Source organism: Camelina sativa, chromosome 8 (genome assembly GCF_000633955.1).
Source record: "Camelina sativa cultivar DH55 chromosome 8, Cs, whole genome shotgun sequence".
Classification (NCBI taxonomy): Eukaryota; Viridiplantae; Streptophyta; class Magnoliopsida; order Brassicales; family Brassicaceae; genus Camelina; species Camelina sativa.
This window is the reverse complement of record NC_025692.1, coordinates 13,686,705-13,758,793: the sequence shown is the minus strand read 5'-3', so window position 1 is coordinate 13,758,793 and position 72,089 is coordinate 13,686,705. Positions and strand designations below refer to the sequence as shown.

General features: G+C 39.2%; 3 protein-coding genes and 1 pseudogene across 3 annotated transcripts; 1 reads left to right on the top strand and 3 right to left on the bottom strand.

The window, feature by feature from the left end:
• On the bottom strand, window positions 13,701-17,689 carry LOC104707130 (serine/threonine protein phosphatase 2A regulatory subunit B''beta). Its single transcript, XM_010423406.2, has 13 exons — window positions 17,344-17,689; window positions 16,633-16,869; window positions 16,421-16,526; window positions 16,239-16,338; window positions 15,973-16,078; window positions 15,775-15,865; window positions 15,341-15,482; window positions 15,096-15,243; window positions 14,828-14,937; window positions 14,588-14,744; window positions 14,372-14,497; window positions 14,130-14,283; window positions 13,701-14,006 (listed from the first exon to the last, which is right to left on the bottom strand). The coding sequence occupies exons 1-12, from the start codon at window positions 17,500-17,502 to the stop codon at window positions 14,140-14,142; spliced, it is 1,626 nt and encodes a 541-aa protein (XP_010421708.1). The 5' UTR covers window positions 17,503-17,689; the 3' UTR covers window positions 13,701-14,006; window positions 14,130-14,139.
• LOC104709508 (replication protein A 70 kDa DNA-binding subunit C-like) lies at window positions 27,486-28,462 on the bottom strand. Its single transcript, XM_010426107.1, has 5 exons — window positions 28,322-28,462; window positions 27,966-28,230; window positions 27,790-27,886; window positions 27,576-27,700; window positions 27,486-27,496 (listed from the first exon to the last, which is right to left on the bottom strand). Exons 1-5 carry the CDS (start codon window positions 28,460-28,462, stop codon window positions 27,486-27,488), a joined length of 639 nt encoding a protein of 212 aa, XP_010424409.1.
• On the top strand, window positions 30,834-33,087 carry LOC104707129 (GDP-mannose 3,5-epimerase). Its single transcript, XM_010423405.2, has 7 exons — window positions 30,834-30,964; window positions 31,293-31,703; window positions 31,781-31,877; window positions 31,963-32,092; window positions 32,191-32,323; window positions 32,416-32,623; window positions 32,702-33,087. The coding sequence occupies exons 2-7, from the start codon at window positions 31,294-31,296 to the stop codon at window positions 32,855-32,857; spliced, it is 1,134 nt and encodes a 377-aa protein (XP_010421707.1). The 5' UTR covers window positions 30,834-30,964; window position 31,293; the 3' UTR covers window positions 32,858-33,087.
• On the bottom strand, window positions 33,646-35,289 carry LOC104707128 (annotated as a pseudogene).

Below are 72,089 nucleotides of genomic sequence, written 5' to 3'. Positions count from 1 at the left end.
GTCTTTTTTTTTCAGGGTAGATCGAAGAAAAGTTTTTTTAAATAAATAATTTAAAATTTCACCTTTAGAGGTGTGATTTTTTAAGATATAATTTTGAATTAAAATGTTAGAAAAGTCTTCTAAAATCCCCCTCAATAGATTTTTTAAAAAAATTTGTGATTTTTTGAATAACACTAGATTTGAAATTGGATTTATAAATTATTGATTGAATAACAAGAGATTGTGAATGATTTTTATAAATTTCACATCCAATAACATAGGATTTCAGATGATTTTAAAAAATCATCAATTAAATAACAGGGGATTTAAGAATATCCTAAAATCTCTTATAATCTTCAGTTCAATACACAAGTGTTCTTGAGATTTTTAGAAATATTTTGAGATTTCTCGGCTTGTGTTGAGAGATATGTTCCTGTGGAGTGGAGATCTTGTGCTAGGAACAAATGAGGAGTCTTCTGAAGGTTTGGATTGGTCGTTTTTGGGTCAGAAGTTCCTGCAAAAGAGGTGAGTGCATGATCATGGCTGATCTAAGCCTGAGATTTCTTTTGTCTTGCTTGATATGTGTTTTTGTGGTGTTTTGTTGCTTGTTATGGTTGTTATAGGGTTCCTACGAGTTTATGTGGAATTTGGTCGAGTTTTGGATGGATTGTGGGTGAAGAGAAGCGAGATTCGACTCTTGGTTTCAAGCAGATCGCGTCTGCGGAGTCAGTGTCGATCGACACCAGGTGGGTGTCGGTCGACACCAAGGAGCAATATCGATCGACACTGTGGGGTAGTGTCGGTCGACACCAATCGCATGTGTTGGTCGACACTGGTCTGGTATCGGTCGACACCTCCCTTCCAGCGAGCAGATGATACTTGTTTCCCTGGTTTGTGTGTTTGTTTGTTGATTGTTTGACATTGGAATCTCAGTTGCTTGTGCGTATAGCCCAGTAGATGGGATGATTGCCTCACTGAGTGTTTATAAAATACTCATTCATCTCAATTTGTGTTTGTGGTGCAGGTAGAGACAAAGTGTGATCGTGGAATCAAGGCAATGAAAAGGAGAATGTTCTAGTGGCTCGATTGGTTGTTGTCTGGCTTTTGTTAGGTTGCGAGAGTTGAGTCAGTAGAGCATTGCTAGGTTGCTGGTTTGATGTTTTATGTTTCTGTTGGTTGGTTAAAAACTGCTATTGAATTATTGGTTTATTATTTATTGGTTATTGGATATTGGTATTTGTTGGTTAATTTCGCTGTTTGGTTTGGTTGTGGTTAGGTGGCTAGTGGATATGGGACCAGTGGTCCCGGATCACTAGTTAATTATCAATTATTATATATATAAAAAAAACTGGTCGGGTCGTTGCAATAGTAAGTTAAACTTGGATTTAAACTAAAATTAGATTTTGATATGCGGTATACCGCAAGTTAATTTATTTGATAAAAAAAAATATTTTTTGTTTGTTAATTTTATTTGCTTTGCGTAGTATTTAAAATTATATAATTGTATATTGATTGTTAATTATATGACTTAACCCACGTTATACCGTAAAACAATTTATTTTGTTACATAATATTAACTTAATGAACTTAATTAGATAAATATTTATTTTGTTAACAATATAATGAATTAATTTTTTATCCGTATAACACCAAATTAATGACATTTAAAAATTATATTAATATCAACGCAAACACATCCTGCCATGTAATCCCGTCCCGTGATATTTTAATTTGTGGTACAGCGCAGGACAAACTTCATAAAGTTCTAAATATATTATTAATATTTAAAACGTTTTTTAAAAGTTTTACTTTTTTAGAAGTTGAAATACTTATAATAGTTAAACTTCTTCTAAACTTTGAATATTATTAATATGTTAAACGTTTTCTCAAGTTGAAATTTTTTAATTTTTTTTTTAAGTTTAAATAATTTGAAATTTTGAAAATTTTTAAAATTTTAAATTCTTTAAAATAAAAACAAGAATAAACGGAATAAAAATTTCAAATTTGAATGCCTCATAAATCAAGATTCCTATTCATTTGTATTCAAAATTATTTTTGTCTTTATTATAGCATAACTTTGAATCTTTGTCTTTCTCAAGCGATATGGGACATTGTATACATAATTTTTTTATTCATTAGTTGAGCAATATATGTCCTTTGAAAAAATTGAATATGACATGCAGAAAAAAATTAAATATATTATATAATAATACAAAATAATTTTAATAGAAAATTAAATAAAAGTGAAAGGAGAATCACATATTTTTGTTTTAATTAGGTTGAGAGATTTCCAACTCTAAGTGTTACCCATAATTGATTTTAGTATTTTTGGTAACTAATATTAAATACCAATGGCATATGGTTGTAAATAGTTTAGAACTCTAACGCTTTTTTACAAATGTACTTAGAAAGTGAATATATAGATTTTCAGTTGGACTCGGATTTTTAGTTATTTAAGGTACATTTTCCATCTTTTCATCCAAAAATATGTGTCAAGACATTATTATTGTGTGTTTTCCAATGTAATAGGGATAACAATAAGAAAGTCATCTTAAAAGTGTAAGGTCAATTGAATTTAGTGAAGACTATCCTTTAATTTTTTAAGTTATTTCAGAAAATATTCGCACAAAATTTAATTTATAAAGTATGTATAAAGATTTTTTACATTGTCTAACAACTTTAATTGATTAAGTGAATATGATTTTTTTTTCAAAACTGGTCGTAATTGTACCATTAGTTGGAGTAAGTTGTACAAAATAAATGAAAACAAATACATACATAGTTGTACTATTACAAAACCAAGTTTTACCAAGTTATATATCTAAAAGAGAGAGCCCAAATACAAACATGAATACATTAATCTTGGTTTTGATCTTGACTACAATCCTCGCTATAATCCTTGTGTCTCAACTTGACTTGGAAAAAATTCATGCAAAAGTTTTATCCTCCATTGATGATTTCCTAAACGATATAAAGTACAAGATACTTTCTCTTGGAAGCCATTGATACTCATCTCCGGTATTTGAATAATATCCTTCATTAACTTGATGGAAAGGTTGCTCATTGTTTCTCTCTCAATAATTAGAATTTAAACTAAATCAACACCTAATGGAATACCAGTTATACAACTTCTAACTGTTATACTCAGTTTTCTAGTTCTACTTTGTTTACAACTTAATTAATGCTCGGACCAAAATCACAAATCTGCCTACGATTCACTACGAACCAATCACAACAATCCAATAAAATGTTTTTATCGACCTATAAATCATGGTTATCAATCTGACGTTCATTAATTTCTAACACCAATAACAAATCGAATTGAAGTCTCCAAATTTCAAATACAACACCAAAATTTACTACTTGGTGGATTAAGATGTTAAAAGTGGAAGAAGAGAAGGGTTTGGATTAAAGCTTCACTTTCAAAGGTAAAACGACGACGACAAGACAAGGTAAGGGAACGGGGGAGAATGACGTCGAAAAGTGAACGTCAGGTTGTAGATCTCTCCTGTGATTGGTCGATTTTGTTATTATGTTATTCATCAATTCAATCAAAATTGGTTTGCTGAAATGGTTTGGATTCCACAAATAATAAGACATTACTACAATCTCACTAGCAAAATATGGGAAGACGGTTGGGCCTGGAGGAAGTACTTGATGATGCGTTTGTGGACGAGAGGGTTCGATTAGATTTTCCGGCAGGGGAAGATGGCGAACCAGTGGTCATTATTGAATCAGAGGTTTTGGAGGCGATGAATGGACTATGGAAGAGGTGTCTGGTTGTGAGGGTGTTAGGGAGGCACATGTTCATTCCAGTTGTGACGAAGAAGCTACGGGAGTTGTGGAAACCGCGTGGTGCAATGTATGTGATGGACTTGCCCATCAGTACTTTCTGATCCGGTTTGAGTTGGAAGAGGAATACCTGGCAGCACTAACCGGAGGGCCGTGGAGGGCCTTTGGTAGTCATTTGATGGTGCAGGCTTGGGATCCAAATTTTGATCCGCTAGTGGATAATATTGTCACTACCACTGTGTGGGTTAGGGTGGCTAACATTCCTTTTAATTTTTACCATCGAGCAATCCTGATGAAGGTAGCAAAGGGGTTGGGGAAACCAGTGAAGGTCGACTTAACGACGTTGAACTTTGAAAGAGGACGTTTTGCCCGAATATGTGTGGAAGTTGATCTTCACAAACCGTTGAAAGGGACAATTATGATCAACAACGATCGGTATTTCGTTTCGTATGAGGGTCTTACGAACATCTACTCGTTATGTGGAATGTTCGGTCATTCTGTGCATAATTGTTCCCCGGAGACCCGTTGAGAAGCCAACCGCGGTGGTTGCTTCAGTAACAAGGGACAGTCCCCCACAGATGGACCAAGGGGAGGATGGGTTCACGACCGTTAGGCGCTCTGGTGGTCGATCGGGGTCCCAATCCGCCGCTGTTACGTTCACGGCCGGCGGGTCCTTAGGCGGTTCTGGGAAGAATCTCGAAAGATATCAGGCATTAATGGTCCCGGGAATATCTCGGTTTCTAATAAGTTTGATAGATTGGGAGAGGATTGTAATCTTCCCATAATTGATGGGGTTGCGGATTCGTTGGAGGCAAACAAGGAAAATATACCTTTTTTGAATAAGGTGGTTGAAGGAAAGAGTGGGAATCAAGCTAAAGGAAGGCAAGGTATTGGACCCATGTGGAAAGGGAATGGGGCCGTACGGGAGGGCCCAAAAGTTAAGAAAATTGGAAACCCTCCTCATGGGCCAAAGTCGAAGCCCAGTTTGAACAGACCCATGAGAGGGTTGGTCTTTGGTCCAACACAGGGGGAGGTTGAGAGATCTGAATCGGAGAAACGACTACGAGTTGAACAAGTTAGTGTGGGTCGAATTGGAGGTTTGTTCGATGGAGATGGTCAAGCGGAGGTTCAGATTAAGGAACCCGGTGCCTCGGTCGTTGATGGAGGGGGACCGGTCGGGTTGGTGGTGTCGGATGCACATAAGCGGTAGATGGCGCTAGCTGTTTTGGCGGTCCGGCGGAGGAAGCGATGGGAGAGCGATGTGCATAACAAATTTCCACTGTAATTCGATTGCTGTGTTGTTTATTCATGATAAATTGCTTATTCTGGAATTGACGGGGGGCTAATAAACCCAATTTCCGAAGGTCTGTTCGATTAATGTCGAAGTGGTTTAAGGTTGATATAGTGGCTCTGTTTGAAACCCATGCAAGTGGAGATCGAGCGCAGCGCATATGCCAGGGGTTAGGTTTTGAGAATTCGAGGAGGGTTGATGTGGTTGGACAAAGTGGAGGTATTTGGTTGTTATGGCGGTCAGATGTGGGGGATTTGGAGATTGTCCAGAATTCACACCAGTTTATTTATGCTACAGTGACAAAGGATGTAGCGAAGATTCATCTTTTTGTTGTGTATGCTGCTCCATCGGTCAGTCTAAGGAGTGGTTTATGGGGTGAGCTTTCTGAGGTTGTACAGACGATAGCAGAACCGGTAATCATTGGAGGGGACTTTAATACTATTGTGCGATTAGATGAGCGTTCTGATGGGAGTGGGAGCTTTTCTACGGACTCTTTGGAGTTTGGCGATTGGATAAACAATCTCTCCTTGTTAGATTTGGGATTTAAGGGAGCCATATTTACTTGGCAGAGAGGGCGAGAGAAGAGAACTTATGTGGCTAAAAGGTTTGACCGTGTTTTATGTTGTGCAACTACACGTTTACGATGGCAGGAAGCCACAATTACTCACCTTCCTTTTTTCTCTTCGGATCATGCTCCTCTGTACCTTCAGTTATGTCCGGAGGTTAGAGGAGATCTACGAAGAAGACCATTCCGGTTTGAAGCGGCTTGGTTACAACATAACAGTTTCAAAGAACTATTGGTTGCTTTTTGGAAGAATGATTTATCAACTCCGGAGGCACTAGTATCTTGAGAAATAAGTTAAAGCGTTGGAACATTGATGTTTTTGGGGATGTCCAACGCAGGAAGGAGAAAGTCCTGGAAGAATTGAAAGGGATTCAAACTCAGTTGGAGCTGCATGAGACATATGATCTCCTTGACCGTAAACTAGCTTTATCTAAGGAGTTTGATGTGATCTTGGAGCAGGAAGAGATGATATGGTTCCAAAAGTCGCGTGAGAAGCTGATTGCGTTTGGAGACAGGAATACAAGATACTTCCATACTTTAACAATTGTGAGGAGAAGAAGGAATCGTATTGAAATGCTCAAAGGGGATGATGGTCAGTGGGTCTCCGATTCGAGTGAGCTTGAAGAATTGGCACTCGCGTATTACAAACGTTTATACTCCATGGATGATGTGGACCAGGTGGTCGAGAAGTTTCCATCGCATGGTTTTGTGCACCTTTCAGGGTCGGAGGTTCTTCAATTCCATAAGCCGTTTACAGCTCTGGAGGTGGAAAGTTCTGTGCGGAGTATGGAGAAGTATAAAGCACCGGGACTGGATGGGTTCCAACTGGTGTTCTATCAGGAGTGCTGGGATGTGGTGGGGGACTCTGTAGTCAGGTTTGTGTTGAAGTTTTTTGAGACTGGAGAGTTACCAGAGCACATGAGTGATGCTCTTGTGGTTCTGATTGCTAAAGTACAGAAGCCAGAATCAATAAAGCAGTTCAGACCGATAAGCTTGTGCAATGTTTTATTCAAAACCATCACTAAGGCCATGGTGATGCGGCTGAAGAGTGTGATGCCATCGTTGATTGGACCTTCCCAATCGAGTTTCATTCCAGGTAGGTCAAGCACATATAATATTGTTATTATCCAAGAAGCGGTTCATTCAATGCGAAGGAAAAAAGGGGTCAAGGGTTGGATGTTGCTTAAGTTGGATTTGGAGAAAGCCTATGATAGAATACGATGGGATTTTCTCGAAGATACTCTACATGCGGCACGGTTCCCGGAATAGTGGGTATATTGGATCATGAAATCTGTCAAAGGTCCTTCGATGAGTATACCTTGGAATGGTGAGAAGACTGCATCATTTAGGCCATCTCGCGGACTAAGACAGGAGGATCCCCTATCACTGTATCTCTTTGTGTTATGTCTTGAACGTTTATGCCATCAGATTGACCGGTCCATTAAGCTGAAGAAATGGAAACCGATTAGTCTCTCGCGGGGAGGGCCTAAGCTTTCACATCTTTGCAGAAGCTTCAGTGGCTCAAGTAAGAATCATTTGAGGAGTGTTGGAGTCTTTCTGTGTTCCTTCAGGTCAAAAAGTGAGTTTGGAGAAATCCAAAATTTTCTTTTCAGATTATGTCAGCCGTGATCTGGGGAGGTTGATTAGTGAGGAAAGTGGTATCAAGCGAGCATGGGACCTTGGTAAGTATCTCGGGATGCCTATTTTGCACAAAAGGATAAATAAAGACACTTTTGGGTCTGTTGTTGAGAGGGTGTCGTAAAAACTCTCAGGGTGGAAAGGTCGCGTGTTGAGTCTAGCAGGACGTATCACTTTGACAAAGTTGGTGCTGGCTTTGGTCCCAGTTCACTCGATGAGCACTATCTTACTGCCTAAATCCACCTTGTTGAGACTAGATGCTTTATCACGAGCTTTTATTTAGGGAAGTACCATGGAAAAGAGAAAAAAACATCTCGTTGCCTAGAAGAAGATATTCTTACCAAGACACGAAGGTGGTTTGGGCATTAAGTCCTCTGAAAGGATGAATAAAGCTTTGATTGCTAAGATTGGCTGGCGTATAATGTCGGATAAAGTGATCCTGTGGGCTCGAGGGCTTCGGTGTAAGTATAAGGTGGGTGAGTACCCGGACACTACTTGGACTCGAGCCAAGTGCACTTAGTCTTCTACGTGGACGAGTGTGGGGTCAGGTTTAAGGGATGTGGTGTTACCAGGCTTGAGGTGGGTTGTGGGAGATGGACAATCTGTGAAGTTTTGGACAGACCGTTGGCTAGGTGAGGAACCGATGGTGAATGGGAGAATCAGAGATATACCTGTAGAACTGCTTGAGTTGAGAGTTTGTGATTTTTGGGTGGACGGTTTGGGATGGGATTTATCTCATATTACACCGTTTGTCTCTCCATTGGACAGGTTACGGTTGGGAGCAGTGGTGGTTGATTTATTTATTGGAGCTAAGTACATGGTGGCATGGGGATCAACCTCCGATGGTCGGTTTACGGTAAGCTCTGCCTACACATTCTTATCAAAGCAAACGGAGCCAAGAGCGAGTATGGGAAGTGTTTTTGGATGAGTTTGGAGATCCATTCTCCCTGAAAGGGTCCGTGTCTTTCTATGGTTGGTAGCTAGCCAAGTGATTATGACTAATGTTGAACGTCATAGACGCCATTTGAGTGATTCAGGGGTTTGTCAAGTTTGCAAAGGAGGGGAGGAAACGATTATTCACGTTCTGAGAGACTGTCCCGTGATGTCAGGAGTTTGGAGCCGTCTCTTATTTCCAAATAAGAGAGGGTTGTTTTTTAGTCAATCACTATTAGGCTGGTTATTTGGAAAATTGGGTGATATGGTCCAGCGGTTTGATGCTCCATGGGCTACAGTGTTTGGAATGGCAGTATGGTAGGGATGGAAGTGGAGGTGTGTCAATGTGTTTGGAGAGAGTGGACAATGTCGTGATAGAGTGCGCTTTATTAAGGATAAAGCCAAGGAAGTTTTTCAGGCACATTTGGCGGCAGGTAAGGGCACATCTGCGAAGGTGAGCATGGTGAGACATATTGCTTGGGTTCCACCGAATGCTGATTGGGTTAAGTTGAATACGGACGGTGCATCTCATGGGAATCCAGGCTTGGCTGCAGCTGGGGGAGCTCTACGAGATAGTGAAGGGCGCTGGTTACATGGATTCGTGTTGAATATAGGGTTGTGCTCTGCGCAATTGGCGCAGCTCTGGGGAGTTTATTATGGGTTGGTTTTTGCCTGGGAAAGGAGGGTGTCTCGGGTGGAGTTAGAGGTGGATTCGGAGGTTGTGGTTGGTTTCTTACAGACTGGGATCAGTGACACTCATCCCATGTCATTCCTAGTACGTCTGTGCTATGGCTTTCTTATGAAGGACTGGATAGTCCGAATGTCTCATGTGTATAGAGAGACGAATCGTTTAGAAAATGGTTTGGCTAATTATGCATTTGAGCAACCATTAGGATTGTATTCTCTTGAGGATTGTCCTCCTTGTGTTCATTCAATCCTTTTAGAGGATTCTATGGGGTCAGCGCAGCCTCGTCATGTGCCTTCGTAGTTTTAATTTTTTGTTTTGAATAAAGTACTGGAGGCATTGTCTCCCTGTTTCACACCAAAAAAAATCTCACTAGCAATAACACATTACTACAATCTCACTAGGAATGACACAACTTCCAGATTTAGGAAAAAAAACATTGTGGTTCCTTGCTTTGAGAATGACATCAAAATTGTGGGGTACTTAATATTCCCTCCATTAGGATGTTTAAAGTAAAAATAGGCAGATTAAGGAGGGTGAATTGAACTTGATATTTTAAGAGATTTGATGGAATTTTAATATTTTAGAATTTTGAGAGATTTAAATGTAGTTTTAGAAGATTTTGATTACTTGGTAGAGATTTTAAATGATTTAATTAAAAAATGATTTAGAATTAATAAGATTTGGTTATTGAATTTTAGGTGATTTTAGAATATTTAGAAAAAAAAGAAGAAGAGCAACTTGAACTTCAACATCGTCACTTGTTCTAATGTTATGTATTAGTGAGTGAGATCTCTAGTTCTCATGCATGTAAACACAGTTGTTCACAACGTAGCTTCAAATCATATACTTAAAAAAATATAAGAGTACTACTTAATAAAGACACACAATTTATACAGACTGACACTATATCAACTAGGTATGCAGCCCCCGCGATATTTCTGGGAACTCATTTTAGTAAAATATTTATTACAAAAAAATTCTTTAACTAAATTTATTTATTAATCTATTTGAGATTTTTATATTATTTAATAAAATTTCAAAAACATACAGTTTTTTGAAAAATTCTTTATATTTTATTGGAAAAAATATATTTTAAAAAATAATCTTACCTTCACCTATGATTAAATAAATAATTATCAATGCTACACAGTACACACATCAAATTAAACAAATTTTTACGATTAACTGCCATGAGATTACATTGCAGTCGTGTTATTTTGTTCGCTTTTATTCGTAACTTTTCGTTCGCATCTTTTCAATGTAACCTTTTATCTGTGTCTTTTCGTAGTAACTTTTGTAAATATTTTTTAATTTCTGAAAAATGAATAAATGCAATCTACAGTCGTGTCTTCTCTTCTTAACCTTACAGTCATATTTTTGTATATATTTCATGAACCATTATAACTTGTTCTCTTGTTGTCAAATATGATATGTAAATGATTATATTTTTAAATTTCTTTCTTTTTGTTTTGTTTTAAATGATAAAATTATGAACATATTGTATAAACACTATAAATTTCTTAAATAAATCATATAATAAATTACAAATACTAAAAATATTAATTGAGGACCATTCTTAATATGACATGATGCTTTTTTAAATTCATTTAAATTAATTATTTTTATCCTTTTTAGCATAACTCAAACATATTTCTATTTCCAAATTCAATTTTTACTTCATAAAAAATGAATATAAATATTACTATTCAGTCAATCAGTAAGAAAATTACCAATCCTCTCAAATTTGAATATAACTAAGCAGAAATTATCACATATTTTATTTACTTGAATCAAAACTCAATTATATATTCATATAAAAAAAGAATATATCTATTTTCATCAAGGCAATATTGTAAATGAATATATAATACAAACAACTATCGTTTTATAGATGAAACATATTTCTATATAAAACAACCTATAGTCAGTAAACATTTTAGAAATTGTAATAGATTATATATATACAATATTGAATGTACTTACTACTTATTTTTCTCCGCCTAAGATGCTGGTTAATTATCCCGAATCACACATAAATAAATAATATAATAAATATTAGAGGGGAACAATAATAGTTAAAACTTATAACAATAATATTTAGGTGTATGATATAGCATCACAATGTGTGCGTCTAAGGAAGATGGTTGGTCAAGGACGATCGGGTTCATTGCTCTCACACGCTCCTCTTTTTTTTTGGCAGTCAGAATCCAAAACCTTTTCAAACTTTTAAAATATTCATATTCAGTATCTTTTGTTGTTAAGATTTCAATTTGAGTGTATTATGACTAAAACTAAATATACAAATTCCCTTAACCTATATAAAGTTGTAGATAAGTCTTTGTCGTCAAGATAGTTTATTGGACAATCATCTCAACCGTCAATATTTCTGTTGATCACTGGTTTTCCATCTCCCAATAAACCGAATATTCCCAACAGTAGAAAATATAATAGAACAAATTTTTATATTTTATTTTTATTTTTACCTTGATATTTCATAATCAGATATTTTTTTAAAAAAAATAGAAATATAGAAATCCATATTGTTTTCTCTAATACAATTAGTTTTCTAATCAAAAAGCATGGAGTAGACAAATATATACTTGTGACAAAAAAAAAACCAAACATATACGAGCCAATATGCTCTCATTTTCTGAAAAACCAACTTGAACCACATTTTTTAACAGCTAAAAACAAAAATTTCGGTTTGGATTCATACCAATAGAATGATAACCCTCGATGAATAGATGGTTAGAGAGATCATCGTAAGATTACTTAAACGAAAACAAAAAAATATTTAAAAATATTTTATTATTGTAGACACAACCATAAATATAAAATTTACCAAAAAATTGCAATGGTTCATAAAATAAATCAAAAGTTTTAATGGTTCATTGAATAAACAAAATTTGTCATGGTGTAATTAAAAGGTTGCAACAATTCATTTAAATATATTTTAGTTGTTTAAAACTAATAAATAATAATTTATGAATAGTTAATCCATGTAATGTGATCTTAAATATTAAGTATACCAATATTGTAATGGTTCAATTAAACGGCTAACATATATTAAAATTAATAATTTATGAAGATGTGTACCTAGAGACTGAATATAATTAAATATTACAACGATTAACAAAATATATCAAATTGCAATAATTTTTTCACAGTGATGAAACATCATTTCTAACAAATTCTCTTTTAATTAATACAAATATTTAAAAAAATTGAATACAATGATAAGAAGTTATTTATATATAGATTTCTAAAGATGTGAACATTCCAATAGACACAAGTGTTTGTAAAAGGCACAACCCTATATTCAACAGACGCAAGTTTTGAGAGAGACGTAACTATAAAAATTTTCTGTCAAAAATATAAAATTCTCTTTTAACTAATACAAATATAAAGAAAATTTGAATACAATGATGAGAAGTTCTTTATATATAGATTTCTAAAGATGTAAACATTTGAATAGATACAACTGTTTGTAAGAGACACAACTCTATATTCAACATATGCAATTTTTTAGAGAGACGCAACTGTAAAGAATTTCTGTCAAAAATATAAAATAAAAAAAAATGAATACAATGATGAGAAGTCACTTATATATAAATTTATAAAGATGTAAACATTTGAATAGACACAACTGTTTGTAAGAGACACAATTCTACATCTCCCTTTTAAGAATACCCTCCCCTCACAATTTTCTAAAATATCAAATTCAATACAGCTCCTCCAAAACATCTACTTTAGAAAAAATTCAACTAATCATAAACAAGACTGCATAATATATAACTAGGAGATATCCCGTGCTTAAAGCACATATCAACATTTAAAAAAAAGTTATAATATAATAATAAAAGTTATTGTTATATTTAAAAAAAAAATATTTTGTTTGGGATAACATTTATTTTTAATTATTCTGTAAATCTATTAGTCTATTTGAATACTAATTATTTTAGAATATTATAGTATTTTATTTTTGACAAATTATTACAGTTTTATATTGTTTGTTCATTGTATTTGCATCATTATTTTGTGAAATATAAAATAGTAATTTTAATATTATAATTGTGAGCAAATAAAAATTATTAATTTATCATCTATTTAAATTTAGTTTTACCAACCGGCCAATGTGGAAATTAAAACACACATTTTTCATAGATTGGATAATATATCTTCGTTTTTAAAAGTTCAAATCACAACATATACAGAAAAAATTCTGCATTTTATTAATCATCAGTATTATATGAAAATTCCAAAAAATTTGTAAATAAAATAAAAATTATAGAAGAATCATAATACGAAATCTTAACAAAATCTTCGAATTTAGTTATTAAAAATAATTATATTGTCTACTTGGATATAAAATCTTAGTTTTTAAAATTCTAATTGGTTTATATATATATTTTTTAAATATTTACTAATTTTGTCTATAATTTATTAGAGGGAGAAAATATTTTTATTTTTATTTTTTTAGATTTTTTAATATTTGATCTGTGAGTGGTTTTTATTTTTTAATTAATTATATTTATTTAAACTAATTAATTAAGCTTAATTAAAATTTTCTAATGGCAATTGAATGTAATTTTTTATATATTTAAAGTTTAGTTTCATATTAGTACTTCTCAATTAATATAGTAGGATAACACAAAATATTAAACTAATCTAAAAATTGCATAAAAAATTAAAAACATTCAATATTATGAAATAAAATAACTTCTCTAACGGAGGGGAGTATTAAACAAACAAACCTGATATCAAACCTCTAATGGTATTTAATGATTCCTCAAAAAAGTAAGACACTTAAAAAAAAACGTCAATGAAGGAATTATCACAATTTTCAGCAGCTCGAGATAACGAAGTAACACATCGACAAAGTACATACAAAAACCCAGAGATGGAACAAAGTGAAAGCAATACAGGTGAAGAAGGCGTAAAGCGATGAGCTAGACGACAATTCTTGATAAATATAACTCTACTATAATCAGCTAACAAATGAAGAGAAGTTAGAAGAAAAATAAAACAAATCCAAGGTAAGTGTTTGGTATTCAAAGAGGATACTTTGCTTGGTTTTCACTTCCCTTTCTCCAGAGAGCTCCAAAGATTCTTCTCAGGGACTGCATGATTAACTAATATCATGAGATAACAACCTTGACACAACCTTCAACTTCTTAGTATTTTTTCTTATCAATTCCACTGGTTTCATCTTCTAGTGAGATTGCGATTTTCCATTGACTTACCTCTATGAACTCAGAAGGGAGCCTCCAGTGACGACTCATCCCAAACCTCAGCACTTCCATTGGATGCATCTTCAACGTCTTCTTCCATTGAAAGCCTAATATATTCTCTATGTGCAAAACGGTCCCACTCAGTCAATGTAGGGTTCTCACGCTCCTGTTTCCGTTTTGACAACCCGAAATGTTATAAGAGGCATGATGTGCTGTCTAGAAAACAGTAAGGTAGAATATCAAATATGAAGTACCTGACGTATGAGGAACGGATCCCGTGTTTCAAATGCCATAAATTTGTTGAGATTAAAAAGGATGTTGAAGACGTTTCCAGAGAGCTTTGAGCCCTTCAGGTCATGCAGCGTTATATGGCTTTCGTTCTGTAGAAGGAAACAAGAAACAATCAAACACAAAACAAAATTGCAGAAGTTACAGAGAAAAACTGGGAACAATGAATTATCATGTTGAACCTCTGGTCCGATCATATCAATCATCTGACATAAAATATCCTCAAAAAGAACAGCTTCTTGCGCCATGCACTCCATTCGATGCAACTGCTCTTCATAAAAGAATTGCATCTCATTTCGCGTAATAATCTCATTTGCATCCAAGTCTATGCACTTAAACCTAGTCCAAAGTATACTTAAGTCAGACAAAAGCACTCAAAATGCTATCTGTCTGCAACTTTGGATCCTTATAACACAGCTTACCAAAATTCTAGGCTAGGCTCTGACGATTTATCTTCTTCTGCAAGTATGAAATACACAAAGTCCTCATACCCCATCTTCCCTTCAACTTTGCTAGTGAACTTCCTAGCAACCTGAGAACCAATGCTTTACTTTTACGATGACAGTCATCTTAAGAGCAATAAAAACTTTGAACAGAGGACGAATTCTCAAATGGATGTAATATAACTACAATCTTCAAGTAGTAGGCATTAAAAATCATTCTAAAAGAACGAGAATTTTTGGACAGAACCTGGGAGAATATTCTGTCGACAATCCGGTAAGTAAGTGCGTGGTTTCCATATCTCATAAGATTTTCTTTGTCAATCAGGAAATCGTGATCCGTATCCAGCTCCCAGAACTTGCAGTATATGACATAGAAATGCTCATATGAGAAGTATCTAGTTGCCAAAATAAATAGAAAAATGTTGACGTCAAATAAAGAGAAACAAAACCATATATACAACCAATAGGATGAACTCTGTTTGTTAGTAGTACCTCAACACTTTGTTGATATCTTCTTCTTCGTCAGCATGTCGCATTGCATCAATTAAGTTTCCTCGTCTAAGCTCCCTAAACGTAAGTCGACCATTCCCAGATCTATTTATGTAGTAAAATATTCTGTAGGTGACGGTTTCAGCTGACTCATCAAAATAAAAGTTGTATCAGACAAAATTGCATCCTTAAAAAGACAACTTTGACTCCCACCATCTTCAACAGTAGCAGCAAATACCAACAGGAAAGAGAGCAAACAATAAATATGTTTACTTAATTTCAATATCTAACTGCCACATGATTCATAATGCTATTTTAGAAAGAAAAAATTCCTTAATAAGATAGACAACTTGACAGATTGATACAAATTATTTTCTTATATAACTAGTGTGATTCTGTGGCTACTGACTAAACTCTACATGAAGGTAAAACCTCACCATATCTTTCTTGGAAATCAGGTGTGGTTTGCAGGAACTCTAGCCCAGGATGTGTCGCCAACAGTTCTTTAAGTAGTGGTTTGAAATCATCCTGCCAGGTAAAAAATGTTGCGAATTAATAGTGCAAACACACGAGCAAGTAGATTAGGAAATTAACTCAGCTCTCATGACTTAATATGCAAACAAAAAGAAAATTACCTTGACAATGTAGCTCTGATCTTTCTGCTTTAATATCTTGAAGATTTGGGTCGTTGTATCCATTATCAACATGTTCCCGTTTACCCAATAATCAATAAATGCTTCTCTGCATAATCAAACACTCATAAATGTTATACTGGTTTTTACAATACAGTGATCGCTAAACATGTGACAAGAGTAACTATAAAATAAGCAGGAAGCTTGAAGTACGTTGCAAACTATGCACTCATGAGAATCCACAAAACAAAAAGCATGGCATCACACACCTAGTAACAAAACCTGAATTATTGACATCGATCTTCCTGAAAAGTGAAGTGGAGAAGAATGATGGGAGCTTGCAGATTTCTCTGGTGACTAATTTGAATTCTGTGTATTGGAAAGGGTAAAAGTTAGTGAGAAATTTCAGATAAATGTCACTATAAATATTGGAAAAACTATGACTTCTTACCTTGTATCTGTAGTCCATCCATGTGACCATAGAAAAAGTGATTGATTCTAAACATGCATTGCTCTCTCATCTCGCTTGGTGGTGGGCGGCCATTTTTGAAATAAAACTACAGTCATTTCAAGTTTAAAGTAAGTGTTCTTACTCCATTAGTATAGAAAGGAGGAAAAAAGAATGCACTTATCAAAACTTGCAGAAGAACCAAAGTTAAAAACCTGAGGCATTGGCTCTCTAACAGGCTCACTGACGACTTTCAGCGAAGAACCTAAGTTAGAAGGGCCTCTTTGTTTCGTTGTACGCGGTGAACCACAACTCCTTGGCGAAAGCGGAGGAGCACTTCCCGCAGGAAACATAGATGGTATAGAATTACTCGTGGCAGAATTTGATCCAGATGAACTTCCAGTTGCATTTATAGGAGCTCCACCTATAGCATCCTTGAGCAATGATGCAATCTATATATAAACCGATTAGGCAACGAGAAGAAAAAAAACCAAAGCTTTAGACTTCAGATTCCAGTGAATAGAGTAATTTAGAAACCAAATCACAGTAATCTACGCATCATTGTAATACTCACACAATCAAACAAGAACATACGACATAACTAACAACAACAACAAAAATCAAACTTTACACCATAGAGTAACCTAAGCATCATTGTAAAACTCACATAACAGAATAAGGAAATAACTCATAACTCACACTATCAAAGATTCGAACTTTACAGCAATCTTCAACTGCTCAGAGTAATTAGGCAACCTAAGCATCATTGCAACTCTCACTACTGCATAACTAACCTTATCAAGCAGAACATAAACATATCATTGTAAATCTCACTGCTGCATAATTAACACTATCAAAAGATTTGAACTTTACACCAAGCTTGAGCAATTCTAAAGCCAAATAAAGCAGAAACAGAGCTCAGATACCTGTCGATGAGCTTCAGGAAGAGAAAGCCACTGGTCAAAGAGCTTCTGAGTGAATCCAGGTTTCGAAGTTAGTACAAACGAAGACATCTCTTGAAGCTGCAATAAATCTGCATCCAAACAAGCCATGTCTCCGGGAACAATCGCATCCACCATACTCATCTTCTTTCAGATGATCCAATCGCATCAACAACACCAGACGAAATAACAATTAAGATGATAAAGGATCTATGAGTTAACAAAGTCGAGATCTTTATTAACACATCGAACGAATCATCAGCTTCTCTTCTCCTTCTCCGATTCCCGAATACACACACTTTTTTATCCTTTTTCTTTGTTCGATCTGAAATACCGGAAAATAAATAATATAATATTCTTTTGACAAATGTAGACTATTCTTGGAGATGTGGTTGTATTCTATTTGATCTTTAGATCTTTTAGGTTTTCTTTCGATTTTTATTTTTTTAATTAACCTAAACATACCATTATACTTCATTTAATAACTTAAAAAATACAATACATCTATAATATTAGATTTTAATCTGCACTACACTGTAAAAATATATTCTTATCAAAATTATTAAATTTAATATTATAATTATTAGTTAATTTTATCTGTTTTATTTGATTTTTAATATTATATTTATATAGTTATATTTGATTATTAATTTTAAGATTTAACTCGAAGATATCAAATGAAAATTTTTATTTAACAAAATCATAATTTATTATTTTAAATATGTATATTTTAATATTGATGGTGTTAACGGAAGTTTTTGCTTGTGCATTGATTATCATCATATCCCGATAGATGAGGCAGATGTGAGGAAGACTGCATTGAAGATGAGGTGTGGGCATTATGAGTTCATGGTGATGCCTTTCGGGTTGACTAACGCGCCAGCAACGTTTATGAGATTGATGAACAGCTTGTTCCAGGAGTTTCTGGATGTGTCTGTCATCATTTTCATCAACGATTTCCTGGTTTATTCTAAGAGCCCTAACGAGCATGCAGTACATCTGAGAGCAGTTCGGGAGAAGGTGCAGGAGCAGAAGTTGTTTGCCTAGTTAAGCAAGTGTAGTTTCTGGCAGAGGGAGATGGTATTTCTGGGTCACATTGTGTCTGCAGATGGAGTTTCTGTAGATCCGGAGAAGATTCAGGCCATTAGGGATTGGCCTAAACCGCAGAATGCCACGGGGATAAGGAGTTTTTTGGGTTGGCAGGATACTACATGAGGTTTGTGCAGGGATTTGCGAGCAAGGCACGACCGATGACTAAGTTGACAGGGAAGGAGGTCTCTTTTGTTTGGTCACGGGAGTGTGAGGAGGGCTTCACAAGCCTGAAGGAGATGCTGACTACTAGGCTGGTGTTGGCATTGTCAGAGCAGGGTGAGCCCTATGTGGTCTACACAGATGCATCCAGAGTTGGTTTGGGGTGTGTGTTGATGCAACATGGGAAGGTTATTGCCTATGCTTCGCGGTAGTTGCGGAAGCATGAGGACAACTATCCTACCTGATATGATCATGAGACCATCTAAGAAGATTCTTGAGTTTTGTTCAACACGAACGAAGTCAAAGATCAACTCTTCCAACAAAACTACTATTTGGGATACATTCCATTTGCCAAAGGAGGTCAGTCTAGTTCTACACTTGAAGAGTTTTAGGTCCAATTGGTTTAGGAGCTTTCAGAATTATGTATGACAAGCAGGAATTGTTTTCTACTAAGCCCAAAGTGAAGAAATGATACAGTCTATGTTGTTTCTCATCAGCAAATTGGATCAAGGAGTCAAAGAGCTAAGAAGCTAAGGAATGCACTTAATGTACTTATTCAAGAGCTTATGGCCAAAGAAAGCATGAGAAAATCTATTGGAGATGATACCTATCAAGTCCAGCCCACTTTGAACCTAATTCAAGTCCAAGAAAGCCCAAAATAATCACTTTATTTTGTGGTCAAAGAGAAGTGACGAAAATTGGAGTTCAACTCACCTTGGGAAGGACACCTTGGGAAGGACACCTTGGGAAGGCAAACTTCAAGAATTGAATCTTCATTCAACTATCTATCTTTATTATGTTTTAGTTTCAAGAATAATCAATACTTGGTTTTGTTACCAAGTTTCTTATCCCTATATAAACTCATGTAATCTCATTTGAGAATCAATCAATCAATTTCCTTTTCATTTTATGAGTTTATCTCTTTGTTATTTGTTTAGAACATTTCTTTGTTTCTTGGTGTGTAATATCCAATTACCAGCCTCCTCTTGCTGGACAAGTGTGTCATATCTAGCAGCGATTGGAGTTGGGAATATCAGCAGCCTTCTGCAACTGCTGTGCGACCCCTCAATCCATCAAATCTCCCTTGTTGCACCTTGCACCTTGGCGAGTTTCTATCCTTTCTAATCCGGCTGAGTGATCCTCGAATTTGGGCGTATCACTATCCATGACTTGGAGATGTCTATTGTAGTTTTGCCCTGAAGATTTGGATATCTTATGTTTATGGCGCGAAGATACATGTATTTACAGATCATAAGAGCCTGAAGTATATATTCACTCAGTCTAAGTTTAATTTGAGGCAGGGGCGATGGATGGAGCTGGTGGCGGATTATGATATAGAGATAGCCTACCACCCTGGTAAGGCTAACTTGGTTGTAGATGCTCTGAGTTGGAAGTGGGCAGCTTCAGCTCAGGAGCAGGACATGGAGTCTCTAGTAGGAGAGATTAATGCGTTGAGGTTGTGTGTTGTGTCTCAGGAGCCGTTGGTTTTTGAGGCAGCTAATCGAGCAGACCTTCTGAGCAGAGTGTTGTTGGCTCTGGAGAAGGATGTGGAGCTGGTGAATGCCTCTAGAGATGTTGATTCTGAGTATCAGGTCTCTGTCAATGGTACCGTACTTGTGCATGGTCGGATCTGTGTGTCCAAGGATGAGGAGTTGAGGTAGGAGATCTTGAGGGAGGTTCACGCGAGCATGTTTTCTATTCATCCAGGAGCGACTAAGATGTACCTTGACCTCAAGCGATACTATCTCTACATTGGGATGAAGAAAGATATAGCTAGTTGGGTCGCGAGGTGTGACGTCTTCCAGCTACACGAACCGGGTTCGTAATCTTCTAGTCCGACTGTATCACAAGAAGCACAATCACTTGTGTGTCATCACATCGATTCATCCTCCGTCTATAACCGAACGAGTCAAGCATCTCCTCGTGAATCTCTATTTCCACCTCGTTCTTACATCTCTTGGAGCTATTCCTGCCGAGTCTCCTAGTCGGATAGCTTATCCACGTTCCACAACCTAGTCCGAGATGTCCGTTTGTATCTGTTCTGTTGTTCAGTCGTCCGTCTGTATGTTCGCGTGAATGACAGTGACCAGGGTTCATATCACCATCTATCGACCCCCATACACCAAAGCCGGCTGAACTCCACATCCATCTCACGAACCGTCCGAGAGCCCTACGACTACTATAGAAAATCCACCTCCATACGGTCCAGCACCTCCCGAGGAAAATACTTGTGGTTGAACTCCTCCACAAAATTAACCCAAGTCATCTCACTATGCGCCCTCCTAGTAGCCACCAACCTCCAGCACAAATGAGCATCTTCTGCCAGGTGGTGGACCCCTATGTCCACCCAATACTTTTGAGGACATCTGAGAGGCTGGAAGTTGCGTTTCAGCCTCATCCTCTACTTGTCATCCATAGTAGGATCGGCTATCCCGGCACTGACACCGCCCACACCGGCTCCATCAGCGCCTACATCCACACTTACTGACCTTTTCTGGAATGCCTTCGACTCGCCGACGCCCTCAATTGTCACACTCTGGTCCACAGTGTCACTAGAAACTTGGCCTCTGCCCCTACCACAACCACGTCCGCGTCCACGACCAGCGACAACAACACCTTTAACCATCCGCACTACTAAGATAGAAGGCTAAACACATAGTTCAAACCGCATTCCCAAACACACAACTTACCATCGAACCTGATTGAAGGCTCGAAGAAGATAATACTAGGACTTCATACCACATGCAAATTGACTAACTACTCATAATCAATTCCATTACACATCATCATGCATCAAGCAACGGGAAAATAATTCAGCCAATTAAATTCCTAAACCGCTCTAAATCATCCATTAACCCGCCCTAGAACCGTAAGGGCTCTAATACCAAACTGAAACAACCCGACCCATTTTTTATAATATATAATTAAACATCACATACTACTTAATTAAACAAACCACATAAACATTATTAACCAACCATAATACCAATAATAAACCAATATCCAATAACATGCACACCATAAGACATATCAAACCAACTCCAATACAAGGTTCTATTTATAACCATTCTATCTAACAACCTAGCATACTTCTTACAAGGTTCCAACAACATATAAATACAACCAGAACACAATAACCGAGACCCTAGATCACCCTCCTCCTCATCACCATGATTCCACATCACATACCTGCACACTACAAAGAACAATTGAGATTCATGAATATTATCACAAATACTTAGTGAGGTGATCATCTATCTACGGGGCTATACACACAAGCGAAAAGATAAACACAATCAATACACAGACAAGCAAACAAGGCAATTATGAACATATGCGTAACTCTACGACCTTGCGTCGACCGATGCAACATATTTGTGTCGAGTGACGCACTTCTTGCGTCGATTGATGCAACCTCAGATGCATCAACCGATATACTCCTTGCATCAATCAACGTAACCCCGCGTTTCCTCAAATCCCTAACTACATCATCGACCGATGCAGTCGCGCGAAGCATCCCCGAACATGATCTCCACCGACTTCTCTTGGCTCTGTGATGCCAAAACGTCCTCCAAAGGAACAAACATTTCTTTTTCTTTTATCGAAAAACGGAACCCAAATTCTCAGATCACGATTGTACAACAAATTCTCACCTTCTAGATCTCTATATTCGATTGCTTATTGATCTACTCGAATTCAATCCGTGATGGTTGATTTCAATCTCCGATCTTGTTGCTTGGTAAGTTCTTGATTAAAAACTCTCTGTATTCGGTCTTCTCAATAAATGGATTATTTGATACTTCCAAACATATAATCGGAATTGTACATCTTTCCCTTTCAACTGTTGTTCAATTTGTAAGTGTAACTAAGTTCGAATTTACAATCTAAATTTTTGTCCAGAGGGTTATATCGATATATTCAATTCACTCTATTACAATCTGACCTTAAATTCGATTTTTAGGGTCTGTGTTTTGAATTTTTTTGTTATAAGATGAATTCAGATCTTAACCAATCTATCTCTTACAGGTATTTCCTGAAGTTGGTAAAGTATAATGATTCAACACCAAAGCAAGATAAGTTCGAGTTTGATTTTGTTTATTCAAATTACAATATTCTTTAAACTTCCTCATACAATAATATATGTTTTTTCCATGTATACAACGATTCTGCAGAAAGCTGGAGTTATAACATCAACAATTACAGACAAATAAAAGGACACAATGATGACGTCTTACTCGGTTAGTTACATTCCTCTCTGTTTTTGGCATTGTTTGTTAAATTAGTCTATGAATGAATGGTCATGTGAAAACAAATAACGAAAACAAAAGATTTTATCACCCCTAAAGAAATTAAAACACCATTGTTTTGTTTTAGTTGGTCTATGCTTATTTAAGATATTAGTATAATACGAAATATTAAGTATATTAAGTAAATTTCTTCGAATACGAAACAAACCAAACATCCCCAAAATGTTTAACTAATAGAAGACTGGAAAAACAAAATTCACACTTGCAATTTAAAAAATTAAAACAACAAACACCAAACCAGACCTTACTTCCATAGATTTTGAAAAATTTCCTTGAACACAACATTCATCGTTTGCTTTGTTGTCCCTCCATCTTTATCTAAGATAAGCACTTTCAAACCCTTCTTTGATGTGACCCTAGAAAGGGCCACATATAACTGGCCATGAGAAAACACTGGTCGAGGTAGAAAAAGAACAACTTCTTCGAGTGATTGTCCTTGACTCTTGTTTATAGTCATCGCAAAAGCTACAGACAATGGAAATTGTCTTCTTCTCATCCGGAAAGGCAGTTTAGTATCAGTCGGTTTAATTAAAACCTTTGGAATTAACACTTTCTCTCCAACTCTTTCACCGGTAATAACGCAAGCTTCTAGGACATTAATCCCCATATGAGTAATCTGCAATCGTGTACCGTTGCATAAACCACCTTTAGGATCTATATTTCTCAGTAACATTACAGGAACACCAATCTTAAGACGAAGACTGTGATTTGGCAACCCTGAGAGCTTTATACTATTAAAAGTCAGAACTGAAAACAGGGTTGTTTATTGATTCGCTGTCCTGAGGATCAATACTATCAGCACTTAAGTACACCATTTCTTCACCTGTATAGATATATGATCACATTATTATTGTATTTAACTAAGATCGAAAAAAACTAAAAATCCAGCTGATTTAAAAGTAGATACTAACCTTGGAGCTTCTCAAGCAGTCTTTCATTGATGGTGTTAACATCACTATTTGTTGGACATAAAATAGCTCTTGTTTGGAAAAACTTCGAATCTGTTTTTGTATGCAACTTTTCCAAATCACCATATACGGCCCTACTTATAGAATCAATAGGATCAACTACATCTGTTATTAGCAATTCTTCTGGAATATCAATAAGAGCTTCCCCATCGTTTGTTTCGGGAATTTTCCCATCTCCAACAGCTAGAATCCAATCAGAAAACTCCTTTATATTCCTTGCTTCAATCTCTGTCATATTCTTTGACATAAGCTGCATATTCTTCGTCAAAGACAGAACCTTACAATGTTCCTATAGATACAAAGAGTTCAGTGAAGCTAGAACAATCTAAGCCCTACCAGCACCATTTATTACAGGTAATACCTGTCTGAAGTCGCCTCCAAATACAACTACCTTTCCATTAAACGGCTTGTTGTCTGCATTTCTCATTATATCTGATAAACTTCTATCCAGATTCTCAAAACAATATATGCTCATCATTGGTGCTTCGTCCCATATGATGAGAGACGCTTCTTTCAACATCTTAGCCAAATCTGAAGTAGGATTGATATTACAGGTTGTAAAATCATCAGGATTTATAGGGATACAAAACCTTGAGTGTGCAGTCCTTCCACCCTCTAACAGCAAAGAAGCTATACCACTTGAGGCAAAATTTATAGCTATCAATCCCTTGTATCTAACAACTGCAGAAAGAGTTTTTCACATAAAAGTCTTTCTTGTTCCACCAAAACCGTAAACAAAAAAGACCCCTCCACAGTCATTTAAAACAGCTACCATTATCTCATCATATATTGCCCTTTGCTCCGACGTCATCATATCTATCCATTCATCATGTTTTTCTTTCAATTCATCACGATTGTAGTTCTTCTTCTCTTTTATATAACAGTTGGAATTATCTAAACCTATGCTGTTTGGCTTTGGCATTTCTTCAATTTCTTTCAGAGTTCCACCATTGCATAAAAATATCTCTTCAATTTCTTGAAGCGTATAATTCTTCTTCTCCTCATCTATTAAATTTAAATCTGCAATATCAAAAATATATGGAAATATAATTAGTTTCTTAGTTTTCGCAAACCGTACATACGGATGAGATTATCAAACAAAAATACAATACAAATAATTAGAAACCTGGATTATTGTATTTTTCTCTTTTCTTAGCTTCAATGTCTTCTGATAAAACATGCCATGTTTTTTCCCACACATGTAGTGGCCTTGATAAACAACAATCTAGAAGCATCATAGCAAAAAGATTCCGAAGTTGGTCTCCAAAAAACCAGAAGCTTGCTTCAATAATACTATCGATATAAGCTTTGTCGTCTTCTAAAATACCTCGAGCCCAACATGCTTTTTTGTATGTATCATACACAACACCTCTGTATGTCCTGATATCTTCATCAGTTTTGGGACCTCTAACGATTCCAAGAAGGATTCTCATATAATATTCCGCTTCCATTCTATGTGGAACATAATTGATCCTTCCAATAGCAAATCCCCTCTGCCTTACTTTCCATTGTTTATTTTTACCATCCCAAGTAAAGTATTTAGGAATTTCTGCATAAGTAAGCGTTCTAGCAAATGCATTAACCTTATTCAGATTTAGGTAGGCCATGAACATAGAATCGACATTAGCTCTTCTGTCAAGTACATCTTTGATCTTCTCCTTCTCTTTATAAAAAACTGGTTGCTTCCCTGGTGGATGAAATGGAAGTTTCATGATTGCTATACTTCTATACTTTATTGGAAACTTGAAAAGCCTCCACGCTGCTTCAGAAGCTGAAACATATCTACAAAAAAAAGAAAAAAAAACTTAGTAAAGAAAACAAATACAAAAGAAAGGCAATTAGGAGTCTGTGATTCGAACCTGCAATCAAAGTATTCCTTTATTTCATCCTTTTTTGTTTTCTCACCATCTGTAACATTGTTACTCCCAGCTTCAGTCTCATTCGTATCCGTAGTTTTCTTTTTAGGTTCTAGAACAACTGCAACACGATCTTGCCCTTTGTTAATATACTTAAATAAGTACTTTATTGAACCGGATTGGTTGCACCACTCAACATTGATGTGAGCACGATATCACAATGATAGGATATGATTGTAAGGAACAACATATTTGTTATCACACTTCAGTGGACCTTTCTCTACAAAATTAGAAGATGCTCGCCTTCTATAGATTGGATATCCGTCTTTACAAACTGAAGTTTCTTCAACATTCTCTTTTGGGTAAAACTTAGAACACTTTCCATCCACCATACACGGAGAATTTATATTAGCCGCACCACAAGGTCCATGAATCATACAATCCTTAACAACGCTGTATAGTTCAGGATCTTCATCCTTATCTGGTATCTCAGCTGAGATTATTTTGTTAATGTCATCAGCTGTTGGCAATTTACAGCTAGGATCCATGAATAACAAAATATGAGCATGAGGAAGTCCCCGCTTCTGGAATTCAACCGTGTACATAGCTGCATTTTATTAAAAAAATCATGAATTAGAACATGTATGTGAAAGATTGCGGTGAATAAACTGTCAATTAAAATTCTTACCAGCTATAGTCTTCCCTAGGAGATAGTCTTCCGTTAAATCTTTCATCAAAGAATCAAGTTTAATTTTGAAGATATGACACATAATGTCTGGTCTATCATCAGAATTAAGCTTCCGCTTTTTCAAATACCTTGTTACTTCTGGCCACTTAGGGTTACATGTAAATGTAATGAATAAGTCAGGAAAGTCGTACTGTTTACATGTAGCCATTGCATCATAATAACTATGCAACATATACCGAGGTCCACCAGTGAAAGAGGCTGGTATTCGAACTTCCTTTCCTTGCTCTTCCATGCTATTTGTTCCGGCCTCTGCTGCAGCTTGAATTGATGCATAGTTATCACAACGAATAGTAGACTGATTATATTTGATATACGACAACCTGTTTGATTCTAAAGTCGTGTATGCATCAACCAAAAATTGTTGGAAAAGGCTCTTAGACCGAAGTAGAGTCTGAGCCTCGTTTTCTCTTTCTTGGATTCTGAAAGCAAACCACTGCCGCATTTAAATAAACTTTTTTCTTCATCTTTCTGATTACCGTTTAAACACTCCTCAATTCCAACTCTGAAACCATCTTCACCATATGGAAAAATAAGAGGATACTGTGGAAAAGATGGGCTAAAAACATCAACAATTACAGTCAACTAACTACGATTACAGTTGTTATGAACTTACCATAATTTTATGATTTTTAACACTGATACAATGAAATTAATTACCTCAATCATATCCAAGATAGCTTGTATGTTCCTCCTTGGGAAGTTATGGTAGAACTCGCCTACACTTGCTAACTGCAAATTATTCCTTGGTCTCCTCTCAATTAAGGTAATAGCAAGCCCATCATTTGGCAACCTTACATATATATACATATATGTTAAGTAGGGCTGATAAAATCCAATATACACTAAGCATAACCGGGTCTTAAATATATGTAGTTAAACTTTCTTATTCTGCCACTCTAGGATGTCAGCATAGTCGGGATTAATTACCACCACAGATGCGTTGAAAGAATTGGAGATACTCCTCTTCTCTATAAGAGTAAACAACATTGAAGATTTTTTAAATCTCGACTGGTTAAAACATACAACATTGAGGTTTTTTAAGCAAAAAATTACTACTCTGGGATAAGGTTAAATGATTAAAACTTACCATTGTAAGTCTTGATTTTCGCAAATCTCACCAGACAAATAACACGTGCTTGAGCATCAGGTTCACAAGCACTATGCACTTGCGCAGTGAATGTACCCCACAAAGTGCATGGTAGTCTATCATCACTAATAAAAGCAACACACAATTAAACAATGTTATGAATGTTCGGATGACATATGTTTTCACATATAAAGTATTTAGAATAAAACGCTACCTCTCATCCCGAAGCTCAAAACTGATCTTCTTAGTGGGTCTGTTGTTGACATCGATGGTTTCCATCTCTCCAACATTCACAATTTGACCAACAATATCTGATGAATGATGTCATTGAATTAGCAAATATTTTAGGTTTCTTTAAACATTTGATATGGTAAAATTAAAATAACTCACCTATCATATGGTTTTCATTCAGGTTGTCGGACAGGACAGAAACAAATGGGGAAAGAGTTAAATACGGATCATCAGACACAGAGTCCATCCTACTGACAATGGTTTGAGTGATGAAAGACATCTTGTAACGATGGGCAGTAGGCTTGAATTGACCAGTGGCGATACTCAAACCAAAGTTCTCGACAGTTCTCCATTGCCCGGTCACGACCTTGTTTTCAAAACGACTGATCAAGTCTTTCTTGACAGAAGCGTGAATCTTCGTCCCCTGTTAAAAGAAGTTATAAGGTACATTTTAGTTGCATTATAAAACATAAAATTACAGGTGAATGATGGGAGACACCAGTATTTAAACTTACTTGGACATCTGAGAGCATCATATCGAAAGTTTCACCAAACCTTGTTGAGTAGGTCTTCCATGAATGAAGGACCCTGACTTGGACCTTCCAAGAAGTCTTGTAAGGTTTAACGTCTCGAAGGTAAGCATAAGCTGCAGCCATTGTTTGTTGCTTGTTGAATTTTGCTTGAGAAATGATTTTTGCTTGATGAGTTATAAATGTGTTTGATGTTGGATTATTTATAGTGGTTGAGTATCCTAGGGTATCGTATAGGATTTGTAACAAAGAGGCGTTCATGATTGCGAGATTTTTGGTTATGATTAGGATTATATTATGTATCTGATAGAATTTGCTTTCAATGTTGATTGATTGTCAAGATTATGTAGATAGATTTGAGGGCGAGATTGATTGAGAAGATATTGTTTGAATAGTTACCAAAAAAAATACCAAGGAATATTCTGAAGTGTGTTTGTCGAAGGCTGAAAATATTGGGCTTATGGACAATTTTTAAAACCTCTTGGTATTGATAATATGGTCGATATGTATTAATCTGGCCCATAGGAAAATGGAAACCGGGTTTTTTTTAAAAACACGCGGATCCTAGCTGTTTGGGTGGGGGTTTTTTTTATAATAATTTCTGACACATTTACCCTGTTCAATTAATCGATTCTTTTTCCTTTTATATGTATTCAGTGGCAATTGCTGTAAATACAGTGAGGATTTCGGACATTTATAAAAACATACTCCTCTTTTAATTATAAGAAGATAGATCAGTATAGTAAAGTGTAGGTGGAGACAAAAAATTCACACTTTACCGTATTCCGCCAAAAGATAGCTAGACCCCCACTTATACTATCAGAGAGTTCAAGATTTGATGATTGAAATAGAGATCTTTGCGAAGTTTTTGTACATAACTATATTTATTTTTAGTTTCTACAAGGATAAAGATATCGATCTTATACTTATGATTGAAATCTTTAAGGTATAGAATTGTGAGAGGATTCCTCACCCTTTAGCAATTTTGAATAATCTTCTAAAATATAGTGTTATTGAACTAATAATGTGATTAAATATTAACTATTTTGAAAGATTACAAGGATTTTTTTACTTAAAACACACCTGAGGTAAAAAATCTCAAAGTTTAAAAATGGTGTTTGAAAAGATTTTTTACTACAAAGCATAACAAATTTCCCAACATTTATCAAAATAATTGAAAAAAACATCATAAACATTTAAAACTAAAGCCAAAATCACAAAAATCCAAAATACATCAAAACAAAATTCTATCTCAATTTTTTTTTTTAAAAAAAATCCAAAACACACCCAAAAATAACTAAACCGATTAAGTAATGTCCCTCCCTATTAAATATATATATATATATATATATATATATATATATATATAAAAGGGATAATAATCTAAGGGTCCGAATGGTGACAGCGTATTTGGTTGTGCGGGACAAACGATTTTATAGTGCGGTACGGTTCAACTGCAGTTCATGCGGGAAAAATATATTTGCGAGACAAGTGCGGTTATTACAAAATAAGCGGATCAAAGTAATGTTTGATTGGTGAAAAAATAATAGCGGTACAAATATTATAATTAGAATAAGCGGTACAAATATTATAATTAATATAATTGTTTGATTGGTGAAAAAACAGTATATAGTGTGAAAAATATATTTTAATATATTAATTGTAATTATAAATTAAAGTTTTTAGTTTAATGTTAACAAACATACAATTTTTAATATATCATTTATGAATTTTAAATATCAAAATTTATATAAAATTAAATTTCAATCATACATGTTACATATTAAATCTGAATCTGTAATGATTTACATATCGTTATAATAATTTCTATACTTGTTAACATAGAAATTGAATCTATAATGATTTAAAAATGTATTTTGTATTAAATCATTAACAATACATTATAAATCAAATGTTATCTAATAGTTTTTTTAAAGTTATACATATAAATATTACAAAAAGTTATTTAAGTGAGATATGAGAGCTACATAAAAGATATGAAAGTTTTTTCTTTGTAGAATAAATTACTGCTTTTAGTAATTAAAAAGTAAAAATGAAAAAAGAAAAAAAAAGTAAATTATATTACCCTATGCGTTTTTCAAAATACCGCTGGGTAAAGACTTCTGATCGTTGAAAAAGCAGTTAACCCTATTATCTATCTGATAAATCTGCAATCCCAGTTTTATTTTTATATTTTGAAAAAAACGCAAATTTAGTAAATAAAGTTATGATTGGGTGTTGAAGTGTGGTTTTAACAAAAAAATGAATGAAAACAGCTTTTTATAAGCTTCCAGTCACTACCTAAAATCCACAAAACCTTATCAAATATTAACTAGGCAAAATTAAATTTCCACTAGTTTTTTATTTTTGGATATTATACTTAGTCTACTATTAATAAAAAAAAAAAAGAAAAAACAAAGATAGGCACACACAGTACAATACTAATAAAGGAGTTGGAAAAAAAAAAAAGGAACGAGTGGTGTTGCTCTGTTCACCTTCCTCTTCATCTTCCCCTGTCTCCTTCTCTCTCTATTATATATACAATGCCAAAACTCTTCTCTCCCTAAATCTCTTACCCTTCCACCTCTCTTTTTCTCTCTGCATTATCTCTTCCAACTCGCTTCTCAGGTAAAGATCCATTTTTCCTCTCCAAATCCTTATTTCTCTGATCCTGTAATCTAGGGTTTTTTTTTTTTTTTTTCCTTTCAATTTCGGATTCCTAAGCAATTCGTTTCGAATTTTGTATCTGGGTGATTATCATGTCGAATCCAATGCGGCTAATTCTGGAATCAGTGTTTGTTTTACCTCAATATTATGATCTGTACAGTGATTTGTATCAAATTCTCTAAGTCCTTGCATGAGATCTTGTTCTTGCACAATTTTTTCATTTCACTTAGGTTTGCTGGAACAGATTTGTTTTCTGATAGATTTGTGTTTGTCTTTTTTGTTGATGTAGAATGGGAACTAGCAATGGAACTGACTATGGTGCTTACACATACAAGGAGCTTGAGAGAGAGCTTTATTGGCCATCTGAGAAGCTCAAGATATCAATTACTGGCGCTGGAGGTTTCATTGCATCTCACATTGCTCGTCGTTTGAAGCACGAAGGGCATTACGTTATTGCTTCTGACTGGAAGAAGAATGAGCATATGACTGAAGATATGTTCTGTGATGAGTTCCACCTTGTTGATCTCAGGGTTATGGAGAATTGTCTCAAGGTTACTGAAGGAGTTGATCATGTCTTTAACTTGGCTGCTGATATGGGTGGTATGGGTTTTATCCAGTCCAACCACTCCGTCATCATGTATAACAACACTATGATCAGTTTCAACATGATTGAGGCTGCTAGGATCAATGGGATTAAGAGGTTAGATTATATTTCTTGGGTTTTTCGAACTTACTTTTGTGTGTTTTGTTTTATTTACAACTTTTTCTGTGTTTCAGGTTCTTCTATGCTTCTAGTGCGTGTATCTATCCAGAGTTCAAGCAGCTGGAAACTACTAACGTGAGCCTGAAGGAGTCAGATGCTTGGCCTGCAGAGGTTTGTGTAACCCTGTTGAATATGGTTTATATGTTCTGAGTCTTTCTTATTTTACTATATACTTTGATTTCTAATGTTAATATAGCCTCAAGATGCTTATGGTTTGGAGAAACTTGCAACCGAGGAGTTGTGCAAGCATTACAACAAAGATTTTGGGATTGAGTGCCGCATTGGAAGGTTCCATAACATTTATGGTCCTTTTGGAACATGGAAAGGTAACCACACAAACAAACAAACAGTTTCCAGACTTTGCGAGAATAATTAATTGTGTACCATTGGGATTTATAATTGCTGTACAAATTGGTTAATTCAGGCGGAAGGGAGAAGGCTCCTGCTGCTTTCTGCAGAAAGGCTCTCACCTCCACTGATAGGTTCGAGATGTGGGGAGATGGGCTTCAAACCCGCTCATTTACCTTCATCGATGAGTGCATTGAAGGTGTACTCAGGTGAGGGCATTAGCTCCAAATTATAAATGATGACATTTTTATGTTACACATAATAATTGTCTGAATTTTTCACTCATTTTTGTGTGTTTTAGGTTGACAAAATCAGATTTCCGTGAGCCTGTGAACATCGGAAGCGATGAAATGGTCAGCATGAATGAGATGGCTGAGATGGTTCTCAGTTTTGAGGAGAAGAAGCTTCCAATTCACCACATTCCGGGCCCAGAAGGTGTCCGTGGCCGTAACTCAGACAACAATCTCATCAAAGAAAAGCTTGGTTGGGCTCCAAATATGAGATTGAAGGTACCGACATTGTTTACTCAAGTAGCACCTCAAAGAGAATTTTATGCTGATTTTGTTTTGACCATAATCGTTAAACAGGAGGGGCTTAGAATAACCTACTTCTGGATAAAGGAACAGATCGAGAAAGAGAAAGCAAAAGGAAGCGATGTTACGCTTTACGGGTCATCAAAGGTGGTTGGAACTCAAGCACCGATTCAGTTGGGCTCACTCCGTGCGGCTGATGGAAAAGAGTGAAAGGATGGATTTACCACAGTATAAGTGAAGCTAAAATATGGCCTTTTAAGTTCAGCAAAATCTTTAGATCTACGCTTTAGGTAGCTTCCTGCTGAAAAAAAGCAATTATAATAAGTGTTTTGGATTTGGGTTTTCACTCCTATTAATCTCTCATTATTTCTGCAGTAAACCCCTTATTCTTGTTTATTTTTAGTCGAAAAAGTTTCCATCGTGAAGTCCATTCTACTATCTATCCTTGTGGTCCTTTTCATGGTATGCATGTTCATGTTCATAATCATCGTCAACTTGATGTTGTGGTCCTGTCACGGACCAATGTCACAAGTGGTTTGAGATATATCTTTCAACTTATCACTTTCTTTACACAACTCTAGGGCTTAAGGATCACTCACCTTTCTTTGCTGCCCCATTCCTCGGTCTATAATGTCACACGTTATTATCTTCTCTTGGTTTCTTCAAAGCTGGATAAACAACCTAAAAATATCTAAAGTTTTCTTCATCATAATATATATATATATATTTTTTGGGTCGGATTCTTGAACATAATTTAATACTCCAATAAGATAATTCAGGAATACACGTTGAATGCGAATATTACGCATTTCATTTCATTTCATTTCATTTCTGGTTTGTCTATTAGATATATCTTGATCCGGATATTCTAATATTCCAGTTTCCAGATATATTAAATTCCGAATAATTGGAAATTGGAATGTCATCTCTTCATCCTTACTCAAGAACGGTTCATGCCAACTCGTGTTGTAACTTCCGATAATGATAACATAAATATATCATTTACACTTTGAAATCTGTAATGTGCCTATCCAAATGGCAGAGATAATAATGGGTGTGACTGAAATTCTCAGATATACATTAATACGCCTCGGGGACGTTCATGTAAAGCTCTCTCTCCCTCTCTTAAATAATGCTCAATTTACAGAGAATAGTGGGTTGCTCTAGTAATTGGTAGCTGAATAAACCGGTGTGGTTTCGAGTAAATCCTCAAGTTTCCTGAGTATATCCTTTAGAGCATCCATAAACCCATCTTCTGTTGAAGCATCTGTGGTTTGTTTGTCTCTGTTACTCAATTGAGCAAATATTGTCTTATACAAAAGAGCCACTGGTCCGTTGTCTGAAGATAACGGAGGCAACCCCAACTCTTTTCCATTCTTTATTATCAGAGTCTTTATAAGATCTGGCCATCCTTGGCTGTCTTTCCAGTTCGACACTTCCAGAATCGTTTTCTCTATGAGACACTTGAGTGTCTTCTCGTCAGCAAGAATCTGAGAAAAATGATAGATCAAGCTGGTTAAGATCCATGCTTTTATTCTGTAAGTGTTCCTTACAAACTTTAAATTCTATTAAGCAAAAAGGGAGTGTGAATTAACCACCTTACGCAGCCTTGATCCAGTAAAAATCTCAACGTTCTGGACAATGGTTATTGGTTTCTCATGAAGGACATCTGCTATTCCTTGTAGAACTGGCTGCAATAGTTGTGCAAATTGTGCTTGTCCAAGTTCTTCATCACCATCAGCATCATGCTTCTTAATGATATCATCTAAGATGGGAATCAACACTTGCTTTCTAGCAGTTAACATAGTACAAGAGCATTTCGTATCTCGCTTTTACAAATCTTTCCGTTATCTTCTTCATCCAAATCAGTGAACAAGTTCTCTGCCAACATTGCAAAATCATCTTCATCCTCCAAAAACATCTTCAACATACTCCCATCAAGAACCGACACCACAATTGGAGCATCTATATAATCACATAAACAAAGTATCATCATCATAATCGATCAAATCCATAAACTAAACCTATCGTTCACACACAGATCCATCTATCTATGCATCAAATTTATATTGATCCTATTACCTCTAAGAGCATCAGCAACGGCGGAGATGAAAGCTCCGAGTTTCTCAGAAGCTTGTTGTTGATTGAACTCCGTACGTCGGAAACTGACGTCATCTCCATCGGAGACTCGAGAGATCGCCGCGTCTTTGAGATTTGGCGGTAGTGAGAGTCCCGAGAGAGATTCAGAAACCTTAGATTCGGAGATTTCGAGAAGCTGAGCTCCGGTTACGCCGTGTTGGAGTTCCGGTAGGCTGAGATCGATGGATCTGAGCACATCACCGTCGAAGATCGTTAATCCCGTGTTCGACATTTCAAGAGATCGAGAGAGAGATTTTGGTGAAGTAAAGGAGAAAGACCGTTTTGAAAGTTTTGTCGTTTACTTTAGTCAATGGCAGTCAAGGGAAAACGTTGACTCGCGTCATGTAACGGATCGGATAACCGGGGTTTTGAATGTATCCGGATCCGGATCCGTATACGTATACGTATACAGTCGGATATGAGTTTTGATATTTGTATCCGGATCTGATTATATCATATATTCATATTGCGAATACCCGCGAAAAAACATCCAGATATTTCAGATATTTGGATTTAATACATTTTTTTTCCTTTGTTCTCCCTAGACAAAAACCCTGAAACTCCCAAATCTTCGGGATCTCCTCTCTTGAAGTTTCCGCATCATTGTGATGGAAAAAATAGGAGGATAACAGAGAGAGCTAAGAGCCAACATAGAACTAATAGGTGGAGGATGAGGAAGGATGGTGGCAGAGGGAGATGACTAAGCCGCATATGGGTAATCCGTTTATGTTCGGGTATTACCCGTTCGGGTTTGGGTTTATGGGTAATGGAAAATAGAATCCGTTGGATATTTTACTATTTTTGGGTTTGGTTTGGTTCGAGTAGTACCAGGGTCGGCTCGGTTTAGGTTACAATTTTCAAAACCCGGAAAAAAATCCGAAAAACAGGTTCTATTCGGTTCGGATAATGTGTACCCAAAATCAACCAAAACCCGAACCGAAACCGAACTACACCTGAAATACTTGAAAAAGATCTGTAGTTTACCATCCAAAATCTGCAGATTACCATCCAAAATCAAATAAAAAATGAAAGCGTAGAATATAACTCCAAATTTAACATCCAAAAAACTGAAAAAGATAGAAAAGTGATAACTAATTCAAGTTGCATAAAGCAAAGAAGAGTCAAAAGTAATTCAAAATAAAAATATAAGTCTGATGTGAAAGTGAAACATAGAAATAAAATATAGAAAGTAGAAACGTGATGAATATGTCTTCGATTTGATATTTCCTAAAACAAAATGAAACAAATGTCAATAACAATTAACAACAATGAGAATAATGACAAATGCAGAGAGTAGAGAGTAGAGAAACTAACCATTCAGACTATAAAGATCATCTGGGTCACTTATTCTCAAGATTAGTTGTCCAAATGTTTGAATTCAGGTTCATACTCTATAAAAAACAAATGTAAACCGCAAGAGCAATCAAAAGCATATTCAAAATTGTAGAAACAGTTAAGCAATAAAAATAAAGAAAACTTACCTCTCATAAGTTCATCATCATGCTCAACTTCCGAAAGCAAATGTTCTACTGTGGAGACTCCTTTTTTTAATATGAATTTCAGCTTTTAGGCACTGCTCGGTGCAGATCAACACTTCAATCATATGGTGTGTTATACAGCTCATATAATGATCTAAAATTCTACCACTAGTGCTAAAAGCAGATTCAGAGGCTACTGAAGACACTTGCATTGCAAGTATGTCCTTAGCCATTAGAGACAAAATCGGATACTTCCCACTGTTGCCCTTCCACCAACATAACAAATCGTATTATGCACCTTTAAGAATACTTGGTTTCTCTACATTATCTTTCAAGTAAATTCCCAACTCATTAGAGGAGCTGTAAATTAGTTTTTCCATCACCATCTCATCAAATACGTTTTCCATATCAACTATACCTGCTTTCTGACAAAAAACAGGTGCAACTTGCTCTCGGGACTGCGACTGGGAAGATGATCCATGTGACTTAGAAGATGAACCACTACCTAAACTATTTCTACTGTACTCATCGTACGAATCCTTCAAGATATTAATTCAAATCATCTGAAAGATGATTAGACTCCATACTGCCTTTCCCATACAACGTATCAAAAAAAGCTCCGCAAATCTCGTCTTCTTTCTAGGATCAAAAACACTTGCTACCATCACCAACCTATTCATTTCAACATGTTCTCCAAATGGATCCCAATACTTTTCTAACTTTGTTAACATAGACAAAGCTTTCTTTTTTAGAGCATCTTCAGGATTTGTACTTGTGGTTAACTTAGTCAGGTTCTGAGTAATTGATAACTCTCTAATTTACATGTTTTAAGCATCCCTTTTTGTCCATGTTTTGCATTGTTTTTACCCTAACCTTAGCATTTTTAGGTCATTTACTGTAGGAATCCACATTTAGGCCATTTAGGGTGTTGCATTCTTGCACTTGCATATTTTGGATGAAAACAGGTGTCTAAGAGCCGAAAATGGGGAGAAACAAGCTCAAATCCGAGCATGTACCCAAAGGATCTATGGAGCATGAAGAACAGTCCGAACACCAACCCGATCGAAGAAGATCTAAGAACAAAAAGAACAACCCGAGGACCTACCCGAAGAGCAATCTGAGCTCATCCTCGTGCACCCCATCGAGCAGACCCTTAGGCAGGACTGGTAAGCTAGGGTTAATGGGTTTCTATATATAAACCCCCTCTTCTTCCTCTCGCCCTAGCACGCCGTAGACCCTCAGAACAGAGAGCGAGAGCTTCTGGGAGAGAAACTGAGCGACTCAAACACTTTCTCTACTTTGTTAGGATTTAATTTCGTTTCTTTTTGCATTTTCGATTATATACTCTTCTACTCTACTTCTATTTTTAATACAATGCAACTTTCGTTTATCTATGTTTTTATGTTTTCTGCAATGAGATCTGAGTAGTGAAGTAAGGTTTCTAGGGATGGGATAGACGATTTTTTGTTTTTGATCGGTANCAGGAACACTTAGGAGTCGATTACCCCATCCTTAGGAGCTTTCATATTTAGATTTTTTACATTTTTATTCATAACTCGATCACTTACCCGAAAATNAATGCTATCAACAAACCGAGAGGGTGAGATTAGATCTAGGGTGTTTTACAATCGAGAGGTGTAGATGAAATGCTTGAATCAATCAATGTTAGAGATTTACTCACTTAGCCAAAGAGATTAGATGAGTAAGGGGTTTATTGACAATAATGAATCGGTTTGTATTGCCTGCTTGGTCATGTTTCTCGAATGAGAGTTGGGTAGGGGAGTGATTAAGGTTGATTGTTTCTATCACGAGAGTGTTTTAACAAGATTTAAGAGATTCATTGTCTAGGGAATATTTGCTTGAGGCATGTAGGGCATCCATATTGGTCAGGAACACTTAGGAGTCGATTACCCCATCCTTAGGAGCTTTCATATTTAGATTTTTTACATTTTTATTCATAACTCGATCACTTACCCGAAAATGTACACGATCACCTGCTTCGAGTATACCTTCGAGCTGTTCTTGCTTTTCTTCTTTACTCGATCACCCCACCCGATCATGTACTCGAATACTTGCATCGAGTGCTTAGGTAGTGTGGTTCTTATTCATTTGCTTTCTTTAATTTATTTTTGGATTGTTAGATCAAACCCATTTATTGCTTGGCTTGACTTGCATAGTTTTGACCATATCTCATCTGCTAGCATAACAACCATTTGGATTGATAACTCTTTGTACTACAACTGCATAGGGAATTGATACCCTCGGTGAAAATCCTGTTATCAGTAACAAAAACTATCTCATTGTATAGTTTATGAGAGGCAACAATATTTGAAGATGAAATAACCAATGTGGATTTATAGAATATGACAAGAGTAGAAATAAACCTCTCAACTTCATCAAAATCAGATGGCATAGGTGGCCCAATCCTTTTCGTTCCATCCACCTTTTCTTGAAATTAATCGTTATACACTTTATCTTCAGCCTCCATCCTCTCAAATGCCTGATATCTTGTGTTTTTGTTGAGTTTTAAACCTTGTTTTTGGTTAGTTTTGTTGCATAATCTTGTCATTCTAGGTTGTTTTAGGAGCATATGCATTTAGCGTCTTATTTTCAGGTTCTTGGAGTAACCCCATTACATTAGGAGCATTTGGACTTGTTTTGATGCAAAGAACCAAAGAGGAGTGAAGTGACAAGAACAGGAGCCACACTCGGCCAAGACCATCAGTCAAACCATGGCCGATTGGCACCATCGACCAGCACATGCGACCATAACCTGCCCGATGCCACTCTTCGACGGACTAGAACAGGAGCAGCAAGCGGCCATCTCACGTGGCCGAACCATGGCCGATCGATCTCAAGATGATGAAGGACAGGTGACACATGCGGCCAACCTAATCGGCAAAGTGATGGCCGGTTGAAGCCATCGGCCAAGGCCGTTGTCCAAGAGTCGGCCGATTGAACTCTCCACGATGACAACATGAGCTACCAGCGGCCACCACCATCGGCCAGAAGGTGACCGGTGGACACCATTGGCCTTGCCAATCGGTCAAGTTTTCCCCGTAGCCGCAAGTCCACACTTGTTTTAGTCTTAATCTATGTTTGACCCAATTTGTTTTGGGTTGACCCGGGTCCTTTTTTGTTTTCCTATAAATACTTTAACCCTATTAAGAAGAGATTTATCTTTATCTTATCTTTTGTTTAGCAGCTTTTTAGGGTTCTTAAACTTGTTTACTCTTGTTTTGATGAATGATTGAGTACTTTTAAGTTCTTAATAGCAATTTCTTCTTCAAATCTCTTAATCTATAATCTCTTATTATGATTTCACAAAGATCAAACTCTTTCCTTTGTGTGATCATGATGATGAGTGAGTAGATCCAATAGAACTTTGGGCTAGGTAGATTAGGAAGATAGATGACTGATCTTTGATGTATAAGGCTTTATTTATGTGTTTCCTATCTTGTTTAGTGTTAATAATGCTAGATAGCCTTGATCAAGCTTGAATCTAGACATTAGGATTTCCATGCCCAGAAGGTGTTTGATGAAATTCCTGAACCAAACTATTCAAGAGCTTTGCATTCCTAGTCAATGGAAATTGATGATTAGGGTGCTTAGTGGTATTTAGACTTTTTTATAATGCATGCTTACCTTGTGATTGCCTTTGGAAATTGTTGATTATCACTTGATTAGCATAGGATCTTTATCATGGAAATGGATTGATTTGCATAAGTGTTCTTAGTCATAGGATTGTTCTTGATTATTTGCTTAGATATCTAGGATTGATTAGCTATCTCCCAAGTCTGTTACCTTGCCCAAGGTTCATTTGTTTAATCTTGATTTAAAATCTGTTTTTTAGTTGTGTCATTGTTTATTTTGAGTTTGTATTGCTTTGAGTTTGCTTTGCTCTCTTTATTTAATCCATTTTGTTAATTAATACTGTTACAAAAGAACCAATTTCTGTTTAAGTTTAGATTAAGCATCTATGTGTATTCTTAGTGAGTTGATTAATGCAGATTGTGGATTGATAATTTAATTCAAGTAAAAATACTACATCAATTTGGCGCCGTTGCCCATTTGCATTCAATTTGACCATTAGGATTTCAACTTTGCTTGAGCCTATTCATTTACTTTACATTGTTACTTACTTTGTTTGTTTTGGTGTTTTGAATTCTCTTTTGCAAGGTGTATGAACTTGTGAAGTCAAGGCCAAGCAGACTTGGTTGAGCGTGTTGACGACATCTACCGTTTTGAGCGTGAGAATCACCGATTAGCCCGCCAAGCTATGAAGAACAACCCTCCACCTCCTGCTGGTTATAATGGAAATGACCAGCCCAATGTTGAACAAGCTCCTATCCATCCTCCAAGACAACCAAGAGTCATTGGAACTTTTGATCAACCAAACATTCATGGGAACCGCATGGGAGTTAGAGCACCTCCTGTTGAGAACAATAACTATGAGATCAAGTCAAGTCTTATCAACATGGTGAAAAGCTCAAATATTCATGGTTTGCCTATGGAAGACCCTCTTGACCACCTGGATCAGTTTGACATGATGTGTGGGACAGTAAAAATCAGTGGTATCTCTAAAGATGCATTCAAGCTCCGCCTCTTTCCGTTTTCTCTTGGAGATAGAGCTAGGACTTGGGAGAAGAACCTACCAGTGGGATCAGTTACCTCTTGGGATCAATGTAAAAGAGCTTTCCTATCCAAGTTTTTCTCTACTACAAGAACAACGAGGCTAAGGAATGAGATATCAAGCTTTGCTTAAAAAGGAAATGAGAGTTTTTGTGAAGCATGGGAAAGATTCAAGAGTTATACTATGCAATGTCCTCACCATGGTTTCTCTAAGGAGTCTCTTCTCAGCACATTATACAGAGGGGTACTACCAAAGATAAGAATGTTGCTTGACACAACAAGTAATGGTAATTTTCTTGGCAAAGATGTTGATGCTGGTACGACTTTGGTGGAAAATCTTGCTCAAAGTGATGGGAACTATGGAGAGGATTATGATAGAACTCCAAGGGACTATACTGATATGAGTGAGCAGCACCGCAAAGAGATTAAAGCTTTGAATGACAAGATGGATAAGATGCTTATGGCAAATCAAAACTAGTTCACTTTGTCAATGAGTGTGAACTTTATCAAGGTTATCAAGAAGGTATGGAAGCTTGTGTTGAGAGACAAGAAGAGGTCAATTATGTTGGTGGCCAGGGGAATAACAAGTTCAATCCTAATTACCGCAACCATCCAAACCTCTCTTACCGCAATACTAATGTAGAGAATCCGCAAGATCAGACTTATCCACCACAAAAACCTCCTGGTTTTCCCTCTCAACCCAACTATCAGCCTAACCCTCAAGGGAACTACCAAGCGAAGCTTCAAACCTATTCCCAACCTCAGCAACAAATGAATGCACCACACCCTCAAGGTCAAGTAGATGACACAAATGCTCTACTTAGACAACTCCTAGAAGGACAAGGGAGAGGTGCTATTGAGCTTGCCACTCAAATGAAAGCTATTCACTCCAAGGTTGAGAATGTATATAAATGCTAAGATTGAGAGGTTGCAAACACACGTCCAGGAACAAGCTTCTTCCTCTTTAACAAGACAAATGGGTTCTCTACCGGGAAAACCGGAACCAAACCCAAAGGTGTTTTGCAATGCCATCTTCAAGGAAGAAGTGAACAGGGTTACTAGTATGAGTTTCAAAAATCAAAACTGGATCGTCATGCTGATGAGAATGAACGATCTATTGAAGAAATATCTGCTCTTCTATATGGTTCTACTGCTGAGAGTTTAGTGGTTGCTAAAGTTGAGAAAACTGAGAAAGGATCTGGGGGTAATGAAATAGTCACCAAGGAGGTTGAAAAGAAAGATGCACCAAGTGTTGCTCTTCCTCTTTATAGTCTTCCACTTCCATTTCCACAAAGGGTTCTTACAAAGGCTAAAAAGAAAGTGCTCTCAAGTTTCAAAGCTAATATGAGTTGAGTTGGAACACCTTTGCCTTATGTGGATAGCTTGTCTCAAGTTCCTCTCCATATAGAGTTCATCAAAGCTATTCTAGCAAACAAAGAGAAGGTGGAAGAAATCATGGGAATCTTTGATTCACCAAGTGAACAACAGCCTGGACCAAAGTCACTTTCCAAGCTTGAAGATCATCGCAGATTCACTATACCTTGCTCACTTGGTTCCTTATAACTTGATGATGCCTTATGTGATTCAGGAGCAAGTGTTAATGTGATGTCACTTGAGATGGTAAAGAGTCTTGGGATCAAAGACATGAAGCAACCCTCTTCTTCCATCATGTTTGGAGATGCTTCCTCAAAATCTCCACTTGGTTTGATTGAGAACTATCCACTCAAGGTTGGTGATTGAACAGTTCCAACAAACTTCATGGTAGTTGAGATGAAAGAAACCAACAAGCTCCCTCTCATACTATGAACTCCCTTTCTCAACACTGTGGGGGCAAGCATTGATTTCCAAAACAAGAGAGTAACTCTTCTTCAAGTGAATCCCAACACATCCTATCCTATCAAACCTTCCTCTACAATGTTTTGTGGAACAATCACTAGTGAAGAAGTGGAAACTAAGGAAGAGGATAGATACTTGAATGATCAACATGAAAAGCTCCAAGTTGCTAATGTGGGGATTAAACAGACTAAAAATCTTGATGAGGAAATTTTGGATGGTGAGTGTTTAGAATATTTATTTGATGACCTCAAAGGAGAATCTAGAGAAGATGATTTGGGTCAAGAAAACAAAGCTGTTGACAAGAAGAAGAGGAAGAAGAAACAAGCCCACCCTCCCACCATTGTTTCACCTCCTATGAATTTATGTTTGCATCCCTTGGGCTTGTTGATGGAGCAATAGAGTATAAAGTGAGGCACAACAGTCCTTCTTCACCTTTTGCAAGTGTCAAAGCCAAGCTAGATCCCAAGTTCTCATATGACAAAGATAAGCTCCATGACCTTCTCTCAAGAGTCATCACTATCAACCTCCACTCTCCTTCCATCAATTCAACATGATCTCAAGGAAGCACCAAAGCTCTTCCACTCACTCCATTCCCTCAGTTTCATAACTAGAGCCAAGGTATGGTCCTAACTTTCCATTGTATGTATCATTTGAGTTTTGTTTTCTATATTTTTCTTAGTCTTTCTCTTGGACTTTTCTTACACCGAGACAGTGTAAATTAAGTTTGGGGGAGAGACTAGCCATCTAACATTGTGTTTTGTTTTGATTTTCATTTTGTGTGTTGCATTGTTAATAGCTATGTTTTGAGAAAAATCAAAAATAATTGAAAATTTTCAAAAACCAAAAACAAATGCATGTAGTTTTGCATATTCATTATTGTCTTTAAGATTAAGTCTAGAAGCATTTAGTATGCATTTGCATTTGGGATGATAATGAAGCTACCTTGTAAAAGTAGAGTCTTAGGATTGAACCCACAGCCCTCATTTATAGTTCATTGGTGCTTGTTTAATCTTTGGGATAAATGAAGAGTCTAAGCTTAAAGCATTGTGTCACTTGAAAACATTTTCTTCTAGTGTAAAGCTTGCTTGATCATTGCTGCATCTCTATATTATTTGGACTTTAATTTTGATCTTTAAATTATCTTGCATATGGACTATGAATGCTAGCTCATGGAACTTTCATTTGGGTTAAGTATCTCTATTGGCCACTCTATTTTGTTTAACCCAATCTCTTGCCATACCTTTGAACCCCAACCTTTTCTTTCAAGCCTTGTGTTGATTTGTTGAGTGAGGCCTCCTTGTTGATAATGCTATAGGTTGTGAAACCTTGAGAGTATTGAGAATGACAAAGAACTGGCTCTTGTTTTAGCTAGGTTTGGAATCTTTAGAACTAGCTAATAGGACTGGTTTTGAAAGAAATAGGTGGTTAGAATTTTGATTTGGGTAAAGGTTTGGAAACAAGAGAGATTAAGGGGGGGAGAAAAGAAAGAATTACTTGGTCAAAATAAAAGAAAAGATTTATCACTAAGGTTAAGTTTGGTTAAAAGCTCTAAGTCTCTTAATAAGAAAAAGAGAAAGAAAAGTCTAGCTGATGTCTCCTAGAAAAGTTTCATAAAAAAAAGAAGAGAATGCTAAAGCATAGTTTAATAATAATGGGAGTTCATCAAAAGTTCATCAAAAGAAGTTTCAAAGAAGTTAAAAAAAATAGGAGCTTATGTTTAAAGTGAAGCCTTAGAGATATTCAAAAGTTTAAGACCATAAGTAAAGAAGAGAAGGGGTTTAAGTTGAATCAAGTTGAGTTTATGTGTTAGAAAGAAAGAAAAGAAGGATGAGAAAAAGGGTAGAAATGCTTCTAGGTGGGTAGAACATCAAGAGCTAAGCTTTGTATGCCCAAATCAAGAGCTAACCTTTACCAATAGATAGAAGGTGAACTAGAGTGGTGCATTGTGATAAGCATAGAAAAATATTTGTAAGGACTTTGATTGATCCTAGCACCATTAAATTACATTTAAGGACTGTGGTGTGAAGCCATTGTTGATATTTTTTTTTGGGTTCTGAATCCCTTTTTCAAACCACTCCCTCACTTTTTATTTGGTTCTTTCTTGAGGACTAGCAAGTGATAAGTTTGGGGGAGTTTATATCTTGTGTTTTTGTTGAGTTTTAAACCTTTTTTTTGGTTAGTTTTGTTGCATAATCTTGTCATTCTAGGTTGTTTTAGGAGCATATGCATCTAGTGTCTTATTTTCAGGTTCTTGGAGTAACTCCATTACATTAGTAGCATTTGGACTTATTTTGATGCAAAGAACCAAAGAGGAGTGAAGTGACAAGAACAGGAGCCACACTCGGCCAAGACCATCGGCCAAACCATGGCCAATTGGCACCATCGACCAGCACACACGACCATAACCTGCCCGATGCCACTCTTTGACGGACTAGAACAGGAGCAGCAAGCAGCCATCTCTCGCGGCCGAACCGTGGCCGATCGATCTCAAGGTGATGAAGGACAAGAGACACACGCGGCCAACCTAATCGGCAAGTGATGGTCGATTGAAGCCATCGTTCAAGGCCATCGGCCAAGAGTCGGCCGATTGAACTCTCCACGACGACAACAGGAGCTACCAGCGGCCACCACCATCGGCCAGAAGGTGACCGGTGGACACCATCGGCCTTGCCAATCGGTCAAGCTGTCCCTGTCGCTGCCTAAGTCCACACTTGTTTTAGTTTTAATCCGGGTTTGACCCAGTTTGTTTTGGGTTGACCCGGGTCCTTTTCTGTTTTCCTATAAATACTCTAACCCTATTAAGGGGAGACTGATCTTTATCTTATCTTTTGTTTAGCAGATTTTTAGGGTTCTTAAACTTATTTACTCTTGGTTTGTTGAATGATTGAGTACTTTTAAGTTCTTAATAGCAATTTCTTCATCAAATATCTTAATCTATAATCTCTTATTATGATTTCACAAAGATTAAACTCTTTCCTTTGTGTGATCATGATGATGAGTGAGTAGATCCAATAGAACTCTGGGCTAGGTAGATTAGGGAGATATGTGACTGATCTTTGATGTCTAAGGCTTTATTTATGTGTTTCCTATCTTGTTTAGTGTTAATAATGCTAGATAGCGTTGATCAAGCTTGAATCCTAATCAGGCTTTATTTATGTGTTTCCTATCTTGTTTAGTGTTAATAATGCTAGATAGCGTTGATCAAGCTTGAATCTAGAGATTAGGATTTCCATACCCAGAAGGTGTTTGATGAAATTCCTGAACCAAACTATTCAAGAGCTTTGCATTCCTAGCCAATGGAAATTGATGATTAGAGTGCTTAGTGGTATTTAGACTTGTTTATAATGCATGCTTACCTTGTGATTGCCTTTAGAAATTGTTGATTATCACTTGATTAGCATAAGATCTTTATCATGGAAATGGATTAATTTGCATAAGTGTTCTTAGCCATAGGATTGTTCTTGATTGTTTGCTTAGATATCTAGGATTGATTAGCTATCTCCCAAGTCAATTACCTTGCCCAAGTTTCATTTGTTTAATCTTGATTTAAAATCTGTTCTTAGTTGTGTCCTTGTTTATTTTGAGTTTGTATTGCTTTGAGTTTGCTTTGCTCTCTTTCTTTAATCCATTTTGTTAATTAAGACTGTTAAAAAAGAACCAATTCCTGTTTAAGTTTAGATTAAGCATCTTTATGTATTCTTAGTGAGTTGATTGATGCAGATTGTGGATTGATAATTTAATTTAAGTAAAAGTACTACATCAATGTCAACCTAAACTTCAAAGCTTGATCTAACATGAGGTAAGTCGAGTTCCATCTTGTTTTCACATCCAAAGGTACACTTCCCCTTTTAATCTTCACTGTCTCAAGACGCAAATCAAATGATTTGAGTCTGTTGGTTGAAGCTCTCACAAACTTAATACCATTGCGAATTCCAACCACACTACTGTCAACTTCTGGCAAACCTTCTCTCACAACCAAATTCAATATGTGTGTAGCACACCTTAAATGCATATATTTACCTTTCAATATCAATGCATCATCTCCAATCTTGTTCATAGCTTTCTTAAATTTAGCCATAGCAGAACTATTTGTTGTAGCATTATTTACTGTGATGCAGAACACTCTCTGTATATCCCACTCGGCTAGACACTTAAAGGAGAACATTACAGATTGTTTCACCCTTGTGGTCATCAACATTCTTGTAGCCTATGACCATCTTCCTTAACTTCCACATAGCATCCACAAAATGAGCAGTTGTTACCATATAACTCGCTCTAGTAGTGGTTGAAACCCATATGTCTGTAGTCAATGACAACCTCTACCGGTTCTGCCCAAAAATCTTCTTCATAGCTTCTTTCTTATTGACATAAATCTCCATGATATCTCTGAATGTTGTCCTCTTAGAGTGAGTTTTATACATTTGAGCCTTAGAGCAGAAATGTCTACAACCTAATCACTCTACGAATGATAAGGGTAGCTCTGCAAATACTAACAACTAATTGGTAGCTTCTCTAAATATTGCTTCTAAAACCTTACTCACTCTAAGACTACCACCATCACCATCTGAAGTAAAAACAGTTTGAGTTGGATCATTACCATTAGCATTTTTCATACCTTGTATTCTTTGCAGAACAATTCCAGATGTTTCTTCATTGTACAAGTGCCATTGCTAGTAGGACAAGACAGGCCTCTACCACAGTAATGGAATTTTCATTTGTCCTGATTTAGTCCCATCTTGGTGAAGTGATCCCAAACCCATGACCTTGTCTTCATCTTCTTATCAGAACTAGTACCTCCTCCATCGTCATTAACTTTCTCTTTTCTCTTCCTCTTATTTTCATAAACAGGAATTTGAACATCATTATCGGATTTGGATCCACTTAGTTCAACATTATCATCTTCATCTGGATGATTTGGATCAGCAGAAGACGCCATCTGCATTTTAAAAACACAAACAAACCAATTAATCTTTAGAATAGATATTCAATAATTAAAAAAAATTACAGACGCCAATAACAACACAAGAAGATGGCAAAATTAGTAACAAATATAGTAACAAGACAGTCTAATAACAATCTACAGCCAAAAAAATCTATTTAAAGATTACGCTTTTGTTTTCACAAAATAAGAATAAGAGAAGTGACAACAAAGAAGAGCAAATCTACGACTCTACATTCTACAACAAGACCGTAACCATAAGTAACAATCTAATTTAGTAACAGTCTATACTCGATACTATAGAATTTTTTTTGTCGTTTCAATCAGAAAATCAAAGAATTGAGTCAATTGACAAGTTAACTCGAGAAATAAGAAGAGACCTCAGAGATTAAGTCATACCTCTGAGTGATTTCGCGACAAGGCTAACGTGGTGAGTTTATCTCCTTCAACGACAATGATAAGGTCTCTGCGAAGTTAGCAGCAAGGGTTTCCAGGTTTGTCTTCGGAATTTATATGATGAATTATATATGTTTAGTGTTTAATCGATAAAAGCAAAGATCGAATCGAACCTCGAGAGATTTTAGGAAACTGAATCGTCATAACAAAAGGTAAATCTTTAACCCTAAGTGACTTATGTATGTTTAGTGTTTTTTCCTCGGGTTTGATGGGTACCCGAACATAACTTGAACCCACGAGTTGTGGAAAATTGAACCCAATAGGGTTTTATAGCTATAACCGAACCCAACTCGAACCCAGTTTTTCGGGTCGGGTTCCGGGTTGGGTAATCAGGATCAGATTTTATGCTCAGGCCCAAATGAGAGAATGTGAGAGATTAGGGCCCCAATTTAATTAAAATCTTTAAATCAAAAAGTTTACCAATTATGTTTTTATAACTTTATTTTTTTAAAAGCTTTTAAAGTCTAACTGCTTACTTTTATACATTTGAAACTACCTGCCCCGTTTTTTTTTTAAACATAATAATTACTAGTGATCTTATATTCAATACCAATCTAACCACAATAATTTTAACAATGGAAATAGCAACACATTAAACCAACAAACAACCAATAACCAATAAACCAAATATCAGCGTCAATCAATCAATAATCCAACAAAGTCAAGAAGCAAATGACCAGCATTGATGTGTCTGTATTGTATAGGGTTTTAACCATAGTTTTTATATTTGTTTTGAGTCTTTTTATTGAGCCAAAGTGTGTTTTTATAGTCTTTATAGTCTTTTGTGAGTTTGTACAGGTTCTAGGTTACATTGGAAGGAAACTGTGAGTTTTGGGGATGAAAACATGCATCCGGAGCCAATTTGGTGAAGACTGATCAGACTAGCAAGCAGATGGAGCAAAAGCAGGAAAATCACCCATGATCGACTGATCTTCACTTGGATCGACCGGTCCCGTCCCCGACTCAAGTTTTTCTTTTTTTTTTTGTTTTAAACCGACTTTTAGAGTTCTATTTTAATATTTAAGCTCTAGGCTCGGCCTCTAAGGAGATAACTTTCATTCTACGCAGCTTTTGAGTACTTGTAAGCTTTGGGAGAAGATCTCTAATCCTTTTGAACACTTTGGAGAAGAATTCTGAACCTTTTTCTCTTTTCTTTTGTAATTCAATTATGTTTTCTTCATCATTGATTTGTGATGTACATATATTTTACCATATTTTAGGTCTTGTTTAGTTCATGTTTTGCATCATATAGAAGTTATTCCTTAGGTTTTATAGTCATTTCTGTCCAAATATGCACTTAGGATGTTTAGAAGCATGCATTGCATACATTTTTGCATTTGGAGTATTATTAGGTGTTATGGAGCTCTAAAAGGATAAGGAAGGACTTGGTGTTATTTCTGGAGCTAAACAAGAGGATTGGAGGTATCAGAAAGGGAAAAGAAGGCACTCGACCATTCTACTTGACCATGCACACGGTCGAGTACTGGGTCGGATTCATAACAAGCTCCTCAAATATCGATTCTAACGAAGATCTTCCGTTGCAATTCTGCTTCAGCCTTCTTCATGAGACTTGTAGAAAATTTAGTTACCTTTCCAATGACGGTGATCGCAGGTCGATCAGAGGTGTCTGTCAAGAGTTATCGCTGTTTTACTGGACAGATATCAACAAACTCGAAGACACTCGACCGTGTGCTACTGAGGGACTCAACCAGTGAGAAACAGAGGAATTAAGCACTCGACCATGGCCACTCGACCGCTTGTGGTCGAGCACATCAAGCCGCATTTCTATTTTGTCTGCTAGCTAATTTAGGGCTTCCCTCTTGTCCTATATATATCTAATGTACCCCATGGCCGCCCATAAGCCACTTTAGGTCAGAAAAATATATGTAGCCACCAAAAAACGTAGTTTTTACCCTTTTTGGGTTTTTAGCTTTTGTTTACATCATTTACTACTTTTGTTCTTATTTTTCTTGAGATTTTCATACCTTGGAAGTCTAATAACTTTCTGGGTTTTAATAATCTGAGTTTGTTTCTTCATATAAAGTTGGAGTTCATCATCTCATCTACCTTATCATGTTAGTTTCATCATTTTCTGGGTTTATGTTCATCATCATCATGTTCTGTTCATCTGAGTAGTGAGTTAGGATTCTGGAGATGGATTAGGCTGGTTTAGGGCTGTGGTTGTTTAGATTGGTTAAGCTTATTTGATAATATATCTCTTTTGGGTTAGATGTGCTCTAAGCTGTTCTTATATCTGAGAGGGTAAGAATATATCATCAACTTCCTTGCATCATACCAATGTTTAGGTTGTTAGATAAAGCTAATGCTGGAGATTATCATGCTTATCCCAAGAGATTGGTTGTATAAGGTGATTTTTGACAAGTAATGGTCTGGTCCTTATTGCCTGTTTAGTATGGTTTCACCTATGAGAGTTGGGTTAGGATGTTACTTAAACTTGATCACTTCTGTCATGGGACTGGATTAGTGAGTCATTAATATCATTGTCTAGAGATAGCTCATGTTTGATTGAGGTTTGTTAACCAGTTTAGATAGCCACAGCTTGAACACCAGCCCATGAATCCATCTCTGGAAGCCTACTTTATTGTTTGATTGTTTATTACCGCATCTTATCTTGTTTTATTGCATTTGTTTCTGTTTTAAGTTGTCAGTATTGCATCTGTTCTTCGCATCCAACCAATCGACCTTGCCACTCGGCCACACACACGGTCGAGTGCTTGATAGAGCATCTTTGAGTTGTTTTGTCTACTTTCTGTTTCATTTCAGTTTACATTCTGCATCTTTACTGTTTTGTTTCATTGCTCATATCTAGTTATTGCTCTTGTTTAATTTACATTCAACATTGTTTACTTTTTGCATTTACATTTCTGTCATTAGGATTGTTAGTTTCAAACAACATTCATATTTGGCTTAAATTGAATGCATTGATCATGTCTTGACTGCTTACATATCACACTCTTTATGGATTAACATACTTTATTCTTCAACTACATAAGCGCATTGAAACACCTTGCATCCCATTTGATCAGCTTAGCCTAATTCTGTTTGTTTGTTAGCATTCATTCACTCATAGGTTATCCATAGAAAAATACTTGTTTCAATTGGCGTCATTGCCATTAGGGTGTTTATATGTTCTAGTCGAGATTTCACTGTTTCAAGATTAAGCTATGTTACTTTATATTCTATCACTCACCTCTTTGTTGTTCTGGTGTTCTGTTTTGATTCTCGGGTACCACTCGACCAGGCACTCGGCCGAGCACCTCAAAGCAAACGGTCGAGTGCTTGTTCGAGCACCTGGTCGAGCACCTGTTCAGAGTCTCAAAAAAACAGAAGAAGAGGTTGAAATGGAACTCCCACAGGATCAGAATGCGCCTCAAAGGAGAAGGAAGATTGGTGATAGTGATGCTCCTACTACACATACTCAGAGGTATGGGATAGTGCCTCCTGCTGTCCACAACACAATTTTCACAATCAAGACTAGTTTGATCTCCATGGTTCAAAGCAACAGATTTTATGGACTGCCTACTGAATACCCCATTTCCCATCTTGATGAGTTTGATAGGCTCTGTTGCCTCACCAATATAAATGGAGTGAGTGAGGATGCCTTGAAGCTGAGATTGTTTTCTTTTTCTCTAGGAGATAAAGCCCATCAGTGGGAGAAGACTCTACCTACTGGAAGAATCACCTCTTGGATTGATTGTAAGAAGGTCTTCCTTGCAAAATTCTTCTCTAGTTCAAGGACTTCATATTTGAGGAATGAAATTTCAGGATTTCTCCAACAGAATGGTGAATCTTTCAGTGAAGCATGGGAGCGCTTCAACGGCTACCAGAGACAATGCCCACATCATGGATTCAGCAATGAATATTTGTTGTGTACTTTGTATAGATGTGTTCTTACCAAGATCAGGATACTCCTGGACAGAGTCTCCAATGGAAGCTTCATGAATAAAGATGTAGATGAAGGTTGGGACTTAGTAGAGAACCTTGCTCAGTCCAATGGAAATTACAGTGAGGAACATGGTAGAAGCTTAAGGGGAAGTTTTGATTCTGAGGAAGGGCATAGCAAAGAACTACAAGCCTTAAATGAGAAGCTTGATAAGCTAGATAACCTCTTTCTAACCCAGCAAAAGCAAGTACATGTTGTTTGTGAAGATGAGCAGTTATGGTCCCAGTCTATCCTCCACAACAACCCCAACAAGCTTTTGCTATTGATCAAGAAATGAAGAGTATGCTCCTACAAGGCCAAGCTAATGGAGATATGGAAACAAGTAAGAAGCTCACAGAGATGAATAACAAGATGGACTGCAAATACAGTGACCTTAATATCAAGATTGAAGCTTTAACTCGCAGAATGCTTCTTCTAGAAAGCAAGAGTGAATCTTCTTCTTCTAGACAACTCAGTGGGACAACAATTGAAAATCTAAAGGAGTTTGCCACTGCCCAAGATATCTCTCTCAAAGAACTACCTACAAAGCTCACTAAGGACTGTGGCAACCAAGATGGGAGGGATTTTGTTCAGCTAGAGGTGCAGAATGAGAAGAGAACTGAGTTTGAGACACCACTCAACCATACACTCGACCATGCACACGGCCGAGCACATGGTCGAGTGCTTGATCGAGTCATTACTCTAGATTCTAACAAGCCGGTTCGGTTCATTCCTCCTCCCTATCAGGCACCTTTGCTATTTCCAGGACGGTTTAAAGAGAAATGCTGAAAAAGTACAAGGCTTCTATTGATAAGCAAGCAATGATTGTCTTGAGTCATGGACCTTTGTTAGAAGATGTTGAAATTAAGGATAAGCCACAAGTTAAAGAGCTTGAGAAGAAGAAGAAAACAATTGATGGGCATATCTTCATGATTGAAGAGAAATGTCATGAAAATGAGTCTGAAATCTTTGAGGGTGTGAATGGGGGTAGAAACAGAGAGCTCGACCTACTGCTCGACCTACCACTCGACCGAGCACCTTAGGTCACTCGACCGAGTGGTACCAAGTCACCCAAAATGCCCAGACTTCATCCCCAAGCTTCACCCACAACAAGAGCCAAGAAATCCTTCCTCTGATGGTTTATATGAGCTTCAAACTATCAACATTCTACATGATTCAGTGAGGGAGTTAACAACTAAGGATGAGGATATAAGTGGGCAAATCAGAAGCTCCATGGTAAAGTCAAAAGTTCCTCTCCAAAGAAAGCAAGGGAAGGTCTGAGTATTATTAGCAGACACAGCTCTTTTAGCATTGACCCATGAATAAGAGGAGCAATGCAATCTTTAAGAAATGAGGGGACTTCATCACCTATCTATGACCCTTCTAGAGCATAAGAAGTATGCAAAGTCAAGCTTAGAGACTTTAAACAAGCTCACTTGGGAGGAAGTCCCAAAGGTATCCTTGTACATATTGGTTTAAGTTTCTTGTTATCTTGATCTTGTTTTCTTTAGTATTATGGTTCAGGTAATAGGAAGGGAGCTTAAGCACTTGGTAACACTTTCATAAATGAATCCCACCCTCAGCCCATCCCAAGTAATACTCCAACTCTATCTTTGTATATACCATTGCATTTCTTTTTTTTTATGTTGTTTCTTGATTCTTGAATCCTTTTCCAAATTTTTCTTACACAAGGGATTGTGTAATTTAAGTTTGGGAGAGGATTTGAGATAACATTTGACATTGTTTTTTGTTTTCTTATTTCAAATTTTTATCATTATCATGTTAGTAGTTGCATTTCATTTAAGGAATAGAAAAAAAAAACAAAACATTTTTGAAAAATTTTGAAATTTTTTCTCAAAAATCTTTAATAAAACAGAATGTTCATGTAGTTTGCATTGCATATTAGGATCTTGTTAGCATGTTTCATATAGGACTGTTTCATAATCTGCATTAGGGATCAATGATGACTTTAGCCTTGTTAACTTGTTTAAGTTCACTAAAGTAGGATCAATGCCCAAGTTAATAGTACTTTGATGCTAGTTGAGTGGTTAGAAATATAAGATTGAACCAAGTCTAGAATTTCTATATTGCATTCTGGTTTAAATTGAAACATGTTGTGATTTGAAGTCATTTCCTACTTATAAGAACCTAATATTGATTTTTAATTATCAGTTTGTGCATTGCTTCTCAAACCATCTCTTAAACCTTGCCTTCATCCTCGCCTCTGGCTCCCAAGTCTACTCCTCAACACCATCACAGTCCCATAGGACTCTCATCAAAGGAACTTTCTTCTTCCGAAGTTCCTTGACTCTCCTCTTGAGAACCCTCACTGGTCTCGCCTCCAAAGTCATGTTAGGCGGAAGATCCTCAGGAATCTTAGCCAACAACTGATCATCCTCGCGGAGATACTTCCGCAACATAGACACATGGAAGACCTTGTGGAATGCGCGAATGACATCAGACAACTCCAGCCTATATGCCATCGGTCCCACCCGCTCAATCACCCTGAACGGATCCATATACCTTGGACTCAACTTAGTCTCAGTCAATGACGTGTTCGGACCCTGCAACATGGCCATCTTGAGGTTCACTCTGTCTCCCACCTGAATCTCAAGATCTCTCCTCCTCTTATCGGCATAACTCCTCTACCGATTCTGAGCTTCCTTCATCTTCAGCTTCAGAACCGGAATCTTCTCTGAGGTCTCCTGAACAAAAAATCGCACAATATATGCTCCTCTCCCCCAAACCTGAGTCCAGCACAATGGTATATGGCATGGCTTCCCATACAATGCCTCATAAGGAGCCATTCCAATACTCGCCTGGTAATTGTTGTTGTAAGCAAACTTTACAAAGCTCAGGTGATCCACCCAATGCCCACCACAATCCAACACACACATCCTCAGCAAATCTTCCAATGTCTGAATAGTCCTCTCCGACTGCCCAGCTGTCTGGGGATGGTAGGTTGTACTCATTTGCACCTTAGTACTCATCTCTGCCTGAAATGCCCTCCAAAACACCGAAGTAAACTAAGCATCCCTATCAGACACAATACTAGCTGCCACCCCGTGCAACCTTACTATCTCCTACACATACTTCTTAGCCAAGACCACTGCTCCATACGTCTTCTTGATGGCCAGAAAATGTACCTACTTAGTCAAACGATCAACAATGACCAAAATCGAATCACAGGTCCGAGACACTGGCAAACCCACCACAAAATTCATTGTGATCATGTCCCACTTCCACTCTGTAATGGGAAGATTCTTCAGCAACCCGCCCGGAACCTGATGCTCAGCCTTCACTAGCTGGCAAACATCACACCTCGCGACCCAACTACATACATCCTTCTTCATCCCGACCCAGTGATAGTACCGCTTGAGGTCACTATACATCTTGGTCGCCTCTAGATAAATAGAAAACATACTCGCATTAGCCTACCTCAGAACCTCCTGCCTAAACCCCTCATCCTTGGGCACACAGATCCGACCATGCATAAGTATGGTACCATTAGCAGAGACCTGATACTTCGAATCAACAGCTCTAGAGGCATTCACCAGCCCCACATCCTTCTCCTGAGCCTTCCGTACTCTGCTCAGAAGATCTGCTCTATCAGTCGCCTCCAAACCCAACGGCTCCTGAGAGATAGCACACAACCTCAATTCACTAATATCTTCTACCAGAGACTCCATGTCTTGCTCCTGAGCCGAAGCCGCCCGCTTCCGACTCAAAGCATCTACAACCAAGTTAGCCTTACCAGGGTGGTAGGCTATCTCCATATCATAATCCTCCACCAGCTCCATCCACTGCCTCTGCCTCAAATTCAGCTAAGGTTGAGTGAATATATACTTCAAGGCTCTTATAACCTATAAACACCTGTACCTTCACACCATAAAGATAAGATCTCCAAATCTTCACGACAAAGACTACAACAGCCATCTCAAATCATGAGTAGGATAAATGTTCTCATGCTTCCGCAACTGCCGCGAAGCGTAGGCATCACCTTCCCATGCTGCATCAACACACACCCCAAACCAACTCTGGATGCATGTGTATAAACCACATAGGATTCTCCCTTCTCTAGCAATGCCAATACTGGTGTAGTAGTCAGCATCTCCTTCAGGCTTGCGAAATTCTTCTTGCACTACTATAACCAAAAAAAAGGAACATCCTTCCCAGTAAACTTAGTGATCGGCCATGCTCGGCTTGCATACCCCTGCACAAACCTTCTGTAGTAACCTGCCAACCTAAGAAAACTCCTAATCTCTATGGCATTCTACGGTCTAGACCAATCTCTGATGGCCTGAATCTTCTCTGGATCTACAGAAACTCCTCCTACAGACACAATGTGACACAAAAAACCCATCTCCCGCTGCCAGAAGCTACACTTGCTAACTTAGCTTACAACTTCTGCTCCCGCAGCGTCTCCAGAACTGCTCTCAGATGCACTGCATGCTCCTCAGGACTCTTAGAATAAACAAGGATGTCATTGATGAAAATGATGACAGACACGTCCATAAATTCCTGAAACACGCTGTTCATCAATCTCATAAACGCTGCTGGCACGTTAGTCAACCCGAAAGGCATCACCACGAACTCATAGTGCCCTTACCTCGTCCTGAATGCAGTCTTCCTCACATCTGCCTGATCTATTGAGATCTGAAGGTAACCCGACGCCAGGTCAATCTTTGAGAACCAAGTAGCACCTCTCAAGTGATCCTACAGCTCATCGATCTTGGGAAGAGGGTACTTGTTCTTCACAGTGACCCGGTTCAGACCTTGGTCTCAATGCACAAGCGGAAACTCCTACCCTTCTTATTGATGAACAACACCGGCGCTCCCCCCGGTGACACAATAGGACAGATGAAACCCTTGCCCAAAAGATCCTCCAACTGCTTCTTCAGCTCCGCCATCTCTACTGGAGCCATTCTGTAAGGTGCCTTGGATAACGGCATCATCTCCGGTTCCAACTTAATCGTGAAAGGACCAGACCGAGAAGGTGGTAACCCCTATAATGACTGGAACACATCCTCAAACTCCTTCACAACTTGAATAACTCTAACCGTAGACTGCCCCACTAACTCCAGCATTGATATAGTAACCAAATAAGCCTCACGTCCCTTCTCGATCATCTTCCCATCCTGCATGGCCGAGATCACGAGACTCCCTAATGTCGGTCTCACTCCCTCAAAAACCAACTTCCGTTTTGGACGCTCAAACTCCACTATATCCCGATGACAATCAAGGTGAACCATATGACGATGCAGCCAATCCATCCCCATGATAACATCATACAACTCTATTGGGCTGATAAGCAAATCCGCTGGCCACGCCTCCCCCGCGATCTGAATGTCAACTCCTCTTGCCCGTCCAAATCTCAATCTCCTTGACTTGTTTTTCAAACAGAGCTTTATATTTCTTAGTAAGCTGCTTCTTATATCTCACTGGAAATGGTGGAGGATGAATCTCACAGCTTTGTTACTAGGTGCAGCAGGTTCCTTAACAGCTTCAGGTTCGGACTGCTTCACTGGTTCAATTGGGTCATGACTGCTTCAACTGTATCCTTCATCTGAGCTTCATCTTGTACGAAATCCTCCCATCTAATTCCTCACTATCCTTAGTGACTTCTAGAACTCCTAGCCTCGGAGGCAATGCTTTCCCACTTTGCAGCATAATTGCATTAGCAAACTCCTTAGGGTTCTGAACAGACTTTCCTGGGAGTTGGCCCGACTTTTGTGCAGAAATAGAAGCAGGCTGACCTTCCATAAACCTCATCTTCGAGTTCAGAGCTTTAAATTTAACGTTCAGATCATTGTAAGAACATTCCATCCGCTGACTGGATTCAGCAAACTTCTTAGCAATATTCAAAGAACCACTAGCTTGACCTTGAAGAAGTTGTTGCATCATGTGCTTCATTTTGTGATCTGGAGCTTGAGTAGGCGGAACTTGTTGAGGTGAGATTCCTGGTGGTGGCCTGGAGGGAGCTTGATAACCTTGCTGGAACTTTTGTTTAGGCACGAATCCTTTATTGTAAGGCACAAAAGGTTTTTGCTGTCTTTGTTGTTGCTGCTGACGAGGGTACACTTGATCCTGTGGATTTGCAATGTTGGTACTCCTGTAAGACAAATTAGGGTTCATCTTATAGGGGTTGTAACCCTTGTTTTATCCACCTTGATTCTGGATGTAGCTTATCTCTTCAGACTGCTCACCCTCCCTATCTTGAACTTGGAAAGGGTCATCCTCAGATACGAAGTGCACGCTTTTCTGCTGACTAAGCAAGATGTGGTCAAGCTTCTCATTGATGTTCTTGAGGTCCCTCTTGTACTTCTCCTCAGAACCAGCGTCGCCTCTAACTGTGCAGTCGTAGTCTTCATTGTAGTTGCCGTCAGACTGGGCGAGATTTTTAACCAATTACCATCCTTCATCTACGTCTTTCTTCAGGGAGTTACCATTGGAAGCAATGTCAAGAAGCATGCAGATCTTTGGAAGTACACCACGGTATAGAGTGCTCAGCAGTGATTCGTTGTTGAATCCATGGTGTGGGCATTGGCTCTGGTAACCCTTGAAACGCTCCATGACTTCACAGAATGATTATGAGCTCCTCTGAGTAAAACCAGAGATGTCATTCCTGAGACGTGCTGTTCTGGCGTTGGAGAAAAACTTTGAAAAGAATGCTTTCTTGGAGTCATCCCAAGTGCTGATGGAGCCTTTGGGAATGTTTTTCTCCCATTGATGAGCTTTTTCTCCCAGGGATCTTGGTGAGACTGCACAGACGGTTGAACTCATCCAAGTGGTCGAGTGGATCCTCCATAGGCAACCCGGAAACTTGTTTCCTTGGATCATGGAGACCAGACCACTTTTGATTTTGAAGTTGTTGTTCTGCACAGCAGGAGGAACGATTCCAGCACGCTGAGTATGAGTGTTTGGTGCATCTCCAGCACCAATGTGCCGCCGTCTCGGATTTGGTCCTTGACGTTGTTCCATAGTGACTGGTGCGGGATTATCAGTGAAAAGACGAGCTTGTTATGGTCTTTGTAACCAATTAATGTTGTCAATAGCAGGAAGGAGATTCAGAGTCCCTCTTGATCTGGTTTGCATGCAAGGTTGCAATTAACAGGTACCTGAGATGCAAAACAAACAAGCAGACAACCAAAACAAGTTACTACTCAGAATGATAAGTGTAATAGAACTTAATCTAGCAAAACTTGAAATCTCAAATGTAGCAAAACGAATCCCAAATGGCAATGGTGCCAAATTGATACTAGGATTTTTGTATGTCTATCGCAGCAAGATCAATTAACCTTATGTAGTTGTAGTACTTAAGGTGTCAATCCAAATGGGATGATGCTATCATTCAAGATGCAATCAAGAAATCACAAGTTAAGCCAATTCAAAGAGTAGTTTTTATTTAACAATCCTAGAATGATCAGAATGCAAAACGGAAATAAGCTATATAACTAGAAACAAGAATGCATGACAAGAAGTAAACATGAGTAAAAGCAGAAACGAGACTAAGCGTGAACTAAACAGTAAGAATCGAAACAGTCTCAGGAATGCAATAAAAATTAGAAAGATAGAAGTCTTAAGGATGGGAGTAATTGATGTCGGCGGAGTCTCCTAGTCTACAGAGTGTTTAACATGCCACAAGCAAACTATCCCTAGACAATGAACATCATGACATAGCTAATCCAATCTCTTGGCAGAAGCTACTCAGATACAAAAACTTCCAAACCTAGCTCTCGCTAGAGAAACATGGTCAAGCCAGCATGACGAACCAGTTCACTCACGTCATCAAACAGCCTAGACAACTATTCTCTTAGGCTAGGAATGTAGGTCTCTGGCACTAGTTGGTCAGATATTTCATCAAACTCCTTTTGGGTGTGGAAATGTCTAAGACCTAGTTCCAATTGATCAGAAAGAAACTAGTATTTCTAACTCTAGTACAGAAGGGAATCACACGAATCTAAACTTAAACATCCTACATACTAAGATCCTCCACCTAATATATCCCATCCTGAAGAACTATCACACTACTCAGATCCGGAAATCATCACGGAAGATACAAATCCTCAAATCATTGAATCAAGCATGGTCATATAGACAAAAATGAGATTAACAACTTTGTAGAAGAAATCCAATGCAAAAACTAAATAAAATCAAAGGTATCTTGATTACAAAATCAAAGAACGTTTAAGGTGGCTAGGTAAACCTTAAGAAAAAACGAGATGTCTCGGGTAAAGACTTAACAAAATGTATTTATAGTAAAACCTGGAAAGCCCTAAAACATAAAACGACAGGATAGAGCGTCGGTTCGAGAATCGGGTTGGCTAAGTCAGAGCTCCTTTCTTCCTGACGTGTGCGGTCGAGTCAGTGCGCGTAGGGTCGAGCTGGGTTGAGTGGAGTAGTGCTGACACGAGCTGTGTCGAACTGAGTAGTGCCGACTCGAGCTGGGTGTATATGCATCCACTCTTGAACCACACCTCTGAATGGCTTGAAATAAATATCATTGGAAAGATGAATCAATTCCCTACAACTTTAATGCTGACGTCGAAAGCTGAATCCCAAAGAAAAATATTCACTCGACTGGATCAAAGACGTGGAAGGTTGGGTCGCTGGGTAGTGTAGCTTGAGTCACATAACGTCCATTCCGAGCATGCTTGGTCGAGTCGCATGTCTCAGCCTCCTCCATTTGGTTCCAACAATCTGGACATCTCCTAAACACCTCAAATACTCGAAAATGCATGATGTATGCAAAGATGATACAAGAACTACCTAAACATGCAGAGTGTATAGAAGAGATCAGAAAATGATGCAAAACAATGAGTTATCCTATCTATATGCATGAATAAAACATGTTAAGGAGAGACAAAATATAGACATATCACGGTACATGTGGCGGTACGTGTAGTGGTAGATAACTGGCACATGCAGTGGTATATGTAGCAACGAAAAATGGTACAGAAGGACACTGCCATGAGTTCGATAGGTTAAGAGGATCCGAATGAGAATGAAGAGTTTGAGACTACCGAAGTAGTGCACAGATGTTTGAATTGAAGAAACAGAATCCCAAGTTTACAGTGATTGATGATGCAGGCACGTAAGTTTCTGAATGAAATGGGATAATATGGTACATATTCTAAGTGACAGTGTGAGTGAAAGTACGAGTGATAGTGATAGTACGAGTGACAGTATAGTGATAGTGAAGTAGGACTGTCTGGAAATGATCGCATCGGTGAACGATGGATCGGGCCGATGGGATAGGGTTGGACCAACATGACTATGGGCTGATGGATGGCCTGGGAACTTGGAAATCTTTGCGAAAAATTTAGGCCGACCGATGGAAAAGGGAACTCGATAGAAAAGGAAACTCTTGAGAAGGGCAATTTAGTGGGATAACGATACTTGCGAAAAATAAGGGAACTTGGGTTGCGATAGGGCTTATCTTTTTGGCAAGACCAAGGCGGTTAAGCCAACCATATATATATGAGAGAGAAAACTAAGAAAGTCCTTAAGCCGCCGCTAGAAGAGAGAAGAGAGAGAGAAAGAGTTTTCGTCGAGCCTTAAACCGAAAGATCCTAAGTCATAGTCGAAGGAGAGAAGGTGAGTGATTATCCAACCTTCGCCGTCGATAGTTATTGGTCTTAGGTTCGGATGGTAACGATGGCCGATATGTCATTGTGTGAAACATGACCGAATTAGAGACCGTAAGAGAGTTTAGCACCTAGGAACGAATCCAAAGGTGAGTGCGTGACTGTGGCCGAGTTCTATGGTCGATCTCATGACCAATCGGGTTAATTAGTCATGATTGCTTGCTTTTGTTGGTTAATGTTTTTATTACAAGAAATTGATGGTTATTGTGAAAATCCATCCTTCCTTGCCAAGAAGACGTCTCGCGGTAAGACTGGTCATATTTAGATTTGCTAAGTGCGCAGTTACCTAAGTTAGTATGGAGGCTAACTTAGAATTGGTTATGATATTTCAGATGGCTGTGAACACTCGCAATTCTGCTAATCCTACGGCTAGACAGGGAGCTGTAGGGAATGATGATGCACTGAAGCCTGCAGTGGTGAACGCTGGGAAAGTAGGTGGAACATTGCCTGCAGCAGGTGCGGGTGCGGGTGCGGCTGTACCAGTGAAGATGGGGTAAATTCTAGGAGTATTAGCACAAATTTTGGACAGAATGGCTACCGAACATGGTACCAAGGGAACTGGGTGCTCCTTCGTACTTGACCATCATGGACCACATGTTGAAATTGGGAAAACAGTATTTTAGTGGCAGAGCTAATACAACCGAGGCCATCGAATGGAGAAGTCGTTTCAAGAGAATATTCAACTTTGTGCGTTGTCCGATGGAGTATCGGAAGGACATTGCGATCCACTACCTGTCCGGAGAAGCCCATGCATGGTGGACGGGTGTGGTGAATCGTATGACAAACCCGAATTGTTTGTGGGAGGCCTTCCAAAGTATTTTCCACAAGAAGCTCTTGACCGCCTTGAATCGGAGATCTTGGACATTAGGCAGGAAGCTCGGACCATGCCCGACTATGAGACCGAGTTTAACCAAATCAAGAGGTACTGGGGTCATGAGATGGAGGACGAGAAGGTCTAGATTCGTTGGTTCTTGCGGGGCATGAGGGTTGATGTCCGCAACGGATGCATGATACGTAACTTTTTGAGTCCCGCTGAGTTGGTTGAGAAGGCAGCCATGTTGGAAGATGGAATGGCCGAGGAATTTCAGCAGCACTCCGAAGGGAACTTGGTACAGCTTGTACCGCAGGTAAAGTCCGAATCAAGTACCGGACCGAAACAGAATAGAGGTCTGAAATCTACAGGAAAGTCTTCGGGTAGTGCATGGGTGTGTCCAACCTGCCATAAGTGACATTCAGGTCAGTGCTGACGACTTCTAGGCATGTGTCTTGTGTTCCGAGGAAAGTACCATATAGCCAGTAGCTGCCCGCAAAAGGGAAGCGACACTAGGGTGTGCTACCAGTGTGGCCAATCGGCACACATCCGACCAAACTGTCCACAACTGGGGACGCAAGGACAGAAACAGGCAAGAGAGGTGTTACCGTTGCCACCACAGCCCAAGCGACCGGCGATTATGCCTAGGGTGTACTCGATCGCGGACGGCCAAGTGGAAGCAAGCTCTTCACGGCAGGTCACTGGTAAGTCTTGCCACTTGCCTTAGCAAAATTTTAGGGTTAGAAATTGTGTGTGTTTGTGTGGATAGGTTCTTAGCAAGTAGGAATTTTTTAGGGACTGTACTCATGGGTGGTGTAGAAACCCATGTGATGTTTGACACCGGAGCTACACATTGCTTTGTGAGCCCGAGATGATTTGAAAAGGAGGATTTAAGAAAGAACCCGAAGATCAGTTTGGGTTGGTACAAGCGGCGGGTTGCCAAGAGATGATGACCTATGGAGGGGTCCGGAACATCTCGGTCATGATGTGCGGTATGGATATGCCGGCTGACTTGGTCATATACCGAGTCAAACCACACAATGTGATCTTAGGCATGGATTGACGCGGAAAACACATGGCCCACTTGGACTGCCACTACGGAAGAGTTCTCTTTGAAACTGTTAAGGGGATGTTGGAAGATCAGTGCGTTAGGCCGATTTCACGGAACTTGTTAGTTTCAGCAGTTCATGCTGAACAGAAGATTAGAAATGGATGTGAGGCCTAAATAGCTTCAATCACAAAAGAGGAAGTAAGTATAGACACGGGACTCCAGGACATACTAGTGGCACAAACGTTTGAGAGTGTGATCGGAACACTCTCCAGAATACCACCTGCACGTTCGGACCCATTCACAATTTAACTAGAACCGGTACAGACCCAACATCCAAAGCTCTGTACCGGATGGCACCGGCAGAGATGGACGAACTAAAGAAACAATTGAGTGAGTTGATGAAGAAGGGGTTTGTGAGACCAAGTAGTTCACCATGGAGTGCACAGGTTCTCTTTATTAAGAAGAAGGATGGAACCTTCCAACTTTGCATTGACTATCGAGGGCTGAACAAAGTAACGGTGAAGAATATGTAGCCATTGCCAAGGATAGACGAGTTGTTGGACCAACTCCAAGGAGCGACGTATTTCTCAAAAATCGATTTGGCTGCAGGTTACCACAAAATCCCGATAGAGGAATCGGACATTCAGAAGACGGTCTTTCAGACGAGGTACAACCACTACAAATTTATGGTCATGTCGTTTGGGTTAACCAACGCACCTGCAGCCTTGATGAAGCTTCCGAATAATGTGTTCCGGGAATACTTGGATGAATTCGTGATTGTCTTCATAGATTACATATTGGTTTATTCCAAGAGTGAAGAAGATCACGGTACACACTTGAGGAAGGTGTTGGGAAAGCTAAAGGAACAGAAGCTGTTTGCCAAAGTCAGTAAGTGCAGCATTTGGAAAAGAGATATTGGGTTCTTAGGACACATCATGTCGGAAAAAGGTGTTTCCTTCGACCAGGAGAAGATACGGTCCATAGTTGAATGGCCTAGACCGCAAAATGTCTCGAAAATAAGAAGTTTCCTAGGATTGGCGGGGTACTATCGGTGTTTTGTGAAAGGATTTGCAAGTATGGCCTAACCACTGACCAAATTGACGGCAAAGGAAGAACCGTATGTATGGACAGCCGAGTGTGAGAAGAGTTTCTCGAAGCTAAAGAACATGCTTACGAGTACTCCGGTTTTGGCCTTACCGGAACCCAGCAAACAGTACGTTGTATACACGGACGCGTCCGGACGGGGACTGATGCAGAACGGTAGAGTATTCGCATATGCTTTGCGACAGTTAAGGAGGCACTAAGCAAAGTACCCAACCCACGATTTGGAAATGGTGGCTGTAGTGTTTGCACTACAAATTTGGAGATCCTACCTGTACGGTGGTAAGGTGCAAGTCTACACGGACCATAAGAGTTTAAAATTTGAAGATCCTAAATCTACAGTGGTAAGGTACATGTAGCGGTACGTGTAGTGTAGATAACTGGCACGAACAGTGGTACATGTAGCAACAAATGATGGTACAAAAGGACAATGGCCATGAGTTCGATAGGTTAAGAGAATCCGAATGAGAATGAGGAGTTCGAGACTACCGAAGTAGTGAACAAATGTTTGAATTGAAGAAACGGTATCCCAAGTTTACAGTGATTGTTGATGCAGGCATGTAAGTTTCTGATTGAAATGGGATAGCATGGTACTTACTCTAAGTGATAGTGTGAGTGAGAGTCCGAGTGATAGTACGAGTGACAGTGTAGTGATAGGGAAGTAGGACTGTCCGGAAATGGTCGCATCGGTGAACGATGGATCGGACCGCTGGGAGAGGTTTGGACCGACATGACTATGAGCCAATGGATGGTCCAGGAACTCGGATATCTTTACGAAAGATTTAGGCTGACCGATGGATAAGGAAACTCGATAGAAAAGGAAACTCGCGGAAAAGGCAATTTAGTGAGATAAGGATAGTTGCAAAAAATAAGGGAACTTGGGTTGTGATAGGGCTTATCATTTTGGCAAGTCCAAAGCAGTTTAGCAATCCATATATATATGGTAGCACCCTTGGCTCTCTCCAGAGAAAACGCATAAAGTCCATAAGCCGTCGCGGGAAGAGAGAAGAGAGAGAGAGAGTTTCCTTCGACCCTTAAACCAAGAGATCCTAAGTCATAGTCAAAGGAGAGAAGGTAAGTGATTCTCCAACCCTAGCCATTGATAGTTATTGGTCTTAACATCGGATGGTAACGATGGCTGATGTGTCCTTGTGTGAAACTGGACCGAATCGGAGACCGTAAGAGAGCTTAGCACCTAGGAATGAATCCGAAGGTGAGTGTGTGATGGAACCCGGGACGATGGCCAGCATTCGGACACGGACGAGGACCGGAGCGCGCAAGGAACCAAGGATGCGACTGCGTCCGGAAGTAGACGGCCCTCAGCCCAAGCACCGAACCTGATGCCCGGAGCTACGACAAGGAGCCGGACCGCAGCTAGGACCACAAGGAAGAAGTGCCTCATCTTTGTCCAAGCTTTCGTCCAGGAACAACTGGAACTCGACCGCGGACCCAACCGACCCGACGAGCAGCCAACTTCTAACGGTCTTCACCATCTCACAAGGGTGAAGACCTCAAAGTCATTAGGGAAAGTAGTACTCTTTTTCCCACCTTGGATTTGTCCCTACGTGGTTTACCAAGGGGGTTTTAACGAGGCTATGGACCCTAGTGCATGGCCATGGACCACTTCGGCCACGTGGCCATTCTATCCTTAGTTTTATTTCTCTTTTAAGACTACNCCGCGTGGCCATTCTATCCTTAGTTTTATTTCTCTTTTAAGACTATGTCCTAAACGCTGCGTTTTATCTCCACCCACGCGTTTAGGGTTTTGAGAGTTCCTTTATGTAAGCATCCCTATATAAAGGGCCTAGACCCTATCATGTAAGGTAGACTATTAAGAATAAAGAACAAGAAGTTATCCTTCTCTCTCATTTTCAGTGACTGAAACGAAACCCTAGAAGCTGCACGAACCGGGTTCGTTAGCTACTAGTTTGGCCGTATCGCAAGGAGATCCATCCCTTGTGTGTCGCTACCTCATTCCACGTCTATCCCCATCTACCCGAGAGACAAACGAGTCGAGCATCTCCTCGCGAGTCTCTCTCCGTCCGTTCTTGTCATTCCTTGTGCCGTTTCCTCCCGTACATCGTCCCAACCGTCGATTCCATTCGTCCACGGCCCAACCGAGTCATACTTTCGAATCGTTCCGCTGGGTTTGCTCCGTCCATACGTCCGTGGTTCACGTCCGTAGTCCGGGGTCACATCAGTTGGTATCAGAGCCGAAAGTTCCTCACAAGGTCGTATCTTTCCTTCCCTTACGTCCTTGTACGGTCAAGTTTGAGTCTTGTTTAGGGTCTAGTCCGTTTGTATAAGGTTTTGTTCTTGCTAGGTCTTTAGTGTTCTTGAGGTGTTCTTCGCTTTGGTAGTTTAGATCCATAAAGTTGTGTTCTTTTGCTTGGTCGTTGTTAGTGGTGGCCTAAAGGCCACGTGTAGCGAGTAGAGTCCCAGCGCGTGAGGTCCGTTTTTGTTTTAGTCTTAGGTTGTCTTGTAGTGCTTTTACTTTTGCTTTTTACTTTACCTTTTTCCAATCATTAGCTGTCCAAGGTTTGTCCGATTTGTTGAACCTATCAAACAGAGAACCCACGCGTTCATTCTTTGTGTAGGATCTTTTCTGAATGGACACGCGTCACGGATCGACCGACGGAACCGATTGCCACCGTCCGATACGACCGTACGCCGAAGGACTTATCAATCGCCANCGTTCCTTGTGCCGTTTCCTCCCGTACATCGTCCCAACCGTCGATTCCATTCGTCCACGGCNCACTACTGACCGCCGGTGGTATCACTTCTCTAACCAGCCACTGCGTAGACCACCGTCCGAACAGTACCTGGCCGCCGCCCGTACTGCGGCCACCGTCCGTACAAAAACCGCCGTCCGTACAGCTGATATGGCCGCACAACCTGGAGAGCCGCTTCCACCCCCGGAAATCGGGACAGTCTTAGCCGAGATCCAGACTCAACTAGCCCAGCTAGGGAACCGGCTACAACGGATAGAGGACGGGCAACGGCAACCCGCGGCTCGTGGACCGCCTGTCCAAGATCGCCAACGACGCTATGAACCGGATCCAGGAGGGACGTCCGAAGAAGACGATGGCCCACCCTACCAAGGGAGACGCCCTCGACGTAGGGACGAGCATGAGGACGATCAACCCTACCGTCCGGTCGAACCGGGTCACAAACTTACGGCTCTGACGTTTGCCGGAAAAGTTGATCCGGAGGCTTATCTCGACTGGGAGAGAAGGATGGATCATATATTCGCCTGCTACAACTACCCCGAACCTAAGAAGATCGCCTATGCAGCCGCCCAGTTCACGGACCATGCCCTTACGTGGTGGGATCGTTCCGAAGCTGACCGAAGGAGGAACGGGGAACACGCCTTACCGCATTGGGAGGCCATGAAGAACGAGATGAGACTCCGGTACGTGCCACCGCTGTCCCAAGGAGCCAAGAGCGTTGAGGACTACTATGAAGAGTTCGAGCATCTTCGCAACCGGCTGGAGGTCGAAGATAGCGAAAAAGGATTGATGGCCCAGTTCTTGGACGGACTACAAGACCGCATTGCGCGGAAGGTAGAACGTTTAACGTACAACTCGTTCGATGAACTCTTGCACCTAGCAATGCAAGTCGAACAGCAGATCAAGAGAAAGGCCAACACCATCCACCGCTCTCGCGCTCAAGGAACGCCTAGTTGGTCGCCCAATTCGTCCCCAGGACCGGGAGGGCACCGCGGGCAAGAGAAGTCCAAGGCCGTCACCATTGACTCACGGTTCAAACCAAGGGACCAGAACAAGGACTCTCGTACCGACCCCAGGCCGCAACCGACCGAAGGACGTAGCCGAGACATAATATGCTTCAAGTGCCAAGGTCGAGGCCACTACGCCCGAGATTGTCCCAATCCGCGTACCATGACCATTACCGCGTCGGGGGAGCTTGAATCCGAGGACGACAACGACCCTGACGAGCCGAATGATGCTAAGGAGGTCGAGGAAGCCGTCGCCGAGCCTGACGAGGGAGAGCTGCTTATGATCCGACGGGTCCTTAATACTAGCCAGTGTCCGGACGATACGCACCAGCGGGACAACATATTCCACACGCGATGCACTGTAAGTGGGAAGGTTTGTGGCTTGATCATTGATGGTGGATCTTGCACCAATGTGGCAAGTTCCTACATGGTCAAGAAACTTTCTCTTGGTACCACAAACCATCCTAAACCCTACAAACTCAAATGGTTGAATGACAAGGCCGTGGTCCCAGTCACCGAACAGGTCACGGTCCCGTTTAGTGTAGGCCCCTATAAAGACCAAGTCTTGTGTGACGTGGTTCCGATGCAAGCTAGCCACCTCCTTTTGGGGCGTCCTTGGCAGTTTGATAAGCGGACCTCTCACTGTGGCCACACCAACCAATACTCCTTTGTGCATGATAATAAGCGTATTTGCCTAAAACCATTGAGTCCCACACAAGTTTGTGAGCTGCAATCGAAAATGTCTAAGGAACCGAACACTAAAATGAACTTCTTGATTAATGCTAGCACGGTTAGGAGATCACTTAGTGACTCCACTTGTCAAGTCTTATTGATGGTCTTTAAGGATGTTGTGAGTATAGGTACGGAGCAGGACGCCGTCCCGGCCATGATCAGACCGCTCCTACGACGATACCAGGACGTGTTTCCGGATGAATTACCGCACGGTCTACCACCACTTTGAGGCATTGAGCATCAGATCGACCTCGTGCCTGGAGCCCAGCTCCCGAACCGTCCTGCCTACCGCGTGAATCCCGAAGAGGCCAAGGAGCTTGAACGCCAAGTATCCAAACTCATGGAGCAAGGATACGTCCGAGAGAGCCTTAGTCCGTGCGCGGTGCCAGTCTTGCTGGTACCTAAGAAGGACGGGACATGGCGTATGTGCGTGGATTGTCGGGCAGTAAACAACATCACCATCAAGTACCGCCATCCCATTCCGCGCCTAGACGACATGCTTGATGAACTCAGCGGTTCCACCATCTTCTCCAAGATAGACCTTAAAAGTGGCTATCATCAAGTGAGGATGAAAGAAGGAGATGAGTGGAAAACCGCGTTCAAAACCAAGCAAGGTTTGTACGAATGGTTGGTAATGCCATTCGGTCTATCTAATGCTCCCTCCACCTTTATGAGACTGATGAACCATGTCCTTAGGGTCTATATCAATAAATTTGTGGTTGTTTACTTTGATGACATCCTTGTTTATAGTAAATGCCTTGAGGAACATTTAGAACATCTGTCCTTGGTCTTGGACACTCTTAGGGAGAACAAACTGTACGCTAACTTTAAGAAATGCGTGTTTGGAGCTAACGAGCTAGTTTTCCTAGGCTTTGTTGTAAGTGCGCAGGGGCTTAAGGTGGACAATGACAAGATCAAGGCCATTGAGGAGTGGCCGACCCCGACCAATATCAGTCAAGTCCGGAGCTTTCACGGCCTGGCCAGTTTCTATAGGCGGTTCGTGCGGGATTTCAGTTCGGTAGCTGCACCACTTACCGCCACCATAAAGAAGAGCGTTGAGTTCAAGTGGGGACCGGCCCAAGAAGCAGCCTTCTGCGAGCTCAAGCACCGGCTGACACACGCGCCTCTTTTGGCCTTACCGGATTTCAGCAAAACCTTTGAAGTGGAGTGCGACGCGTCCGGGGTGGGCATTGGAGCCGTGTTGACACAAGGAGGCAAGCCTATTGCCTACTTCAGTGAGAAGCTCAGCAGACCGACGCTCAATTACCCAACCTACGACAAGGAGTTGTACGCCTTAGTCCGCGCGATGGAGACTTGGCAACATTATCTGNACCAGGACGTGTTTCCGGATGAATTACCGCACGGTCTACCACCACTTCGAGGCATTGAGCATCAGATCGACCTCGTGNACCTGAAGAGGAGGCACGCCAAGTGGCTGGAGTTTATCGAAACCTTTCCTTACGTCATCAAGTACAAGAAGGGCAAGGAGAATGTTGTGGCCAACGCACTTTCACGGCGCCATATGCTGATCACCACCATGGACGCACGGATCCTCGGGTTTGAGCACATCAAGGACGCGTATGGTTTGGACCTGGACTTCTCTGAGTGCTACCAGGAACATGGTAAAGGAAGCTATACCAAGTTCTTCGTACATGACGGGTTCCTATTCATGGAGAGGCGCCTGTGCGTCCCGACCGGATCGATGCGGGAGTTATTAATGAGGGAAGCACATGGAGGAGGGCTTACGGGACACTTTGGCGTAGCCAAAACAATGGCCATCCTGAAGGAGCACTTCTATTGGCCTAAGATGAAGCGCATGGTGGAGAAATTCTGCGGTAGTTGCATTATGTGCCGGACGGCCAAGTCCACCACGCGTCCCTATGGCCTATATACGCCCCTTCCGATCGCATCAAGTCTGTGGGTTGACCTATCTATGGATTTTGTCCTTGGTCTACCACCGTGCGACAAGAAGGACGCTATTTTCGTGGTCGTGGACCGTTTCTCCAAAATGGCCCATTTTATACCGTGCAACAAGACCAACGATGCCATGCACATCGCCAACCTGTTCTTCCGAGAAGTAGTGCGGCTACACGGCCTCCCCCGTACCATTGTGTCCGATCGCGAGCCCAAGTTCCTCGGCCATTTCTGGAGGACCATATGGAGAAAACTCGGAACGCGGCTGTTGTACTCGACCGCGTGCCATCCGCAGACGGACAGCCAAACAGAGGTGGTTAACCGCACCCTCGGAGCACTACTGCGGACCACCATCGGCAGTAACAGGAAGACTTGGGTTGAATGCCTTCCATTTGTGGAGTTCGCCTACAACCTTGCCACGCACTCGGCCACCCAGAAATCGCCGTTCGAGATCGCTTATGGGTTTAAACCGCTGACTCCTATGGACGTGTTACCCTTGCCGCCCGGAGAAGTAGTGAACCAAGATGGCGCGAGCAAGGCCGAGCTTATCAAACAGTTACATGCGGAAGTGAAGGCCAACATAGAGCGGCGTACCGAACACTATGTGCGGACAGCCAACAAGGGCCGAAAGACAATGGTGTTCAAGGAAGGCGACTGGGTTTGGTTGCACCTACGGCCAGAACGGTTTCCGAAGAAAAGGAAGGACAAGCTGAGCCCCCGCGGAGATGGACCGTTCCGAGTTGTCTAGAGGATCAACGACAATTCCTACCGCCTTGAACTGCCCAGTGAGTATTTGACTTCGACCTCATTCAATGTTTCTGACTTGGCCCCGTCTGATGTAGGTACCGAGGAAGATGTTTTGAGGGCAAAACCTTTCCAAGGGGGAGGGAATGATGGAACCCGGGACGATGGCCAGCATACGGACACGGACGAGGACCGGAGCGCGCAAGGAACCAAGGACGCGACTGCGTCCGGAAGTAGACGGCCCTCAACCCAAGCACCGAACCTGATGCCCGGAGCTACAACA

Coding starts and splice junctions, on each gene's coding strand:
- LOC104707130 (XM_010423406.2), bottom strand. CDS start 17,502: ATGAGTATGGTGGATGCGATTGTTCCCGGAGACATGGCTTGTTTGGAT. Junction 15,244..15,340: donor GATATCAACAAAGTGTTGAG/GTACTACTAACA, acceptor TTTGGCAACTAG/ATACTTCTCATATGAGCATT. Junction 14,745..14,827: donor GAGCCTAGCCTAGAATTTTG/GTAAGCTGTGTT, acceptor ACTTTGGACTAG/GTTTAAGTGCATAGACTTGG.
- LOC104709508 (XM_010426107.1), bottom strand. CDS start 28,462: ATGGCTGCAGCTTATGCTTACCTTCGAGACGTTAAACCTTACAAGACT. Junction 28,231..28,321: donor TGATGCTCTCAGATGTCCAA/GTAAGTTTAAAT, acceptor TTCTTTTAACAG/GGGACGAAGATTCACGCTTC. Junction 27,701..27,789: donor TTTGAGCTTCGGGATGAGAG/GTAGCGTTTTAT, acceptor TGCTTTTATTAG/TGATGATAGACTACCATGCA.
- LOC104707129 (XM_010423405.2), top strand. CDS start 31,294: ATGGGAACTAGCAATGGAACTGACTATGGTGCTTACACATACAAGGAG. Junction 31,704..31,780: donor AGGATCAATGGGATTAAGAG/GTTAGATTATAT, acceptor TCTGTGTTTCAG/GTTCTTCTATGCTTCTAGTG. Junction 32,093..32,190: donor TCCTTTTGGAACATGGAAAG/GTAACCACACAA, acceptor TGGTTAATTCAG/GCGGAAGGGAGAAGGCTCCT.